This window comes from Amborella trichopoda, chromosome 5 (assembly GCF_054954075.1).
Source record: "Amborella trichopoda isolate Santa Cruz 75 chromosome 5, AtrichopodaSantaCruz75HAP2 v2.0, whole genome shotgun sequence".
In the NCBI taxonomy this organism is placed as follows: Eukaryota; Viridiplantae; Streptophyta; class Magnoliopsida; order Amborellales; family Amborellaceae; genus Amborella; species Amborella trichopoda.
Genome location: NC_142340.1, coordinates 43,269,987 through 43,342,075, shown reverse-complemented (window position 1 = coordinate 43,342,075; position 72,089 = coordinate 43,269,987). Strand labels below are relative to the sequence as shown.

The window sequence follows — 72,089 nt, the reverse complement described above, 5'->3', positions numbered from 1 at the left end:
AGCGGAAATTACAAAGAAGGTCAATCAATCCGTTTTTTTTTATTTTTTATTCAAAATTACCCTTCAATCAACTTAAATTTTGATTTTTCTTTTTAGTTTTTTCATTAGTAGGGCAGTGCCTTAAAGCTTAGGGCACTACCCTACTAATAAAAAAACGAAAAAATCAAAAATCAAAATTTGAGTTGACTAAGGGGCAAATTTTGAAAAAAAAAAAGAAAAAGGGTTAACAAACCTTCTTTGTTGTTTTCTCTTATAAACGGAGCATTTTATAGTTTACTTAAAATTTTAAGATCCGCACGTAAATCACTCTCTTAGTTATATCACTATCGTAAATGCAATATGGAAATATTGCATTTTGCTTTGTCGGACTTGAGAAAGTGTCTAAGAACCGAGCTGGAGAGAGAAAGAGAGAGAGAGTATACCATCTTGCTTTGTAGGACAAGAGAAAGTGTCTAAGAACCTAGCTAGAGAGAGAGAGAGAATACCATCTAAATGAATGCAATATGGAAATATTGCATGTTGCTTTGTAGGACAAAGAGAGAGGGTCTAGGAACCCAGTTAGAGCAAGAGAGAGAGAGAGCTTTGTAGGACTAGAACCCAGTTAGAGCTAGAGAGAATGAGAGCTTTGTAGGACTAGAACCCAGTTATAGCTAGAGAGAGAGAGACAGAGTGGGAGGGAGGGAGGGAGGGAGGGATTGAAAAGCAGATCAAACAACCTTCATGCAAAACAAAGTATGATGTGTGAGTATAACTGCATAACGCATGATGGTAGGATGATGAGTGTATATGACTGTAAATGTTTTTATTTTTGGGTGCATGTGAGGGAGAGAGATTGTAAAGAAGACAAAACCAACGTTGGGAGAAAAACAAAAAAAAGTGACCAAACCTGTAACATCCAAAATAAAGCATGATGGTAGAGTTATGTGTGTTTATCTGTGCATGTGAGAAAGACAGAGGCAGCTTTTAGAAAAACAAGAGATCAAGTCATCAAACTTTGTTTTACCTACAAAATAAAGCATGATGGTGGGGAGATGTGTGTGTATATAAGTGCCTATGTGTATGTGAGGGAGAGGAAAAAAAAAAATTCAAGAGCAAATTACAAAAACCCCTTTGACTCAAATTTCTTCACAACTTCTCTCGATTAATTTTTTTATCATAACTTTTATTTCAAAACTAATTTTTATAGTAGAGACCCCTCAATTAAAAAAAATTATAATTTGAAGGATTAAAATACCTTTGCCCGTACAATTAAGAAACTTATAGTTTGGAGGACTAAAATACCTTTGCTCCTACATGAAGGTGCCACATTCATGTAAACTCTTAATCTCCAAATATGCTTCGGCATATATTACTGTCGGGACTAGAACTCATAACACAGTAATTGCCGGACCCATGCAACTTATGCCGGACCATGGCATCAAAGTGCTACATAGACAAAACTATTGAACCCCAGCAATAAACTACCGGACCATCTTTACAAGTGTCGAACCGATGGCATTCAATGACTAGACGAAAGTATTTTGATTTAAAAAAACTATGATTTTTTTACTTGAGGGTATTTGTTATAAAAGTTCGTTTTGAGATAAAAATTTTGTTTTGAGGTAAAACGGGGGGTGGGGTTGGGGTATATGTAATTTTTCCATCTGCATGCGGAAATGAGAAGGACATTGAGACAAATAAAGGAGAGAGAAGAGATATCCAGGGTAAAGAGAGAGAGAGCACTCACATAATCCTATAATGGGAGGAATGTTGGCGAGCTTAGCATAGCTTATCCCTTGAGGGATAGCAAGGGTGGCAATGGTGATACCTGCTATGAAATCAGATCGAAAAGTCCGAAAACTGTAATGGGGAACCCATTCAAGAATTGGGAGGAAATATTTAAGAGTGGCCCATGTTCTTTTTCCTGCTGATCCCTTCCTTATTTCCCTAAATGGATCATCAGGAAACAGGGTCTCCTTAATATCACTTTTGAGGGAGGTTGCAAAGTTTCTTGGGGCTGAGAAATTCACTCTGTGTAGAATTTCACCAAACTCTGGGCTTCCCATGGCTCACAGAGAGAGAGAGAGAGAAGAGAGAGAAAGAGAAAGATGTTGGGGGAGGAGGGAATGAGCAAGGTGGGGTTTGAATGGGGTAAGGTATTTGAGGAGAAAATGCAGTGGGGATGTCTAAAACAATTTATGTACAAGGTTAGAGAGAGAGAGAGATGAAAAGAGGGAGGTTCATCCAAAACTAGAGAGAGAAAGAAGGGGGGGGGAGAGATGTCTTTTATGCAAGAGTGGGAGATTGATTTCTTTTAGAGGAAAAGACAGCGTTGCTTTTGTCCAAACACAGAGAGAGAGAGAGAGGTGGGTTGTAGAGAGAGAGAGGACAGGCAATAAGGCTCATTAGAGAGAGAGAGAGAGAGAGAGGTGGTGGGTTGTATAGAGAGAGAGCAATAAGGGTCAATATGCATGATGTAAAAAGATGGGGTCATTCGGGTTATAGGGGAAGACAAACCGGACATGTGGCCCGGATGTTGACCGGGGATAGCAATAGTAGAGAGAGAAACTAGAGAGAGAAAGACAGGAATGGTTATTGGTTTCTTTTCACTCTTGAGGATCCCTAAAAACAGAAAGGATGAGGTTTTTAAAGGCCCAGGTTTCATGAAAACAAAACAAAAGCTTCTATTGAATCTTTTTAGTTGGAAAGCACTTTCAGCAATGTCAATAATGAAATTTGAAACTCAATAAATAATAAAAATCATGCATGAAACTCAATAAATAATAAAAATCTTATAGATATGATATGTAAATATTTATTTTTAAAGAGAAATAGATGGTTTAGATAATTAATTACAATATATACCATTTTTAGAGTTTGAAATCCTAATTTTTTTTCACAGCCATAATGTTCAAAGTAAGATGTCAATGTAAAGATTTTTCAATGCTTGAGTTGTAAATTTCGATGAGATATGAAGTGAGGTTTTATTTATTTTGATAAAACTACAACCCCATCAAACCATTTTCCAAAAAGGCCTTCAACTTTAAACACGTGGATATGAACATATGAGGGTTAGAAGAGGATGGGGTAATAAGATTGAGCTCTAATCTTAAAAATTAAGACATAAGTTTATGTCCTAATCTAGGATTGTGCCCTAATCTTGGCAATTAAAACTTAAAATTATGTCCTAATCCAGGATTGTGCCCTAATTTGGGCAATTAAGACTAAGATAATGTCCTAATCTAGGGTTTATTTTAGGAAAAGCACTAAGATATGCATCTTAAAACCCAAGGAGTTTGGCTTTGGTTGTTAATTCCACTACGTTTCCACTCAATTTCAGCGTTTCAAAAACCCAAATAGGTGGGGTGGATCATCCAAATAGATATGATCCACCCCATAACATAAATTTGTGCAGGACAATGGTACATGACACAAACAAGGCACCCAGACTGGAAAAGAGAAAAATTGAAGAACAGAGATGTATATCCCGTAATTCATTAGCTTGGAGAGCAAGAAACTAGTGATCCGCTGTTTACAAAGGGAGAAACTAATTGAAGCGGGATAAACCCTTGAAAGTTTCATAATTGTTGAAAAAAAAGGTCTTATTTCATTTTTGAATTAAAAAATAGTGTCGTATCTTTCACATTTAACATTCAAATACCACTTTTTTAAAATATACAATAATATATTTTAATTTTAACTTTGTTTTTTTAATGCATTGAATTAAGATCAAATTTAATATGTTTGTACTTCTCGCCAACACATACCTATAAAGAATATTAAAAAGATAATTTAAAATAAATAAATTTCAGTTATTTGTTATTTTTTGAACTTAATTTGATATATAGAAAAAGATATAAAATTAAAATACTTTTTATTTGATCAAATAGTGGAACTTAAATATAAAATATGAAATATATGAGAAATTTTTTAAATACAAAAAACAAAACATGATTTCGTTGTATATTTTATTGCTTTTACATGTCTAAGAATGAATTTAGATCATCTAATTTTTGGATGATTAGATCTAAGTGCTATGGAACTCTATTTTTAAAGTAGATTCGTAAATTTTAGATTTGAAACAGTTTTTAAATATATGTTTTACCTGAGGGAGTAAGTGTACAGTGTGCTTCCTTAGAAATACTCATGTAATGAGTTTTGTATTTTTTTATTTTATTATTTTCTAGATTTTAGGTTTGAGGTTATATTAAATATCAAATTTTCTTTAAGGTTATTTATGTATTTTTATATTGCAGTAATTGAATCGAAAGTTTATTGTTTTAAGGATGAATGATTAGGATTTGATTGAGTTTATTAAGGAACAAGTTAGGTTTTAGGTTTATTTTCTTCTATAAATGTGTAACTACTAAAAAAAAGAGTGAAGATTAATTAGAATTTGTTTAAATCTTGTAAAAACATCTTTTGAGGTGGATTCTCCTATAGATCCTGTGAGAAGTACATTCTCTCAACCTTTATTTGTTTTCTTATATTTATTATTTTCTCCCTACATCAATAACACTATAACACTATATGAGTTCATTTCTTAATGTAAATACTAAATATAAGATTGTATAGCATACTAAATGTACTATGTTACTACAGGCAGCATCATCCATTTCTTTAGTGATGGACGATGGAGATAAACTGTTCCCTACTTGATAGGAGCAGTGCAGAGCAATGCTTTAAAAATTGGACTCACTAGTAAATCGGATCCAAACCGGTGAACTAGATCAGAACTAGCTGGTGCTTTAGGAATTTTTTTTATAAAAACTGAAAATAGGAACTTCCCATATGCTAGTTTGGGGTCATTAGACATGGACCGATCCCCCTGGTTCCAAGTCTGATCGGGCAATAGCAAGCTGGCTTTTCAGCATTGTTATATAGAGTGGTTCATCTCCACCCTTCGTCGATGAAAATGAACCAAGCTATATGCATGTGGCAATGTTTTGAAACCCGGTCCAGGTACCTAAATTAGGTGTCTGCCAGGTCCGAGCCAACTGATTTGAATTGCTGCGTTGGTAGGGTTGACTCAACCACTTAACAAAACACCAAAACAAAAAAAAGACAAAAAATATGAAAATACATAGATAAAGACTTCCCACAATCAAAATCAAAACCAAAAAACAAAAATCAAAAAAGCATTTTGGAAGGAAGATGAAGAAAAAATGGCAAAAAATTAACCAATTTTTGGCAATTTGTCATTTAGGTTTGAAAAACATTTTTGTGGGCTTTTATACCAATGTAATAGAAGCATTTAAATACAAAATTGAATGAATTTGATGAAAGAATGAGAAAGATTAAAGACTTTCAATTTCTGATTAAAAAAACCCTAAAAAATTGGAATTTCGATTTCTCTCCTCTTTTTATCTAATGGATTGATGTGGGGTTTTGATAGAGGCCTTAAACATGATTAACTTGGACCAAGTTTCAAAGTTTTGGTGTTAATAATCGAGAGACAAATTCAAATAATGGTGGATTTGGTTTTTAGGGTTCAAGAATTGCCCTTTTTTTTACGAGAAACCCTTGTCAAAATTTAAATCGATGCAATAAAGTAGTATTGGATAAAAAATAGGCTGTTGTTATAAAGATTGATTAAATCTGGATACAAAGCCTCGAAAACAAAAAGAAACTAACCACCCCACTTTTTTTTTTTTTTTGAGTTGTATACTATGCGACCATATGTCTTTATTACATTACTGGACATTAGATGTCATGGTTTGTGGTGTGTTATAAAGTTCGAATTTTTTTTTTTGAGTCTAGTCAATAACACACTTACAACCGCCCGATTTGAAATCTGACGTACATGAATGAGTATGACCCCTATATTTAAAGTAAATGGTCTTCGTCTTCTTTTCCTTCCTTTTTTTTGTTTGCTTTTTAGCTTAAATAAATGATCTCATACAAGTTGTCGAGTCTGGGCGATGATCATCCCAATATCCCAACCGAGTCGACATTTGGCGTTCCGAGTCAACTCGCACGTTTCTGAGCTGTAATGCACAGAACACATACAACGCACTCACACGAGCATTATAAACTTTTTCCTGTATGTTTATATCGATGACGCAGTTTCACATCCTGCACTCACTAAGCAAGTAGAGTAAGAATTGAATTTTATTTTATGGTGAGGAGCAACTTTATTGAATTTTTTGGATGAAGTTTGATGGATGCTTCTTTTTGACTTTGCCATGGCAATCATTTCACGATCCAACTAAATTTTTCCAAGGGCTTTTCAATGGCCATCCTCAATGCCTTAAAAGGATAATGGGACCTCCATTTAACTCTCAAACCTCATGGGTGATGTCTGCGAGCTTCCCACATAAAGATGAATGTTTATTGGGCTGGCAATAGGTCGGTGGTCCGGCATGACCCGAACCGACCTGATTGTCCTGCCGTCAAAAAGGTAGGGCCTGGGCCACAAAATGTGGGGCGAGGGCCAAAGCCATCCCTGTTCGACCCAGCCTGACCCTAATAGGCCTAGGGCTGGACCTTGGCTGACGCTAAGGGGACAAGGGCTGGGCTGGGCCGGGGCAGGGCTAGGGCTAGCTCGGCCCATTGTCATCCTTAAACGTTCTTCTCTCTTTCTTGAGCTCTCCCTCTCTCTCTCATTGAGGGGATCTGTTTTCAACCATGGTTGATTAAGTTATTCCCCCTGACATGGAAGCCACTTATGGAAATGCAACAGTCAATGATGAATCTAAGGGAGGTTTAACTAAGACCATAATTCAACTGGGATGGGCTTCACCCTCATTTTGGTTGATTACGTGATTCCCATTTTCTTGTTTTGTATTATTTGATTCCTCTAAAGTTAAAGGGAAGATTGACTCGTGCTTTAACCATTCTCTTTTTGGAGTCCCAAATCAAATCTCAATGGAAAGGTGGAGGTTCTTTCTCTTGGTAATAATAACTTCAATAATTTAAGTAGACAAAATTGATTAAAGAAATGTATCACTTGAAACAGGGGAGACTAAATTGAAAGTTGTTGTCAAAAAGGGATTTGTCTTTTGATGCAACAAAAAGAAAAAATAAGTAAATGAGCAACCTTTTTATGATAAATAAACTTACTATTTTGAAAAGGGCGCAGATTGCATACGGATGCATCTGTAGGTGTAGAGGTAAGGTGCACCTTCAAATTTTATCATGGTATATAATTTTGATGTAAAATATTTTTAAGATTATCTCAAAACTTAATTTTCTATCTAATTATAAAATTTTAAATTTAAAAAATGGTTAAAATCAAGTAGATCTATAAACATATGAAAATCTTGAAAGTAGACGGTATAGATAATACTTTGTAACATGCACTATTTCTGAGATTTAAAATCTTTTTATTTTTCATAGTCATACATCTCGATGTCGAGATGATCAATCAAAAGGTTTTCAACATTAAAACTATCTTTTTTGATGGATTTTTGAGGGGCATCCGTAGTTCTACATTATCAGGTAGCATCCTTATTTAAACTTTTTCTTTTTGAAAAAAGGGTGAGATTTGTATAAAGTGCCTACCTTACAAGTAAGGCACATCTCTAAATTTAGCCAGAAGATGTAGTTTCAGTATTCAACTAAAATTTAAAAAATGTGTATTATCAAGTCTTTTTTAGGATGTTGTACTGGAGGGAGCATCCTTATTTAAATCCCTATTCAACTAAAATTTTAAAAATGGTACAAATCAAGCAGATCTATTGTTGGAAATATGGATTATCAAGCCTTTTTTCCCTGAAAAATTTATTTTTCAATAATAGTACAAAAGTCATATTATGTAGTATATGTGAAATCTTATGACAATGTCATATACTAGGATCCATTTTGAAGCTTTTATAGGATGTTGCACTAAAGGGAAGACCCAATGATTTGTTTGGATTTCTTGTAAGAATTGTTTTTCTATATTATAGATAAACAAAATTATTTAATTGCTAAATATCTTTTTATCAAATTGTAGGAACGCTTGGTTGGCATCCTACTATGTGATTCATTACTGCACTAATAACATGTTTAGCTCATTATATAGGATTAACAGTTTTGTGACAACTTGCTAATCTTAATTAGCTGCACTTAAGAGAATTAAGACAGGAGTTATACTTGGATTTCAACTCCTATAGACCATGAATGTGAGAGTTATAAACCAAATGGTTCTCTATAAAAAGAGGTTAACCATCAAGTGAAGTAGACAAAGAGAAGGGTGAAAATGAGATATCCAAAGTGAGTGTGATTCACTAAAGAAGACTCTCAAGGTAGCTTGTCATCGGATGGCTTGGTCTAGGTTTTCATATAGATTCTTAAGTCCCTCGTGTGATTTAAAGACAAATCCGAGTAAGTTATTTATCGATTTTATTTATTTATTTGTTAATTCTTTTATTGGGAATGACATCTATAAGTACTTGAAAATTTTGAAAATAGACGATCCAAATAACTTGTTACAAGATGTGTTATTTTTAAGATTTAAAATTCATTTTTTCTTTGTAACGAAACATCTCAATGTTGAGATGATTAGTTTAAAATATTTGAGATGATGCAATATGGTTATCAGTCAATCCCCAAACTCACCTAAAACTTACCTATACCCTTTTTTAAGCATTAAGTGCCTAAAATGCCATCCGCTTGACTCAATGGATGATTAAATAAATGGATATGTCGCGAAAATAAGAAGGGGCCCTAATTCTATAGAGATTGTAAGATACATTCTCATCTTTGAGAGACAGATTGGACACCTATTTAGGAGGGAGAGAGAAGAGTATGTACTTATTTTAATATAAAAAAAAAATACTTAAGAAAGAGAGAAAGACACTTACCATATTAGGAGGAGAGAGAGAGAGGAGAGTCGTGGGATAGACAGCTTTCCATTTTTAAGGGGGTAGAGGAGAGAGAGAGAAAGCCAGGATGCCTAATCCTATCTTTGAGGTAGAGAGAAACATGGAGAGAATACTGAGAGAAAAAGTACACGAGGACAAAAAAAAAAGAGAGAAACCTAGGGTGCCTAATCTTATATTTAAGGGGGAGAGAGACTTGGGGAGGACATTGAGAGAGAAAATACATGGGGTAGAGAGATAAAGAGAGAAAAATATAAAGAAAATAAAAGAAATATATAGATTTAAGGGAGAGAGAAGTACGTATTAATTTTAGATAAAGATGATGCATTCTTTTATCTTATATATATAATTGAATATAATAAATTACAAAGAAGAATACCCATGCAAAAAGCAACTTTAAGGAATTTTTTTTAAAAACTTCCAATTGTATCATCCAAGGGAATAAAATAAATTTTTTATAATATATTAAACTTATGGGCGAAGTAGCTTTCCCTTTCATTATATGTGAATTGTGAAGCACGATTGGAGATAAGAATCTAAGAATTTTACATCTCCGATCACTCATATATGTAGAGTAGATTTATATAGGGTTTAACTATTGCCTTTAACATCCTCTATTGATATTTTTTACCTGTTTCATTAATATACTATTTTATTTGAATATAGTTTCTTATAATTTTTTTATTAATTTTTTATGATTATCTTTTTGTATTAATTTTTATTGTTTTCTATGTTCCTATTTCTATAATCATATTATTTTTGTGACTATTGCCAGTCTATGAAGCTCATTGAACATATTCATTAAATTTTTGGAAGTAAGTTGTTGTACTTTTCATTAAATTTTCAAATGATACCATTTCATGTGCACAGTAGAACAAGATTTTGAGTGACATTATAGTGGAAAAACCTTGCCACTTGAAGGTAGGTACTTATTTTATTTGAATTTCACAATCACTTACTCTACATATTTTTTGTTTACAATCTGATTGTGAGAACTTTTTTTGTTTAGAATACCTCATATGGCATCTCATGATTGATTATAAATTTCATGTTCCAAAAATTTTATTTGTTATCTTTGAAATTATGTACTGATGAAAATTTTGAACTTTTTATTTGATGCTTGATGTTGTTATCACATGTAAACATCTTCTAAACTAATGTAATTTTGAAGAAAATGTATAAATACTAATATTTCATCAACAACTAGGGCAGAGAATTTACCCTGACCAGACAAGAGACCCAATGATCTGACCTGGTCTAGGTATGGGTCCAAGATTTGGACTTGGTGGGTCGGGCTCGGGACCAAATATTGGACCCAAATAGTAAATCAGTTGGGTCCGAGCATTGGCGGAACTAACCCCATTAATCTAATATGATAATATATATATAGAGAAAGTTTATATAAGGTTGCAACCTTATTTGTAGAACTACATATGCACCTCAAAAATCCATCAGAAAAGGTAGTTTTAATGTTGAAAAACCTTTTAATTGATCATCTCGACATCGAGATGTATGACCATGAAAAATAAAAAGATTTTAAGTCTCAGAAAAAGTGCATTTTACCACATATTATCTACGCCGTTCATTTTCAAGATTTTCCTATGTTTATAGATCTACTTGATTTTAACTATTTTTTAAATTTGAAATTTATAATTAGATATAAAAATAGATTTCGAGATATTCCTAAAAACATTTTACATCAAAATTATATACCATGATAAAATTTGAAGGTGCAGCTTACCTCTACAGCTACAGATACATCTGTATGCTAACTGCACCCTCTCTCTCTCTGTTTTATTACCACTTAAATAAATAGTAAAAAAAAGTTATATTATAAGAAATACAAATATAGGAAATAGAAAAAAATATGATACCAATTTTATTCTTTCTTTCAATTTTTTTAAAATTTAAAATTTGAAGTGCATACTTTTTATAGTTTAAAAATAGCTTATAGTTATTTTTTTTATTTTTATATGAAATAGTTTTATGGCTAAGTTTCTTATTTTTCATATTTTCTATTTGCACTCTACTTTTACTTTTCCATATTTTTAAAATTTACTTTCAAATTATAAGTTTTACAAAAAAAAATTAGAATTAAATATTTCATATTTTAAATTTATTAATTTTAAATGAATTAATTTTTCCATGGCACATTAGCATATTTCTTAAGGATTTTCACAATATAAAATAGTACATTCATGGATTTTTTATTTTATTTTTCTCATAAGAGTAGTTTTCGAACTATTTTATTGTATAGCTCTAAACAAAATAAAAATTAATATCTGTTAATGTGTTTTTTTAACACAAAAATAAAGAACGTCTTTTGCTGGTTTTAAAAAAGTCTGTAATAAATAGTAATTAAAAAATTATTTTGTGTACTTTGTACTATTTAACTTCAAACTATTGACTAATATATCTCTTTGGTCATTGAGATTCAACAATCATGCAACGCACGTAATTTAACTATTTTTTCTTTATATCGCACTTTTCTTTTTTGTGATTTTTTCCCCCCCTTTCTCTCTCTAAAAACCCAATTGTTAAGCTCTTCCATCTCTCATTTTCTCTCTAAAAGCCTACCGCATTTACTCCTTCTCACATTCTCTAAACACCCAACACGTTCTTCTCCATTATTACATTCTTTCTCTAGAAACCCAACTCAATTCTTGTATTGTCTCATTTTCTCTCTCTAAAAATCCAATCTTGTTTTAGTTCGCATTCTCTCTCTAGAAGCCTAACCCCATTATTGCCTCCTCTAATATTCTCTTTAGATACCCAATCTAATTTTCGCCTCCACTCACATTCTCTCTCTAAAGATGCTAACTCTATTTTTTTTTCCTCTCACATTCTTTACGGGGAGAATGTTAAAGGAGGAAAGAATGTGTTGGATTTTCAAATAGAGAATGTGTTTGAATCATGTGCCACTCTGCATGAAGACATTCAGGGGCCTAAACTATTTGGATTGGAGTTTGTGTGGTTGCTAGAGGGGATGTTAGGGAGCTTATTAAGCAAACATGGTCAAACACAGTAGTTCATGGTTGATGTGGTTTTAGACTGCACAAAAAATTTTTAAATGTTAAATATAAATTGATCGATTGGAAAAGAATCATTAGATTTTATTTGAAAGCTAAGATGGATTCTATTATGCTTAGCATTGATCGGGTCGAAGAAGAGATCCATGATAGGGGTGTCGTGAAAGATCTCAGTCAAATAATGATTTACATGAGTTGCTTAGACAAGAGGAGATATATTGGCAACAGAGGTCTAGGGTGAAATAGCCTAAAGTTAGCGATCCAAATATTGTTTTTTTCCATATAATTATTAATGTGAGAAAGCATCATAATGATATTTAAGGACTTGTTTTGACGAGAATAGGGAAAAAGATGGTGCTTGCTGAGAGAATGAGTTTATTAAACATTTTAAGAAAACCTATGCTAGTGAATACATTTTGGAGGTGAAGTTCACTATAATAATGTGTGCATAATAAAATATATAGTTTTCAATTGTTATTTATTATCATTGTATATTTGTGTAGAGATAATGTAGTCAACACTAAATATGTATTTATATATAAATATTTTTAGGGTTTCATTCATCTATAATGAAAATTGATCGAGATTATTTATCTCTCTAGATTACTCTTGAGCTTTTCATCTTCTCTAAATCTGACATGGTTTCATAGCTATAAAGATCCGATCATCTCTTCCCTGTTGCTGCACACATATCGCCTTTTATGTGAAGGTAAGTAATCAGATGAATTTTATTTTCTCTGTGGAAGTTTCTCTCTCAAAACTGTAACTCTCCCTTTAAAACTTTCGTCGCAATTTTTCCTTTCAAATTTTCATTGCAAATTTGCAATTTGTCTCTCTCTCATGACAGCAAACTCCCAATCTCTCAAATTTCGTGGCAACTTTGCAACTCAACCTTCTTTGACTTGACAGTCAGCCTTCTTTGCATAACCTTAATGCCATTTTTCAATTTCACTGTTGCAAAAACTTAGGCATTTTGTCGTTGAAAATTGAAAATTTTGTTGCAAACTTCGTCCTTAAAATTTTGTCTAACAAATTCCATCTTGATCTTTATTATTTTCCGTGACCCATCTAAACATCAAATACACGACCCATCTTGATCTGTATTATTTTTTTGCTCCATTATCAAATTCGGTGAAATTGCAAGCTTCCTAAGCAAATTTTGTTGTTATCCGTCAAACTTTGCCTTGCAAAATTTGTGCTCATCTATGTCAAAACTTATCTTGCAAGATTTGCGTTGCAAAATATGTGCCGTGTAGTATCTCAAATTAATTCCTATTGCTTCTTTCAATTGATTGCTTTTTTTTTTTTGCAAATAATTATTTTTTCTCTAGAGAGAATCTTTCTTATAAAAGAAGAAGAAAAAAAATCTATTGAATGCAAAATTGTTACAGAGAATGTATCTATCTATGTTTGTCTTGATGGAAAGAATTACAATTTGTGGTCTTTCCAAATGTGACGTTTGCTTATGAGAAGAAAGCTACGGGGCTATATCGATGGTTATGTTCCCTAGCTTAAGGATGAAAGCATGCATAGTGATTGGCTTATCATAGATAGCTCTATTGTGACATGGATTGTGAACTTAGTTGAGCTCAAAATTGGGTGCAACCTCACATATCAACCTAGTGCCAAAGTCATGTGGGATTATTTACAAAAAAATTATTCTCAAGCAAACATTGTCCGTTTTTATACCTTTGAACAAGAGAGCATGGAGACACAATAAGGAGATTCATCAATTCACGATTATTTTATTACTCTCTCAAGCATATGGAATGAGATGGACTCAATAGAGACAAAGCCACCCATTGAAGTTGTTACTAAAGCATTACATTGTTCTCGTTTATTTCACTTCTTTATGGGGTTGCGATTAGAGTTTGAAAGCATGAGAGCATCAATCATTCATCGTACTCCCACTCCACCATAGGAAAATTGCCTTTCATATCTTTTTGCAGAAGAAACTCGCTTAGGCTCTCTTGGTGTTTGCAAATCCACCTCACAAGAAATCGCTAATGTAGCCTTTGCCATTTTCAATTTCCCTAACAAGGATACCAACTATGTCCAAATGTAATGTTATATATGCAAACAAAAAGGCCACACAACTGATCAGTGCAAGAAGTGATTTTTTTGCAATTATTGTAAGAAGCCAGGGCATGTAATTAATGATCGTCGAAAATGTCATCAGGCATGTGGGAAGCCTTCTGCACCTAATTAAACGTAATGGACTACAGTTGCCTCTATTCATAGTCCCATCAGCATGGAGGATGCCACTTCCATTCGCTCTCATTCTGCCTCCACACCTATTCCCCATGTATCTATGGCAGATCTTCACTCTATCGACTCAACTACATTCTTTGAACTTGCTCAAGTTTTAGCTGACATGGGTTTTTCAGGTAACTCACATTTTTTATCAAACACTTAGATTATAGACTCAGAAGTATTGAATCATTTGACATGACAACTTCCTCAATTATTCTCAGTAAAACCCCATTTTGGAAATATAGGTTATTTTACTGCTAATGGATATCCTCTTCATATTACCCACTCTAGTATATCAATGTCCTTGGTGCATTTGATAACTCCTTCGCACTGAAAAATATCCATCATGTTCCCAATCTTCCACTTAATTTAATATTTGTTGGCCATTTAATTGATAACAAATGCCTTATTTCCTTCTCTAATAATGGTTGTGTGGTGCAAGATCCAGCAACCAATAAAGTGATTGGGAGAGGGACTAAGCAAAATCGGTTTTTCATAGTTAGTTTCATTGAAGCTCCTTGCCACTTTTCACAAGATCTACCAGTTCGTTATCTTTCATCTTCTCCTCATAAAATAAATCAATCAATCTCTCTTAGGTATGCTTGGCATTGTAGGCTAGGACACCCACACACTTGAAAAATTCTCTCTCGTTTAAACTCTAGACTTTTACCTGTTGTCTTCACGCATAGAAAATGTGATAAGAATATTGTTTGTGAGAGTTGCAAGTTGGCAAAACACTTGGCTCAACCTTTTCCACATAGCAATAGTAAAGCGTCAAGCATTTCTCTTTAGTGCACTCTGATGTTTGGGGCCTTGCTCTTGTTCCTTCAATTAATGGTTTTTTTATTATGTGGTATTTATATATGATTTTTGAAAGTATACTTGAGTTTATTTTCTCAAACATAAGTCAAGTGTTTTTAAAGACTTCCATAATAATATAAAAAATCAATTTGAAAAAACTAAATTTTTTAGGTCATATTTTGGGGGAATATCTATCCAATGAATCCCAATAAGACCTTCATACAAATGGCATTGTTCATCAACGTTTATACCCTTAGACTCCTTAGCAGAATGGAGTTGCTGAAAAAAACTATCGTTATATTCTTGAAATTGCTTGTTCTCTTTTTATAAGCTCTTATTCCCAAAGAACATTTGGGCTGAAGTAATCTGTATTGATGTCTATCTTGTTAATCTTATTTCTACACCAGTTTTACACAATGTGTCGTCATTTCAAAAGCTTTTTAAAAACACCATGATTACTCACATTTACATGTGTTTGAGTGCACATGCTTTGTACTCTTTTACCATCTCCTACTCGTGATAAACTCTCACATAAGTCTGTCAAATTCATATTTGTAGGATATCCAACAAGTCAAAAGGGATATCGTTGTTTAGAATATCCCGACATGTTACATTTTTCGAGCACATACCCTTCCACCAACACTGCTCACACCTTAGTTTAGCTACACATAGACCATAATTTTCTTTTTTTCTTGATTTTGATACCTCATTCTCGAGATGATAGTTCTCATTATCATGAAAATCAAGGATCACCACTTTTAATAACTAAATATGTTGAGCCAATCTTTGTCAAGTGTTGATCTTATGTCACCTATAGTTGTTGATCCGCCTATAGCTCCTATTCAGCTTCGGCGGCCACTTCGAAAGCCAATCCACCAGATCGTATTAACTTTCTAATGGTAGCCCATACCATACTTATTCTCTTGTAATCAGTACTAATCTATTGTTTTATGGGCTATTATCTTATTCTCAGATATCTAAACTCCAATGTTGGAGTATAGCTATGAATAAAGAAATTGTAGCTTTATAGGCCAATTACACTTGGATTAGTCCCATTGCCCCTAAACAGAAATGTCATCGGTAGTAAATGGGCTTATAAAGTCAAGTTACGAGTTGATACCACCCTTGACCGACACAAGGCTAGATTAGTTGCTCAACGTTATGCCCATGAGCATGACCTTAATTATGAAAAAACTTTTACTCCAGTTGCTATGGTGACTACTATTTGTACTCTTGTTGCACTCGCATTTATTTGAGAGTGACCTATATGGCAGATAGAAGTAAAAAATGCATTCCTTAATGACGAACTTAAATAAGAAATTTACATACGTCAACCACCTAGATTTGTTTTTCAAGATAAGGCAATTTGTGATCTCAAACAAGCCCGATGTGCATAGTTTGAGCGCTTTCCGGTTGTCATTCTTGCAATTGACTTCATTCAAAGTAAACATAATCACTTCATGTTTATTAGTACCGCGAAACATGAGATTTACACTATTATATTATATGTTGATAATATTTTTATCTCCGACGATGATTTCACTGCTATCAAAGATGTGGAGCTACGATTACAAGAATAATCTCAAATGAAGGACCTCGGGGAAGTATCTTATTTTCTTGGCATTGGGATCTCTTGCTCTCAACATGATATCAACAAAAGTGAACTTGTTTTCACTGCCAGATTGAATGATGCGAATGTTGTTGATACACCCATATAACTTAATGTTAAATTTTCTTTTTCTTGAGCCTGCCAGATTGAATGATGCGAAAGTTGTTGATATACCCATATAACTCAATGTTAAATTTTCTTTTTCTTGAGCCTACAATGTATTGTAAACTTGTAGGCTCCCTCAGCTATCTCACTACCATTCGCCCAGATATTGCATAAGTTGTCCATGTTATGAGCCAATTTGTTTTAGATACTCGACGACTACATCCATCATTAGTTCACCGAATTTTATACTATATTTGAGTTACTTCCAATCGTATTAATTATTTGACTCCACATCCTTTTTAGATCTCAGAGCATATGCAGATGCAGATTGGGCAAGTGATCTAGACAGTTGCTGCTCTCCTACAGGATATTGTATATTTCTTGGATCATCATTAATATCATAGAAGAGTAAGAAATATGACATTGTCTCCAAATCTAGCACTGAAGCTAAGTATCATGCTATATCTTCTGCTGCTAGTGAGATTATTTAGGTTCATGCTCTTCTCAATGAATTTGGTATCTCTATTTCAAATCCCACACCTTTACATGCAAATAACCAAAGTGCCATTAAGATTGCGTCTAACCCAGTTTTTCATGAGCGAACAAAGCACATTAAGATTGCCATTATGTTCGTGATCGCTATCTTGATGATACATTATCTCTCCCTTATGTTTCTTCTACTGATCAAAAGGCTGATATTTTCATCACATCTGTTACTTTGAAACATCAATTTTCTAATGGACAAGTTAATACTTTAATCCTGTTCGCATCAACTTGAGAGGGGTAATAATATGTGTTATTTATTTTCATTATATATTTGTGCAGGGATAATGTGGTCTACACTAAATATGTATTTGTATAAAAACCCTTTTAGGGTTTCATTCATCTGTAATGAAAATTGATCAAGATTGTTTCTTTCTTTAAATTATTCATGAGACTAGTAGGCATTTCAAAAGTTTGTCTGAACAAAGGGCGCAAGATTTGGAGGGTCCGATTAATATGGAAGAGGTCAAGAATGTAGTTTTCTCCTTGCTAAGCGATAAGGCTTCGGGCCCGTGCTGTTTTCCTCTAGTTCTCTTTTAAAAATTTGAGGGTTAGTTAATGATGAGGTGTTTGATATGGTTCAAGAGTTTATGGAGAGAGGGGTTATTGATAAAAGCATTAACCTTACTTTCATAGCTTTAATTTCGAAGCATGATCGTAGGTCTATTAGTTTGCTCACCAGTTTGTTTAAGATTATTGCTAAGATTTTGACTTTATGGTTAAAAGTGGTGCTTTCGAAAGTGATGTCTAGGTCTCAGTCGGCTTTTATCAAAGGAAGAATTACAACATATAATACTTTGATTGCACATGAATATTTACAGTTGAGAGCCTTGAGTAGTGTGTGCCGTGGTTTTTATTGAAATTGAATATGGAAAAAGCATATAATTAGTTGAGTAGAAGATTTTGGATGAAATCATAACATGTATGGCTTTGGGGAGTTTCTATTCGGCTATTTTTTTTATTTTTCTTAATGGTTGTCCTAAAGGATTTTCAAAGCCTCAAAGGGTTTGAAGCAAGGGAGCCCATTGTCACCATTCCTTTTCACTTTGGTTACATAAGGCTTTTAGTTTAATGCCAAAAAAATATGCAGCGAAGAGGTAGATTTAATGATTTTAAGGTGGTCGAAGAGGGCATTAGCGTATCTCATCTATAGTATGCCGATGATATTCTAACTTTTTGTGGTGCTAATTTCCAACAAGTACACATCATTTCTATTTTTCTGAGATGTTGTGTGGGTGTGGGACGCAATTTTGTTTTGGTTGATCATAAGGCCTTAAAGTTTGGGTTGTAAGGTTGATCATTTTTCAACAAAATATCTTGATATAGCAATCTCTGATAGCAAGTTACTAATGTCATTTTGGGACCCAATGCTGAAGAGATTTAATGTGAAGTTAGACTTATGGAAGACTAAATTCATGTCTCTGAGGGGATATGTAACACTTATTAAGTCTTCTATGGCTAATATGCCCATTTATATGTTAGATTTTTTACATATGCATGCTCCTATAATTAAATAAATTGAGAGACTTGTAAAGGATTTTCTTTGGGGCACCTTGGATGTGAAAACATATTTTTAGAGAGAGAGAGAGAGATGCATAAGATAGAGAGAGAAAGAGATAGATGTAAGAGAGAGAAAGAGAGAGATAAAGGAGATGAAGTAGGAGACTTGAATTTCTCTCCCTCACGTTCTTGACGAGAGGAGATTGAGATCCATTGATATATATAAACTCATATACAAATAACAAATTGATATGGTCAACAATCTTGTGATTTTACAAAATATGTATACAACTAATAAATAGATATGGTCAACTCATTTGTGATAAGGATTAGACGAATAGTCTGTTGCTGATGAGGTAGGTTTGGTGGAAAGTGGTTTAAGTTCACTAATATTCCCCTCAAGCAGGCTATCTGTGTGGAGGGACGCACGGTCAGCTTATCTCAAAGCATGTGAAACTTGACAGAGAGTAGTCTTTAGTGAATAAGTCTGCCACTTGGTCATGGGTGGTGACATAACGAATATCAAGATATATACGAAGCACCTTTTCACGAATAAAGTAATAGTTAACCTCTATATGCTTAGTACGGGCATGAAAGACTGGATTAACAGCTAAATATAATGCCCTAATGTTGTCACACCAAATGATTGATGGAGAAGGTAAAACAATGTACAAGTCTTTGAGAAGTATGTGAATCCAGTACAACTCGGCAGCAGTATGAGCCGAAGATCTATATTATGATTCTGTACTGGACCTAGCAACAGTGGGTTGCTTCTTCACACTCCATTAGACTAGGTTGCTAACAAAGTATACGTAATAGCCACTTGTCAACCGGCGATCATCCGGACTGCTAGCCCAGTCCGCATCAAAATAAGCAAACAATGTTTAGTTAGTTTGGCTGAAGGTGAAGATCATAATCAATCGCACTTTTAAGTTATCACATAATGCGTTTGACAGCAACCCCATGTGTCATAGTGGAGCTATGCATAAACTGACATACTTGATTGACAGGAAAAGAAATGTCGGGTCGTGTTATCGTTAAATATTGAAGAGCACCAACAATAATTCGATACTCTGTACCATCAAGTAGTGGATCGCCTGTGTCCTTAGATAATTTGCTACCAGCGATAGCAAGAGTCATGTAAGGTTTGACCCTACTCATTTTGGATCGTGCAAATAAGTCTGCAATATACTTTAGATTGACACAAAGATAGTCATTTAGATGAATGATGTGCCTCGATGCCCAAAAATAATGTAAGGGCCCAAGGTCCTCCATAGCAAAGAGGCGCCCAAGATCATGGATCAAGATATTTAAGTAGATGTCACTATTGCCAATAATAAGAATGTCGTCGATATAAATTAGAACAATGGTGATATTTTCATCTATCACGTAGACAAATAAAGATACATTGACATTGGATCCCACAAAGCCAATACCAATAAGATACTGTGTGAACATCTCAAATCAAGCTCGAGGAGCCTGATTGAGACCATACAATGCCTTTCGAAGGCAACAAACATGAGTAGAAAATCTGGGATCAATGAACCCATGTGGTTGCTCCATATATACTTCCTCAGAGAGAACCCCATGCAAAAATGCATTTTGGACATCAAGTTATCGAATTGGCCAATTATGATTGACAACAAGTGAGAGAACCACTCTAATGGTGGTAGCTTTGACAACTTGGCTGAATGTCTCTGAATAATTTATACTAGGTTGCTGATGAAAATCTATGGCTATGAGGCGGGCCTTATACCTTTCAATAGTCACAATTGCTTTGTGTTTGATTTTGTATATCCATCGACATCCAACCACATTTTGGTTAGGATTAAGCGGTACAAGTACCCACGTTCCATTTAATGAGTGCATCAAATTCACTAGCCATAGCCGCCCTCCATTATGGTAGCTTTGATGCTTGAGTATAGCAGGTGGGCTGGTTAGGAGTGGTAGATGTAGCATGGGCAGCTGACATAGGGTACAGTGTAGATAGAAGCACGTGTTTACAACGTGTCCCATCTTTACTTCGGATTATCATTGGGTGAGTGGATGATGCATTAGTGGTGTTTGGAGGTACAAGTAGTTGAGTGAACGAGGGAAGGGATATGTTAGAGGTAGTGGTTTTAGAGGGGTCATGTGGGGTGGAAGCGATGGGTTGTAAAAAGGTAAAATGAAGTGTCATAAGAAGGTTATTAGAAGTAGAGTTAGTGGGGGGAGAATGTGAGGGTATTAGGGGGATTGCGTGGAGATGGAGGCATTGTAGGGACAGGAGAGGAAGCATGGACAAGTGATGGGGAATATCGATGATGCACAAGAAGTGGACCAATGACCACATACGAGGTGGGACTAGTGTGTGTATGAGGACTAGTTGAATTCAATAGTATACTTAGTGCAAAAGGGGACTGTGACTTATAAAATAATAAATTCGGAGAGAGAAAAATGTATCATGTGCCTAGATTAAGATACCAATAACCTTAAGAGTTTAAGCTATATCTGACAAAAACACATAGAATCAAGCGAAAGGCCAATTTGTGTGTTATATGGCAGGGTATAGGGAAAACACGTACAATCAAATGAGCGCAGAATTCTATAATCAGGTTGTTGCCAGAATAATCTTTCATATGGAGAAATATTACCAATTACTTTTGTAGGGAGACGATTAATTAGAAAAACGGCGGTGCAAAACGTCTCCACCCAATATTGTTGTGGCATATTAGTATGGGCTAACAAAGAGAACCATGTTTCTACCACATGATGGAGTTTGCGTTCTGCAGTGCCATTTCATTTCGGCGTGTACGGGCATGATACGCTATGAGAGATGCCATTAGTAAATAAAAATTATTTAAAGCGAGAGTTTGTAAATTCACCTCCTCAATCGGATTGTAGGCTCTTAATTTTAGTTGCAAACATATTTTCCACCAAATTTTAAAAGCAGCAAACACATCAAAGGCATGGGATTTGAGGACCAAAGGATAAATCCAACAATATCGACTATAATCATCAATAAAAAAAATATAGTAGCGATATCCACTTATTGACATAACTAAGGAGGGACCCCATATATCTGTGTGAATAAGTTGTAATTGTTGAGAGGGAATTGATGGAAATAAAGTAAATGGTAATCACTTACTTTTACCCATTTGACAAGAAGTGCAAATGAATGAAGGTGGATGAGAACCATTAGTGGGTAGTCCATGAGAGAGAAGGTGTTGTAAGGTCCCATATACAGGATGGCCTAAACGACTCGTTCACTTGTGAGAGCTAAAGGAGGCACATATTTATTTGTGTGGTTATGCTTTATTTCAAGAGGGTAGATGCCATCCTTACTCTGTCCTCGAAAAAGGATCTTCCCCATTCGCTTGTCCTTAATAAAGAAATCAAAAGCATGGAATTCAAAAAAACAGTCATTATCGTGACTAAATTTTTTAACAAAAAGAATGTTCTCTTGAAATATCAGGAACATGTAAAATATTATTTAAGTGAAGTTTAGATGTGGAAGAATATAAAATGGTTGACCCAATGTGATGGATTTTCAAACCTGTACCATTGCCAACTGCCACATGATTTATCATTAGATACTCCAAGCAAAGAAAAAGATTGGCCAGATTGAAGGTGATATGGTTGGTTGCTCGTGTATTAGTATACCATGCATTGCCTATTGAAGAGGCAGTAGCCATGGCAGCAAGTTTTTGAGGAGGGTGTCGACCTTGGAAAAGACATATCCAAACGATGAAACCAATCAAGAGCTGAGTGATTCAGTCAATTACAAATCTAACATTTTTTTTTTTGTGCTGAAGAATTATTATTGGAAGATGAATCCAAGAATGGGCTACGGCCACAACTTCTACCATGATTGTTTGACGAACTGGCATGATAGCCGCCACGTCCTTGAAATGTTTGGGATGAAGCACGGTTGGTGAAAGGGTCATTGCTCACTGGTCTAGAACACTTTGTTGTTGGGTTTCAAGGCAAATTTCTTGATTAAAAACACAACCATAAAGCACATCAGAGCTATTGTAGATTTTACAGCAATTGTGTCACAGACAACAAACTAATTGCAACAACTTCTTTGGTTTTGGTGTAGGAGCAACTTCTTTGGTAGCAAACTAATTGGACATGCAGCAAACTAAGTTAAAGATGGAAAAATCAAATTGCATTAGAATGAACGTACAAGAACCATAAAAAAGAGAAGCATGTGAACTGTAGAGAGAGAAAAAGATGTCGTAATGGCTACTAAGTTCTGATACTATGAAAACATATTTTTAGAGAGAGAGAGATGTAGAAGATAGAGAGAGAAAGAGAAAGAGACGTGAGAGAGAGAAAGAGATAGAGACATGAGAGAGAGAGAGAAAGAGATATTGATAAAGGGAGATGAAGTAGGTGACTTAAAATTCTCTCTTTCACGTTTCTTAATGAGAGGAGATTGAGATGCATTGATATATATAAACTCATATACAACTAACAAATTGATATGGTCAACAATCTTATGATTTTACAACTTATTTGTGATATAGACAATTCATTTGGGATAACCAATATTTTAAACACAAGAAGAATTTGATATAATCGGATTTTTAATATCTTTGTTTTTACTATTTTTTAGATTGTAGGCTTAGGGTTCTTTTAGGTTTCTAGTTTTCTTTATGGTTATTTTTATCTTTTTTTATTGTTGTAGAGATTTGAGGGATAGAATTGGAAGTTTATTTTTAAAAAAATTGAGGGTTAGGATTTCATTAGGGTTTCATAGGGAATAAATTAGATTTTAGGTTTCTTTTCTTTTATAAATATGAAACTATTAAACCAGAAAAAAAGAGAGTAGACAATAAGAGTATATTTTGGATCTTATGAAGAGATCTTTTTGGGGTAGATTCCCTTGCGGGTATAATCTCTCATCGCATCATTTTTATTTTTATTTTTATTTTTTTGATTTATTTATTTTCTTTCTCATTTTCTTTACATTAATTGGTATTAGAGCATTGAGATCCATTCCTTGAGATTCATATACCATGGAACCATCACAAATATCTATTGATCTAATTATGGAGTGTTTGGATCAAATATTTGAGAGACTCAAAGAATATATTGGCAAAGTAATACAACAAAGTCTATGAAATCTACTTAGTAGATTGCAACAAGAGGAACACGAACATGAAGATGTACATCTCAGTGCAAAACATGTTGACAACCCAAAAGTATGATAAATTTGGATAAACAATTATGAAAAAGAAGATACATTAGTTGCTACATATAAAATATAACCCTTTAAGATCAAAAGAGAAATCAAGATTAAGTTGAATATTTCAAAGGTTCATTTCAAACTAGATATCAAGTGTTTGATCAATTGTTTCATTGAAGGGAAAATATCTCCTTACCCTCTATTTTTTACTTCCATTTCTCATCAAACTCAAGGTTTAAAATGTTATTTGTAGCATAAAGTCTCAATTTTTTATATCTTGCAACCCACCCTGTACCCCTTTCACCGTTAATTTTTTACCCACACAAATACTAAAATGACACCTATCTCTCAAAGCACTGTCTATCTCTCAACACTCCATCTCTCTCTCTCTCTAGTACTCAAAGTTAACCCTCTCTACATCGTCACTATCTCCTCTCCCTCTAAAAATTAAACCACAAACTCTCTAAAAAAACCCAAAGCACATCTCTCTCTGGAATCACCGTCTCTCTCTCTCAAACCTCCATCTCTCTCTCTCTTCCTCTCTCTCTCTCTCTCTTTCCTTTTCTCTCTTATACCCAAAGTCTGGAATCACCGTCTCTCTCTCTCAAACGTCCATCTCTCTCTCTCTCTGATACCCCAAGTTTGGAATCATCGTCTCTCTCTCTCAAACTCCATTTCTCTCTCTCTGATACCCAAAGTCCTAGAATTCCTATTACTTTTGTTTAGTAGAAAATGGATTATCTTTGGAGTTCTTTATGCTATTTATTTTGTTACAGGATATACAAAAACAAATGAGAGAGATGATCAAGAGGATTCTCAAGTATACTTTACCTCTCATCAAGACTGTAATCTACCTCTCATCAGGGATGAGAAAGATGGCTAGGATGCATATTCGAGGACCCTAGAAAAATTTGATCCTTCAACAGCCAATCATAATATCTGTTCACTTACCCTTTTGGCCAGTGCTCATGGAGATGCATCAGATTATGAGGAAGACGAAGCTATTCAACACGATATTACTCTGCATACTGATGAAGTTAGTCCTATGGACACATTAATAGCATGCATTGGGACTCAACAAGCAATGCCTGTGCACGCTGATCTCCCTCCAATTCTCAGGTCTAAGGATGAACTTCAATGTGGTGACTTTCTTTGTATACCTTTATGCCCTCATACCCTCTCTACATCATCTCTCCCAATGTTTGGGTCTTTTTTATAATTGGCTCAAGACTTTCTTTGCCCTCACTAATTTATTAATCTGACAAAAGAGATGGATTACCAAAACTGAAGTTGCATAATCAAATAAATGAGTTTTTTTTAGCAACAAATCTAACAATCTTAAAACCTGTAAATTTTTGTTTTCTTTTTTGAGAACTGTGAATAGGGAGTTGAAGAGCTTTATGTATATTAAAGTTTCAGTAACTTGTTGGGTAAAAGAGAAGTTTCTTGATCAAATGAGTTCATGGGTAAGAAGACTTACTTCTTTTGGTAAGTTGCATCGACAATGGCCATGGATTCTGTGGGGTTTTTAGTTGCAGAAGAGAAGAGGGAAGAGAGAGAGAAGAGGTAGAGAAATATACAGAGCTCGGTGGGTTAGGGATGCAACAGGACAGTAGGGGCTTCAGATATGTGGGTTTATAGAGAGAGAGAAGAGAGAGGATGTAAAGAGGGAATTTCTGCAACGCTGTTTAGTAGGGAAAGAAATGAAATTTTGATAAAGAGAGATGGTAATGAGAGAGAGAGGGTGGTTCGAAATACTCACGTTAATGTGGAAGAATGATAGGTTGTCATTTCTTCAATTCTTTGGGTCAAAGATTTATAGTCAAAGGGATCCAGGGGTTGTAAGATTAAAAAGATGGACACCTTTTGCTTACAAGTAATATTTTTAATTCTTGAGTATCATGAGATATAGAAGTTAAAAATAGGGGGTAAGGGAATATTTTCCCTTCATTGAAATATATAATGTACCCAATTAGTGGGACTCCATCAATTGAAATGAATACTAAAGGATATGATGAAATCAATAAACTTGAAATTGAACTTCTCCTAAAAAGAGAATGATGTAATGAGCTTTTTTTTTAATATTTTTATTTGACTATTTTCTAGATTTTAGGTTTGGGGCTCTTATAGGTTTTTAGTTTTCTTAAGGTTATTTTTTTTTAAAGAAAAAAAAAAGATGAAGGGTTAGGATTCCATTAGGTTTTTTAGAGAACAAGTTAGGTTTTAAGTTTATTTTTTTTGATAATTATTAGTCTAGAAAACATGGTAGATAATACGAGTTTATTTTGGATTATGTAAAGAGATCTTTTTGAGGTGGACTCTATTGCAGACAGATGGTATAACTCTCATCCCTTTATTTTTATCTTTTATTTTTCTGATATATGTAATTTATTTCCCCTCTTCCCTCTACATAAGAAATACTTCAAAACAAAGTACTTGAATTGCTCTGTTATATAAATTTGTTGATTTGATATTTAGTGATTTGATTAATTTAATAACATTTTTTATCATTAAGATGTTATATATGTTGTGATTTATTAAGAATATTATGAGAAAATGATATAGTGTCAGTGAATGAGGAAACATGACTATATCTTTGTACTATTGAACATTTAGTAAATCGTTCAGGGTTATTAACAAAAAAATCTTTTTTTATTTTTAAACAAAAAATCCCTTTTTATGTTTCAAAATAAAAATAGTCCTATATATTTTATATTTACTGTTGAATACCACTTTTGTATAGTAAATATAATGTATTAATTTTGTTATTTTTTTATATGTATGTTCAAACTCAAATTTTGTGTAAAGTTTTTCCATAAAAAATTTTAAAATATAATTAAATAAAATAACCAAAATATCCCTACAAAATTCAAAATTTTTTGGGTATTTTGGTTCTTTTATTTATTTTAAAATATTTTTTGGATATTTTATATAAGATGCGTCAAATCCCCTAATTTTAGCTCAATCTAATTCATAGAAGAGAAAAAAATTAAATATAATACACGCTCTTCTATATTAAATTTTTAAATTGGTAGAAGTAATTTTTAATTATATATATATAATTGTTAGGAAGAATAATGACTATTATTATAATTTTGACGCTCTTCCATATATTAAAATTTTAAATTGGTAGAAGCAATTTTTAATTTTTAAAAATAAAAAACAAAAATAAATATATAATTGCTAGGAAGAATAATTTGAGTAAAGAAATACAAAGCTTACCTAAAACTAAATAAATAGAAAAAAAAAAAAAAAAATAGAAACTTACCAAGATCAATCAAAATGTATCAACTGGTTACGAGGTGGAGGACTCTAACTATAAAGAAAGAAATTGAGGTTTATTCCCGATGGCTTAGATATTTCATAGAAAAGCTGGATATACAAATTACCTATTCCTCCTTGCAAAAAAAGCAAAAATGCTAATAACATTAGAAAATTGCTGGCTAATAACATTAGAAAATTGCTTCTAACTATAAAGAAGGAAAATTGCTAATAATATTAATAAGTTGTAAAAAGATTTTATACAATGAGACCATTTACCTCTTATACAAAGGAAGACACAATTGCTTATAACCATCCAATATGAAATCTGATAGTTTGGTTGTGTCATAAAGTTCAAAAAAATTTCTTTAGAACTTTGAGCTTGGTCAATAGAATAAATGTAACTACCTAATTTCACATCCAATAGTCAAAATCAATTGTGACCACCTTATACAAAAGATACGTGATCATTGTTGATTTTTTCAATTATAAAATAACCTATACATTATTAATTTATTATTGTTTTATATAAATATATTTATATGTTATTGTTACATTAATATAATATCTTTTTATTTATTCATTAATACCAGAGCAGAATTACATGTAAAGAGTACAATTAAGAGAAGGATTTAACCACCAAAGAAGATTGGTATACACCGCCCTTGGCAAGAGAATCAACTTCAAAATTAGTATCTCTAAAGCAATGAAGGAGCTCAAAAGAGCTGCAAGATAAAAAATGAAAAATTTCGTCAAATATTGTTATTTTGGTATAATATGTCGATAACATTGACTAATAATGCACAATATAATCCACGCTTTTTTACTATTTATTACAATAATTTTATTATATTTATTTTAAATTTAAAAGTAATAATAATTATATTTATAACTATTATGTATTACTTATTATAATAATTTGATTATTTCATATTAATCACACGCGGAAAAATAAAGGGGGGTGACAAAATTATATTTTGAAAAAATCAAGAGGGCAAAATTGGCATAATTAGAGTGAAATATACTTTTTGATGCGTTCAGTATGCAATATTCATAAAGGGGATTACATACTATGTGATTGTTTCTCTTTTGGTATAAGGGGATTACAATGATTCCTAGTCATTAGATGTCAATTTTGATAGTTTGGGTTGTGTTACAAAATTCGAAAAAAAAATTTGAACATTGAGACTAGTCAAAAGCACTCTTACAACCATCCAATATAAAATTTGACAGATAAAGTGACTCTGATCTACTTGTACCAAGAGAGCCCGAGCTTGATTGGTTAGCACTTGATTTACAACGCTACATCCCAGGCTCAATTCCTATTTAAGGTAGGGGCTCTCTCCCCACTTACCTACCCAAAAAAAAGAAAAAGTAAATATATTTTTTGTATATTTTTTCTTAATAAAAATATTGTAATAATAAAGATTATCTAATTTTCTACTTTTGGTTGAAAACCGGTTCCTATTTGTAATGTTTGAAAACTTCGATTTCCATTATAATGTGTCATCCAGTGATAGAAATACTTATCAATTCCATGGAAACTTCGATTCCCATTCTAATGTGTCATCCAGTGATAGAAACACTTAGATAGAGAGTTCCCAATTCTAGAGAGAGAATGAGTTCCCAATTGTAGAGTTAGAAAGTCTTGAGAGAGAAAAACTGAATGAGGTTAGAGAAGTAAGATGCCAAGAAGTTGGAAGGGACCAAAGGGGTTGAGAAAGGGAGGAGCATTGAGGCACACAAAGGTTTTGAAATTATTATCATAAATTATTATCATTAAAGGTTTTTTTCAATTATTTGGGGGTTAACTCTATTTGTCATTGTGCTCTATCGATGACCATACCACCAGTGAAACCATAAATTCACATGAAGGATTTGAAATAAATATCATAAATTTTATGGACTTTTTTTATCATATAATTTAGAGAGCGTCCTTCTGCTCCATAAAAAAATTTGATTAATATGTTGAAAAAATATATTAATTGATGCTCTAATAATAATGATGATGATGACGATAATTGAAGCTGATGGCCTAAGTGCAAACGTGAAAGTGTGATGAGAGAGAGAAAGTAGCATTTGAGACATGTAATGAATACCTTTTACTCTACCCAAATTAAAGTCACAATGTCAAATTTCTTTGTTCAATTCTTCTTTCTCTCTCTACTTCTCCATCTACAACTTTCTCTAGGTTTATTGAATGCACAACTTATGTGGTTCACATATTCACCATTCAGCCAAGCTACAATCATATTAAGAAAAGTTGAACCACCATGAGTATAAAGAAATAGTGGGATTATTAATAGGGAAAATGTTTGGTCTACTCTAATACAAATTGGAACAATATCCTCTGCCATCCATTTTGGGAATCTTAAAGATAATATGGAAGATGTGCAGCGTAGACCTCATACAATATCGGTTAGAAAGTGTGGTTTGGTTCAAGTAGAACGCTCTAAAAAGAAAAGAGAATGCCAAAAAACGATATAGAATTAGTGAGAAAAGATATGTGAACTTTTAGTCTTACTGAAGGTATTGTCTTTGATAGAGAAGAATGAAAGAACATGATTTATGTAGGTGGCCCCAATTAATTGAGATAAAACTTGAATAATGATGATGAAAAATATTTTTTGAAAAATTAAGCTTTTCATTTCTTTTTATAAAACATAATAAATTGAGCTATTCCATACTCTCTCCAAAATAGGTTGAACTATTCCTTAATATTCATGGTGGTTCAACTTTTCTTACTAATGATTGTCGTTTGGCTAAGTGAATGGTGAATTTGTGGCAAAAGCCTAGAAATAGTTGTAGATAGAGGAGTAAAGTGCATTGTAGAGAGAAAAAAAAGAACTGAACAAATAAAATTGAAATTTTTGAGGAGCTCGTTGTGGCTTTAATTTGGGCCATTACATGTCTCAAATTGTTATTTTGTCCATCTCATCACACTCCTTCACGCGTGTCCACTGAAATTAGACCATAAGCCGCAATCATCATCATCAGAGTCTCAATAAGTGGCCACAATTATCATCATTATCTGAGCCTCAATCAGTTTGTTTTTTCAACGAGATGATCAAAATTTTTATCGAGTAAACTGACGCCGCAAACTGTTCCTTGATAACATTTAATGGTTAAGGAAGTGGACACAATCAATAGTATCTAATTATTTAGCTTAACTAAGTAAAAAGAAAAAAAAAGACACTTCCTATAAGGGCTCGACAAACATGAGTATACACCACGCTTTCAATTGGGCTTTATGCAGTTTTGTAACACCTTCCCAACCGTTCAATGTCCACGATAAGTGATTGGGGTGCCTTGTTCATTCGCTTATTAAAGTCTATATGATTTGAGGGGAGCAACGTTTTGGCCTTTCATTCCCTTAGAAACAATTCCATAGAGTCTACCTTAGACAAAGGTCGAATTTGAGTCTGAAATTTCAAATATCCGATTTAAAATACACAATATTTCGTTTATGCTTTATTTTAGAAAAGGATGAAGTTTTTATAAGGACTAGGCTTCATGAAAACCAAATAAGCCTCTCCTCAAATCCTTGTATGAAAAAGGACTTTCGGCAATGAAAATCTCCATGCTGACTGTGAAATCAATTTTCAACATCGACAAATGAAATTTGAAGCTAAAAAAATGATAAAAATCTTGCTGATTCAGGAGCACTTATTTTTAGGGCAAAATGAATAGTCTAGGTAATTTGTTACAATATACACTATATTTTAGATCTTGAAATCTTAAATCTTTTCCACAACCATAATGTTCAAGTCAAGATGAGCGATGTGCTGCAGCCCTACCAAAACCATTTTCTTTTAGAAAATCCCATTTTGTTTTTTTTCCACTGGCTCCCAATCCCTCTCTACCTAAAACCCCATATTGCTCTTTTTCCATGAGCCATAAATCTCTGCCTCTCCAAGATCCCATTTTACTCTTTCTCTATGCCCCCGATCATCGTCTCCCAGCAAGCCTCTAGCTTCCTTTCTAGAATTGCTAAAATCTTACTCTTTTGCTGGCTCTTCATCGGTCCATCTCCCCCTTTATAAACACCATTTTTCATTTCTCTCTACACAAATATATATATATATATATATATATATATAGAAGATTAGCAAATCCAAGAAAGAGAGAGAGGCAATGCATATTTCTCCCTCCACAAACTTCTGTTTTCCTTTCTCTCTCAAAGATACTCTCCCTTTTCTTTTGGGAAAGGTTTCTATGCTTTCCCTACAACATAGAAGTTATATCTTTCTTCTACCATTCAGCCGTCCAATTTTGATCAAGAGATTCACTCATCGTTTGATCTTAGATCCGACGTCTCAAAGTATTTTATTTTAGTTTATTTTATACAATTTGTATGAATATAAAATTAGGTATGTGCCATCTTTTCATTGGGGGTGCACCTATAAAAAATATTAAAAATAAATTTTCTATAAAATATAATGACCAAAATACCCATTGAAACTTTCAGGGATATTTTGGTCATTTTATTTTATTGAAAATATTTTTTTTATATATTTTTTCGTCATTGCGAGTTCAATAGAGGAATGGACGTCCAAAATTCGGTGTCAAAATAGTTTATAAAAAAATTTAAAATAAAATTGTATAGGGACGTGGCATTGTGCTTGGGGCAATCTTAGCCCTCCATTCAAAATGGACGGTTGCATAAGGAGGAGGATAGAACTTCTATACTGTAAGAAAAGTATAAAGCTTGCCCTTTTTTTTTATCCACAAGCACATTTGAAAACAAAATTAGGTCCCATCTCAATATAGATGTCTTGGTTTTTTTGTTTCTCTCTAGAAGTGAACTTACATAACCAGCAATGCTGAATGAAGAAAGAGAGAGAATCATGCTCTATCTTCTCTCACTAATTCGACCCATCTATTCCTCTCTCTTCTCTCTCTTAGAAAACAATTTATGCTATCTCTACTTATCTCTACTCTCTAGAGCCTCAAAACAATAAAAAAGAAAGATGATCATTGTTTTGAGAATCTGAAAAAAGGGAAAGGTTTTTATGTTTTTCTTATAGCATAGAAGTTCTATCATCCCTTTGCCATCCAGCCGTCCAATTTTGATCAAGAGAGCCACTCACCGTTTGATATTAGATCCGACATCTCAAAGTATTTTATTTTTAATTTTTTTGATATAAATTGTATGAATATGAAATTTGGCACGTGACATCTTCTCATTGGGGCGCACCTATAAAAAATATTAAAAATAATTTTTTGATAAAATGTTATGATAAAAATACCCCTTGAAAATTTTAGGGGTATTTTAGTCATTTTATTTTATTGAAAATATTTTTTTTATATTTTTCGCTAGTGCAAGTTTAATAAAAGAATGTATGTCCAAAATTTGGTGTCAAAATAGTTTATAAAAAAAATTAAAAATAAAATAGTGTAAAGACCTGATATTGCGATTAGAACAATCTTAGCCCTTTATTAAGATTGGACGGCTGGATAAGGGAGATGATAGAACTTCAATGAGAAGCATATAAAACTTGCCCCCTGAAAAAAATAAAAATAAAAATAAAAATAAAATAAATAATAATAATAATAAATTAAAAATATCCAAATTGAAATACTTTCGGAATGTCCTCAAAAGATAATAAAAAAATAAAAATCCATTTTCCTACCAACTTGCAAAACAAGCATTTTTCTAATTCTAGGTATCTTGTTATACCAAATTGGTACCACTAGTCCATTGTTATGAGAATATGATAAAAAAAACAAAATATCAAAATCCTAGTTGCATCTCTTCAAAGTAGCCATGAATAAATGTAAACTATGCCCAACAACATAATTGCATCTTGAACGCTTAAAGTTTACTATTAAAAAATAGTGTAGAATTCGAATTGATCTATGAACAACTAAAAATCTTGAAAATTGACTATTCAAAAATATATTATTTCAAGAAATCCATTTTTTCTATGGAGATTATCATTTTGAGAAAAACAAAATAAAAGAAAAATTAGCAAAAATATATTATTTCAAGAAATCCATTTTTTCTATGGAGATGACATTTTGAGTAAAACAAAATAAAATAAAAATTAGCAAAAACAAGCCAAAAATTAATAAATACCGACCTGCCCAAGGGGGAGGCAGGGGTTAAGATGACCATTTTGAGTAAAACAAAATAAAAAAGAAAAATTAGAAAAAAAAAGCCAAAAACAAAAAAAATACGGACCTGCTCACGGGGGAATTGGGGGTTGAGCCTGGTTTTTGTTCACGATTTGAAGAGGTGATTGTTGATGAGGGTAAAAATTCCATTAGGCCATCGTTGAGGCTCGAAGAATGGGGGGATGGCAAAAGAACGACGAAGAACGGGGAGAGAGATTGGCATCCGATAGAGTAGAAAAGCCTGAAGAATGGGGAAGAACAGGCAATGAGAGTATAATACCTTGAAAAATAGGGAAGAACAGAGACAGAGGTAGTAAAGGGCGGTGTGGTGGTTTTAGAGAGAGAAAGGCGGTGCCCTTTTCCCAGTGGTGTGATTCAGAGAAAGAGATGGAGGTGCCTCTCCAGCGGTGATGGTGTGTTCTAGAGAGAGAGACGGAGTGTCGTTTTCCCAGTGAGAAGGAAGCTGGGGTATCGAGAGAGAGAGAGAGAGAGAGAGAGAGAGAGAGAGAGAGAGAGAGGCAAGAGGGATTTTTGATAAACGAGGGGTTTGGTTAGAGGAGCGAAATCGGAAAAAGAGGGATCTTTATCCGGCGAATTCAAGCTCGCGAAGCGCTGCTCTCCAGGTGGGTAGATGGAAGGGTGCATTGCTCATTTTTGAGGAGTTTGCACTTACTACACCCTCGACGCAGAGCGTAACCAAACAAGGAAGTGACGGGCGGGCTGGAACCTGAAATGCCCGGTATCCCAAGTTCCAGCTGCTAAACACGCCCTTAGGGTTTCTTTCATTGATGAGTGAAGAAACTTCAGAATGAAGTTGCTATAGCTTTCTAATTCTGAAGATTTTTAGGATTTTCTTTCTCATAACACAAGGATGGAACCCACCTGTGCAGCCAAAGCCATGGAGTGGAGTGTGGAGCTCGAGAAAGGCCTTCGTTCTAAAAGGCGTGGTACGAAATGTTGGCCCACAATTCTTGTTTTGCATGAATATTTGTTTATCAGCATTTTTCGATTCTTAGGATTTCATAACGCTCCTTAAATCAGGGGGTCGTCATGAATTCTGAAATTTAGGTTTTGAGCCATTTCTTTGATTTTTAGGTTTCATGGAGGGGAAACTCTAGAATGTCTCTATATTTTATTATTTCAATTTAGTCATTGCTTGGTTTACTTGTGCGTTTATGTGCACCTAATCTGCGAGTAAAATCATTGATAATTTCATGAGCTCTTAAACTCTTATGTCATGTAATATTTTTTTCAGTTTATTTCCTCATTTTGTATGATTTTCGGTAGTTTTTAGTTATTGGGTCTCTCATTTAATCTTTATTTATTCTCACAACTGTTTTTCCTCTTTTGTTGAGTAGCTAATGATGTTTCTTTTCCTCCTTCGTATGGTATTTTTTATCATTCAATAAATTTCAAAAAACTGATGTTTTGGAACTCTGTTGAAGTAAATAATTGACTTCCCAATTGCTATCCCTGCAATTGGATTCATATCTGAGCTTACCAACCTAACAAACATGCTCATCATGTAGTGCAGGCCACCAATTAGGACTGTTTGTGTGCATTTTGACCATTTCATATGTGAGGTCTCTCTGTGTAGTATAAACTATTGGGTTGTAATCCGAGCCGATTCGTTGTAATCCAAGATGATTCTAACCCAAAAGAAAGTTTGTTAGTATGGTAATACAGGTGATCGTACCAATAATAATACAATTAATTAATTCTGAGATATTCTATAACCGAGTGTCTTTTATCGTGAACATCATCCCCTGCTAATTGTTAGTCCTCCAATTTAACTCCAGGCTAACCCATCCTTCAAAAAAAAAAAAAAGACAAAAAAAACAAAAGCTTGTTAATTATTTGATATGACTCATCACATCATGTCAAGACAACTGATAAGACCTTTATTTTAAGTGGTCCCTCATGGCATAAACACTGGCTTCCTAGGAAAAAGCTATTCCTGAAATCACTCTACCTCAGAAAATTTGTTCTTTCTCTAATGCAGGAGACCCCATTGTTGCTATCCAAGCAATGGGACCTAAGCTCCAAAAATGGAGCACAGAGGCATATTGCACTGCCGAAGTATCAAATATGTTTGGTTTAGTCCTGGGTGAGGATAGGGCATTTGCGAACTCCATTCTACTTCGACTTGCAGATGCATTCAAGACTGGAAACAATCACACCAGGGCCTGTATATTGAAAGTTTTTCTTGTAGAGCTGAAGAATCGGAGAAAGAAAGGGAAGTTATACGATGGTATTCTTTCAAGAAAAAGGGTACCCAATTACTTAGAGATGCTGAGAAGGGTAAAGATAGTGTTTGACAAGGGGGGTGTTGAAGCAAGAGCACTAGCTTTACGAGTCTTAGGTTGTTGGGCAGATTTGGGAAAGGACAGTGCTGAAATGCGCTACATGATACTATCGGCCTTGGAATCTCATCATGTATTGGAGGTAAGATTATATGCTTTTGGCAATCATTGCTTTTTGTTTATGTGTCTTTTTTAAACCCACAGGTGTGTGTATGTGTGTGCGTTTTGGGGTTGGGGAGGAGGATTGATTTCATGAATTATTTCATAATAATGTAACAAAGTTTCTTTTTGAAAACCATTTGGTGGCATTTGTTTGGCTTGAAATGTTTTGTCAACACACTATCTTCATCTAAGAAATCAAACTCAAGAAAAAAAGAGAGTTTATGCTGTAAAAGCGGTTTTTATTGTTATGTTTATTTTTGGCGGTTTTTATTGTTATGTTTATTTTAGAAAACTAGGAATGTAAGCCCGCCCATTCGATGGGATGGTTAGCACTAATTATTTAGAGGAATTTTTGGACCCCAAATTGTATAGATGACCTTTTGCATAGCTGGATGAACATTATAAGAAAAAGAAAAGAATGACTTGAGTTCATAAAGCAGAAATCTTAAGTCCTGTTGAATGGTTTGAGTTCATAAAGCAGAAATCTTAACTACTGCTGAAATGGATTGCTTGAGTTCATTATTGGAACATGATTCCATTGGACCTTTTCTAGGGCACAAATTCAAGTATTTTTTTCCCTTGAGATTGTTTGTCGGGATGAAGAGGCGTATGCATGTTCAATCCACATATATTTGATTGGGTTCTGATTTAGATCTACGAACATCAAACAATGTATTGTCTTCTAACCGAGCATGGCTTAAGTCATGTAGAAATTTGTCTTTTAATGTCCTAAATGAGTGTTCATGAATATGAATGGGTGTGTTAGTAATGTAGCGGTGAAAAATAACAAAAATAAAGAAATTGAAAATCTGATGCATCGGTTGAAAAACGGAAGCTTACAAGCCAAGATTCAGACTCGCTGGTGAAATTCTGACTCTTAATAAAATAATATTCAACTCTGATAGAAAGCTCCTAATGCAACCACTATACATAATCATCATCATCATCGTAAAGATCCTGTTTAGAACCCAATAAATACTGATTCTAATTGAATTAGCAGTTCTAATTAAGACAAAATTTGTAATGATGCTTTTGCCACTAATAAAATAAATAATTCCATAAGGACATAAATTACTTTTCCGTACTCCCCTTAAAATCCTAACAAACTGGAAAACCTTGAAATCCCTAAAAAGGCTTAAAAACCCTAAAATGAAGCTAAAATTCCCAAAAAATACAGCCCTAAAGTCTAGTAAAAATAAAAAATTAGAGACATCCTATCCTGCATCAAACTACCTTGATTGGAGAAAACTCATCATCAAGTTTGGAAGTGTCCTAAAATGAGGCTTGCATTGAATCAATTTTTAACCTTCTTCTCTTTACTCGAAGATTATATTATTATTTTTTACTCAAAGATTCTTTTTTGTAGGAAGAAATTCTCAAGCAACGGACCTTGATTGTATGTTTAGAAACTGACTCAAACATATAAAATTCGGCTATCGTTGAACGCGCATTGGAAACTAACTCAATTTTCTGTAGTTTAGAGGCTTTTCATAATGTGCGTGGTGGGTTTAGACATCGTAGAGCTCTGAGTCTTGATTCCAATGAGTACCAATAATAGTGAATTTGTGCTACTAGAAAAAAAAAATGCTCAGTTGAAGGTGCATCACTCAAAATCAGTACATTGCTTGATTCTTCCCAACTTTTGGAATGAGGTTCTCTCGCGGTATGTTGCATCTCTGTTAATTACTCTCTCAATTGAGGCTCATGATATGGGGCTTATGAATCGACCATTCTTTTGCTGCATTACTTTGATGCCAAAGAATGAAAACGGAAGAATTCTCCACCTCATAAACCTTCGTAGCTTTTGGAATCCTAACCAAGCTAGAAAACCCCTGAAGCTCGTTTTTACCATATACCCGATCAAACACTTTATAGTTTGTATGCTGAATCCATAACCCCTATATTTGCACAAAAGTTCTTGCCCAAGTCTTCCACAACAAACCCTAAACTTTCCTGGTTTTTGTCGCCACCATCATGGCTATCATCTTCTTCACCTAAGGTTTCCTTGTTCACTTCTCTATCTGGGTTTTCTTCATCATTTTCAAGGTCTAATCTCTCCTCACTATCTCCAAGAGAAAGGGTCCCAATTTCCTCAGGTTCTTCCAAAGGTTCTTCATCTAAAATTGGATTACCCACTTGATCTCGTTTTGCATCGTAGATCGACCCAATTGCGAGATCAAAGAAAGGCCATCGAAATTGAAAGTTGGAAGACATACCTGTAATTAAAGTTTCCTAATGCGACTCTGAGTCAATTATATGATTTTTTCCTTTTTCCTCACTATGGGTACGGGTCAGATCCCGCAAGTCTGATCAAACCTATCTCAAAGAGTAGAATGAATTGGGATTCTGTCCCTTTAACTGTGGAAGCCGCCAGGGGCATAGTCGTGCCATCGCTTTCCTCTACTGAAGTCGTTGGAATGATTCGTAATAAGATATTGGCTACAATTGAGGAGGTCTTATTGATAAAATTGCCATTTATCCGAGATCTAGGCATCTTTAGCAATCCACTTTACTTTATAATTCTTCTCATTTCCCCTCAGGGAAGCTGATCCCACAAACAAAGGAATTGTACAATACAAAATTACAAAAAAACAATAAAATTTTCAAATAAAACAAAAAAAGGTGGACCTTTAAGTCAAATTGGTTCTTTTGAGCCTAATTCCCTAGATTAAAGAAGATGAACATTTGTCGCTACTGCAACCTTAGTTAGCCTTCGTGATTTGAAAGATAAGTTATATTATACAAGATACATCGATTGGCCATCGAGACAACGTACATCAGCTTCCTTGTTGTGGGCTTGTCCTCTGCCCTAATGGTATTGAGTTGTTGCAAGGCTCCCATCTGTGGCTCTGCTTTCTCCTCCACTGTCTTCAAGGCATAAGGGTCTGCCTTTGTGAGCAGTTGAACTATTTGCTTGATGGCCTCTTGTTCTAGATGACTGGCATATTGGTATCTACAGAACCTCAGCGAGATGACCGCTTATCTAGGAAGGAGAGGTTGATTGAACGACTCATCTCCTTAGTCCTGTTTAACAGAACTAAGTGACTTTGTCTCCTTCCCAGTTCAACATCTATGCCCTATGGCTTTTCCTAATTACACGCTACCAGCCTTCCCTGTAGAATAGAAGAACATAATCAATAGTCGGCTAGCCTAGCGCTCCACTTTGTTTGCGAGCCACCCACAAGGTTCGTTCCCTTTCATCCACTGAGCCACTCTCCCTTCGGGCCCGCCCATTCTATGAGCAAAGAGAACCGCTTACACTCTCACCACCTTCTGCAACTCTCCTTAACTCAATGAGATAAGCCACTACAGTTTCTATGAATCATTTTAGTATTGATTTTGATTCTTTATTTTATTTTTGATTTCATTATATATCTTCTTTACTTTATGAAACTTTTGCATAAATACGACTCTCTTTGCCAAACTCAGCTGGAGCTTGTTAAAGTTAAAGGAGAACAAGTTTTTTAGCAGACTCGGCAAAAGACTATCCAAACAGAAGCATATAGAATGCCATCCAGGGTTCTTGACCCTCTAACCTTTGGCGAAGCTACATCATAGGTAGGGAAGTCCTAGAGCTAGGTATGGATGGCAACTGGGCAAGGGAAATCCAATGTTGTTCTCAGTGTTTTAAAAATCGGCGACCCAATCCAGAATCAGGCGATCCGGATCGGGTATCGTCCAACCCATGCTGGATCCAACGAAAAAACGGGATCGACCGATTCTCTACATTAAACCAAGTGGCACAAGATGCATCCACAAGCTTACGTTACGTTATGGACTGCCAACTGGCACAAGACGTATCACGGGGTCTCCTGCTTACGTTATGGACTGCCAAGTTCGTACGTGGCACAAGACGCATCCACAAGCCACATTCATACTTCTGCTTACGTCATGGACTGCCAACTTTATGTCATGGCTTCTCAGCACGCGTTGCATGTGACAGCCAACCGTACAAGCCCAAGGCTTTTATTAAGCCTTGCTTGTCCTAAATTCCTCGATGTGGGAGTTGCTCCATTCCTTAGTGCTCCAACCGTCTTCAAAATAGCGTGTAGTTTTCACCAAGGTGCTGTTGTATAATTATAAATATTTCTAGTACTATAAATAAAGAAATTCTATTTAATTATTTAATAATATTTATTCATTTTTTATAATGTACAAAAAATAAAAGTACATATAGTTAAGTTTTAATTGCATATAATTACATAAAGAAATTCTATTTAATTCATTTACAAAAATTAGTATAATTTTATTGAAAGTCATATTGTTTATTATCTTAATAACTATTAAACTTATGTCAGTATAATCATATAAATATGAGCACATTAAAATTTATAGGGGATTTTATTTTGTTTTTAATTATATGATATGGAAGCATTTTCTAATAAATTTTAATCATGTTTATTATATTATTATAATTAACAATTATACATTGATAACTAAATCTTGTATTTTATTTATTAATTTATTTATATTATAAATTTTGTAATATATTATTTTTTCTTATAATTGTAAATAAGATTTTTTAAATTAGAGGATATTATAAGACATTTTAGATTTTTTTTATTTGTAAAATAAAATAATTATAAAATATAAAGTTATAAACCAACAACTTCAATTTCAGTAAATACTATTATATTTAGTTAGGTTGTAATAATTTTGGATGAGTAAAACGAAATAATGAATGTTTGATACTTTGCTGTGAGACTAATTTCACTTTATGCGTATAGTAAAATGATGAAAAAATAATAAAATAAAAACCTATAATTCTAATTTCAATGTATAATATTTTATTTAGTTATGTTTTAATAAATGTTTGATGAGAATCTTTATACAGGGAAAGAACATCTCAATATTTGCTTATTGACACAAAAAAATAAAAGTTATTAATATAGTACCCTCATTTCTTATTGGATTCCTAAAAAACAACATTTATAATAATTTTAATAATTTTTTTGACGTTTTTTTTAAGGCCGAATCCAATCACTTCGGTCGGTTCTAGATCCGAAACGCCGATTCACTGATCCTGATGGGTTTTTGGGGTGCCCGATCCATGGCACCGATCTGTTTTTTAAACCACTGGTTGTTCTGGGAAGATGCATGGTTCGGAGACAACTCCCTAGTTCCGGTTTCCTAAAGCACTTATTCTTTTTCTGAAACCAGGGAATTCCATACTCTAACTGGAGATTCAAGGGCCCTACCTTTTCTATTAGACTAGTGCCTACATCATTCTGTTTGCAGCCTTTGACTGAGATAGATGTGTGGCCCGCTTGGCACAGATCGGTTTAAATAGGCACTTGTCATAGGAAAAATCGTTGTTCTGCCCTTGTTTGTGAAGAAGAGCTTCATCCTTTCCATGGTTATAGAGAGAACCCATGGACTCAAATCCATAGGGTCAGATCAGACTTTGTCTGGAATGTCCAAACATCAATTGGAGCAGTTTGGACCAACCCAGTGCATCGCCTCCTTGGACCTCCTTCAATTTGACTGTTTTTGACGTATCTCATATGAAGTTCATTAATCCTCTCTTTAAGTCATATAATTACTTCCATGTAACTTTGACATGATCACCATGAGCTCGGCTTCCTTAACCTCCTCTAGTAGCCATCTTGTAAACTTGTAGCATATCCTCAAGTGCTTTGGAAACAGAACTTCTCTAATACCAACTTATGTACTGGGAAAAAAAATCATAGGAATAAAGAAATTACTGTTATAATGAATTGGTTGAAATAAGGGGAAGCTTTGGTGAAACTTGGACTCTAAATAAAAGAATATCCAACTTTGAGAAAACCATAATGCAAATCTAATGAATCCTAATTCTAATTGAAATGGAATTCGTCATTAAAATGAAATTCAAAATAACACTTTACCCCTATGAAATAATAATTCCATAAGGACATAAACTACTTTTCCAAACAGTCTTTGAAATCCTAAAAAAAAACTAAGAAAACCCTAAAACCCCTAAAAAAAATCTTTCAAAAAACATAAAAATAAATCCAAAAAATGCATCCTTAAAATTTAGTTAGAAAATTGAAAAATAGGGAGCATCTACTTCTTCTCAATCTTTCAGACATCCTTTCGACCTTTGAATCTATAAGAAGCAAGGAATCATGAACTACCATGCGGTATTTGATAGCAGGGCTGACTATGGTTGTTGGAAATGTTTGTGATTTCGAATCGTTTTTGGAATCGGAGTCGCGGAATCACATGTATCAGAAGTTTCAGAATCTAGGAATCGCTGCCCGTACGATTCGGATTTGAGAAAAATGATTCTCACTATTTGAGAATTGCGATTCAAAAAATTAGGAATCGTGTTTCCTATTTGCAAGAATCGATGTCCCTTCATGTTCGAATCGCGTTTCATACCTATATGGAATCACACATGATCCCACTTGTTTTGGTGGTTGCTGAAATCGTGATTCCAATAAATATGGAATCGTGATTCTTAAAACTAAGGAATCGTGATTCCTAAAATTCTAGAATCGTTGTCTCCATCAACTTGGAATTAACATTCTCACCATTCTGGAATCATGATTCTCCCCATATTTGAATCGAGATTCTTCTCTTACTAGAATTGCGAACCAATTCCCTCCGGTATATGAGAAAAGTATTTAGAAAATATATAAATTTACCCATTACTACGAGATCGAATTTTGGTTTGTATATACTCAGTTCAAGACTCCAAGTACTAATGTCAACCTTTATGATATCTTTGTGGACAATCCCATGCAATGGACTCGGTCTACCGATAACCCTATTATGCCTACAAGTTCTGGAGCTAGTCTACAACATACAAGGAGTGAGAACAAGGGCAAGCGCCCTTTATCTCCTTTCCTTAATTATAAAATAAGCATATGACCGTAATTCTTCTTTGTTAAATGTAGTTTGAGTCTTTTGACTTTTGAAAATTGAGTTATTCATTTTTTAGTCAATTTCTCTGATATTTAATGATTAATTTAACCTAAAACACTACACATGGCACTTCGCTCATATCCTTATTATCTTCTTTTTTTACTTAAAGAAAAGCATTTTTATCCTCTGAAACGACGGTGCCGATCATATATTAAACATTATTACATTAGTAGTTTAGTACCCACACCATTTACCAAATATTATTAAATTTGAAGTAATATTTTTTTAGTATTATTTATTCTTGGTAAGAGTTCTTAAAAAGTAACATGGAATGAAGGATGGAAATTAGTACATAAAAAAATAAAAAATTTGACATATTACTTATATTTAAAATTTTGATTTTATTGTCGTGTGCAACAACTTCAAATTCTCTCACGTTCTCATACATGTCGCGCTCACTCATGATTGAGCACACATTGAAGGGTTTCTGCTCTCTCTATGCTCACATATTACACATATTTTAAATTTTGATTTTTTTGTTGTGTGCAACAACTTCAAATTCTCTCACACTCTCATACATGTCGCGCTCACTCATGATTGAGCACACATCGAAGGCTCTTCCTATGCTCACATTGCTTCCTGACAACATGGATTCACAATTCCTTAATACTTTGAATCAACATTTAAGGGCCGTTTGGGTACACTTAATAGTAAGGAAATGGAAAGAGATTATGCGATATTTCCCCAAAAATCAGGAAATCCGTTACCTGCGGTGATAGGTGAAAAATCTATTACGAGAGTGGCGGGTAATGTTGGGAAATCTTTCGCGCGTGTTTTTGCCTGACGTATCTCTCATTACAAAAATCTTCTAAGCACTCTCTTCATAATAACTAGGTGATTCCTCCCTTTTTAAGCTCGCCCCTTTATCTGAAAGGGGGATCCCTCCTTTTTTAAGCTCGTCCCCTTATCTGAAGGCATCGGTTGTCATATTAAAACAAAAATAATAAAAATAAAAATCAGTAATCAATGATAAATTACACAACACAATCATAATAAAAAATTTCACACAACATAATGGATTCCTCCCTTTTTAAGCTGGTCCCCTCAACTGAAGGGATCAGTGTCATATAAAAACAAAAATAATAAAAATAAAAATCAGTAATCAATGATAAGTTACACAACACAATCATAATAAAAATTTCACACAACATAATCCTCATAAGAGATTACTGAAATCTCAATTGAAATAACATACCTCTTTAGTCTCCTCCAATACCTCAAAATTTTATACAACAATTACCGAACCTTTTAGTTTACTCATCAAACTTCTTCCCATTTTTTAACTCGTGTCCTACAGATTTTGAATTTAGTATCATAAATTTATTGTTTATTTTAAATTATATAGAGAGATATTTGAAATACTTCTATACAAAATAAATAAAAATAAGGCTTATCATAATAAAATCATGTTATTCCAATCATATTGTTCCTATGACTTATCATGTTGAAACCAATGTCATGACAGAAAACATGTGATTGCATATAAGTGCCAAAGGCACTTAAAATAAGTAGGAAATAGTGTCATGACTGTAAAATGGTACAAGTTATTATTAGAAAATCTTTTTGGAATGGTGATAATGTTATTATTAGAAATCTTTTTGGAATGGTGTGATGATGATTTTAATTTAGTATTTTAGTGGAATTTTGTGACAAAAAAGAAGGAAATGATAATTCTGCATTTTAGTCGAATTTTGTGACAAAAAAGAAAGAAATGATAGTTTATAGGCACATGCTGGTGAAATGTTGGTAATGCATTTCCTATGTTTCTTCCAGACTTAACCAAACAATAACAATGTACCAGGCTGCATCTAAATACTACCCAAACAATAACAATCCATTTACAGGTAATGTATTACGCCAATAATATATATTTCCAGCTATCCAAACGGCCCCTTAGCATAAGTAGAATCACATTGTTGTGTAGCAAGGAACCACGATGTCTGCGATATAGAAACTTGACTCCAAACAACATGGATTCGGAATTCCAAAAATTTTGGAATCAACGTTTCTCACAAGCGGAATCGCATTCTTGTGTAGCTAAGAATCACAAAGTCCTCGATATGGAATCTTGATTCTGGCAATTTGGAAACGTGATTCATTTCTTTTAGAATTGACTTTCGCACGGGGAAATGCCAATCGAGATTCTAAAACGGAATCGCTACCCTCATAGGCGATTCGGGTAACTATAGGGCTGACCTTAGAACCACTAAGAAGGGATTGGACTGGCCCTAGATCAAGTCTTGGAAAGAAGTCATTTTCAGCTTTACCTTACATCAATTATGTTGGAGTTGTCATTTATTAGATGAATATACCAGAGTATATTTCCTAATAGTACGCTGTAATAATATAATGGATCCAAATTTGACTTTTTATTATGAGAAATTTCCGCCTTCAAATTTGGTTGCTTTGCACTTCATGATGAGCATTACAGTAGGTACTATAGACAAACATAGATGGGGAGAGGAGAAGGATATCCTTTTATGTTTGTTATCTCCTACAGTATACTAACTGGAAACTAGCTCATGTGGTTGCCTATAGCAGTACAACCTGAACTGCCCTATGTTCTAGTGCATATGTAGGAGCAGTTTGGAAGTGTTTCTCAGGTTTAACTAGCCATAAAACTCCAGATAGCCAAATGCTGTATGTCTCTTCAATGGGCTTTCTACAGCATTGAATGTGCTGAACATTGCAGTTTGTTCTTTCATATTCTTGTTTTTTAAAATTGTTTTCTCCATTGACTCATAATTAGTCATACGTTGATTGTTGTGTCATCTCTTTGGTAGCTCTTGTATTTCTTTGGAAATTCAAGTTTGTTTCTAGTGTTGGGTATTGAACCACTGTGTCGTCTTCCAGTGGTGAAGGAATCTTAGAGGATTGAAATGCCATAAAATTGTTCTTCCATGAGTTCAATAGGGGCTGAATGGTAAGAAACTACTCATATTCAGCTTCTCCGTTTGTGTCCCGGGTAAATATAGAAACATTGGGGGTCAAAATCAACATTTCATAAAACTAACAATGAATGCATGATGTTTGATTCCTTATTCATGAGTTTTTTATTTTCTTTTTTTGAACATGTGCAGGTTAAGGCATCATTATTTGCTGCTGGTTGCTTTTGTGAATTATCAGGTGACTTTGCACATGTTATTTTGAAGTTACTTGTGGATATAGTGGCCTCAACAAGAAGACCTCATGATGTGAAAATAGCGTCTGTGCGTATTTTTGCAAGCATGGGATGCTCATCTTCAATTGCAAGAGGTGCTTATGAGGTATTATGCCTTTGAAACTCTGGATGCTATTCTAAACACATCTAAGAGGGATGGAATCCCATGTGAATGCTTGCTTTATTGCTTGCATCATCATCATCATCATCATTGTCATCATTAGAGTCTTATCCCAACTAATTGGGGCCGGCTACACGAATTATGTTTCACTATTCTGTTCTTTCGAGGACCATACCCTCAGTAAGGTCATAAGTCCTTATATGTCTTCTTACTACTTCCATCCATGTCTTTTTGGGCCTTCCTCTTGTTCTTTTAGATCCTGCCACTTAAAACAAAATCACACTTCCTAACATGTGCTGTATCGAAGGTTCTTTGTACATGGCCAGCCCACCTAAGTATAGTTTCCCTCAAGTGTATTGAGCCTTCTGTTTGCTACATTGCTTGCAAATGGTATTTAATTACCAGCAAATACTAGCAATTTTTAACTGCATTACAAGAGAAGTGTAATTTATTTGAAGTGTAATCTATTAATTTATGTTTCTACTTATTTATACACGGTTTTGTTGGGGTTCCAAACCCAAACTTCTAGACCTATTTCTCTATACAAATACATGCACACTTGCACCATGATGCTATCAACATCGTGTTTTAGAATTAGAGAATCTTGAATGAAAGTCTTATTAACTAGAAATAGGGATTAATCCCATTATAGATGGCTGGGCATACAAAGTATATGAATATTCATGTAGAAAAGTATGACAAAAGTACCTTCAAACTAATTAACAAACTGCATAGACTAAAATGCAAGAGTATTATATATCTTAACAACCCTCTCAAATGTGCGCATCAGTAGAAATGAGTTACAGTTTGCTCACTTGATTATCATGTTAACATTTGGCTGGGCATACAAAGTATATGAATATTCATGTAGAAAAGTATGACAAAAGTACCTTCAAACTAATTAACAAACTGCATAGACTAAAATGCAAGAGTATTATATATCTTAACAACCCTCTCAAATGTGCGCATCAGTAGAAATGAGTTACAGTTTGCTCACTTGATTATCATGTTAACATTTAGTGTGAGATTTGGTAAACAGGTCACCTAGTTGAACATCGCAGGAAATATAATGGAGAATAAGAAGGCCTCAGTCAAATTATTCTTGAATGGGATGATAATCAGCCTCAATATGGTTGGTTCGATCATGAGATATACTGGATTGATGACAATTCTAATCGCATTGATATTATTCCCATGGAGAGGTGTGGGCAAGGAGCTCCTAAATTAAAGAGAAGCACTTGAATCTGGAGAATCTCATCTGTGACAAAAGACATACTGCATTATGCAGCTTTCGCAGTTAATTTGGAAACAACTTGTTTCTTAAGAAGTGAGTCACAAAGATAATACAATACCCTATGGTTGATCTTTTGAGTGTCTAAAATTGCCTAAGCCCAATCTGAGTCAACATATGATATAAGCGAAAGGCCATAAGATGCTGAGAAAAAGACACCGCAATTAAGTGAAGATGCTGAGAAAAAAAATATTACAACTAAGTGATGATCTGACATATGGAATGATACTCTGGACAACATCCATATGGGTTAAGCGAGGAACCTGGACGAACTGGCCAACAAAATGAACTGGATAACTGATATCTTACTTGGTAATGGTGAGACATTGCGGTCCCCCAACTAACTACAGTAGGGCACCCTATAGGGTAGCGACTTCCTATCAGATGCGGATAACCAAACATTACGTTCTGTTGGGTTATCTACAATTAAAGTCAGTGAAAGTTGGCCTGGGAGATAAGATCACGAGCGTACTTTCATAGAGTAACAATGATCCAATGATCCCTTGAGCAGACCAAGTAATCTCTAAACCAAGAAATATGTCATGCCTATCATTTGCAACTAAGAAGGGGAAGGGGAAGGGGAAGGGTTGGGCTCAGCATAATTTTTGTGGGTAGGCGATGACAGGCACCATCAATTACCTGAAACATCACCTAACAAAAATTCAGGGTGATGTACAACCATGTGGCAAGGTGCCTGTGGCCGTTAAGGAGCAGATATGGAAGGCAATGGAGGTAGCAAAAGGGAAACAAGTACGCAAAGAGAGGATTTTTGAGGAGATAGGGAGGGGATATTATTCATTTTATGTAGGTGATAACTCGACAAAGTTTGAGGCTCATATGGAGTAGGCTAGGCAGGCTAGTCTAGCAGACTTTCATAAGAGGCGCAAATCGACAAGATATTTGCTAGACAGGCAGGAGTTTCTAGAAGTTGTGATACTGAACTTATAGTGCCTCTCGAGCCTGTGGTGCCTGGCATGAGAGTGTGGCCTTGGGCTACTTGGATCAACTTCTAGTAGACTGAGATGGTCAATCTCATCCTACCATTTTGCTGCAGGTCGACCATCTACTACTTCCCAACCTTGTCCCGACCCCGACCGTGACCCCGAAGCCGACCCTGAACCTGACCTTGACTCTCTAGACTTGGCCCCTGTATGCCCCAATATCAACAGACGAAACTCAAAAGTCTTGGGGGAATAAACCCTAGGATATGGTGAAGAAGTCAATTGCAATGTAGTTTTATCATATTGCCAACCCATTTCACGCAGCTAAGTCCCCATATTATCAACTCATGATAACTGCAAAGCCTGAAGCCTGGCTGGTGTGAAGTCTCCAATGGCAGATGAGCTTGCAAGGAAGCTCCTAGACGATGAGGTTGGTGAAGTAGAATTATACATTCAAGATTTTAAGTAGTCAAAGGGTGATTCAGGAATATGTCAGATGGTTGGGAGGCTGGGAAAGGGAAGCGCATAATGAATTTTCTAGTCTGTTGCCCCAAGGGAACAATTTCCCAATCTAGTGTAGATCTTTCCACAAGAGGAGGACGGGAAGGCTCTTCTTCAAGAAGCTTGATACGGTAGAGAAAGATGTTGTGGAGGACAAAGTGGTGCAGTAAAGGTCCTCCCTAAACTACCTTGTTACCGTTCTCTAACATTTGAAATAAATCAAGATTAATTCTGTAAGTAAACATTAATAGTGGTACTGATCAAGCTTTTAGTTAACTCAACATTCAACATCCAATTACTAAATTTTGTAAGATACAAAACAACAATATATTTAACTCCTTTCAGATGGGGTCCACTAATTGTAGGCTCTGAAGGAGGTTATACTATAAAATCTATAGCTTTGTTATGCCCCTCATATAAAACTGAGGTTGAATGGAACCTAAATCTAAAAATTTACAGGTGAGATTTTGAGGAACCCAACATGAAATTGCTTAAACAGAAAGGCATCATTATTGGTGTTTAAAATAGGGAAAACAAGGATTCTGTCGGATGGTTCAATTGAATTCTAACACACCCCCATTTAGGGAATTTTGGGGTTTGCTTACAAAGTAACAAATAAATTTTTTCAGTGAAAGTTGCCGTAAATTTATTGTCTTGTATGAGTTTTTCATATGTGCATAATACTTGGTTTTGTTAATGGAAAACTTGGCCAAGTTGATTTGAGTAGTCAATTAGATTGGCAGATTTTTAGCTGGGTCAAGTTGGTCCAAGTTTATGATCGATTTACTAGGACGGGAACTTCCTTGGAAAAGACCATGCAAGTTGTTTTTGTTCTGTTGTTTAGTAACATTTTCCCCCTTTTATTCTATAATTTGCTGCCTTTTTTTTTTGACTTTGAGCACTGAAATTTGATTGCACCATGTTTGTTGGAAACATTTGGATTCTAGTGATTACTTTTGCTATGAACATACTTCAAAATTAAAAAGGGCTAATATATGTATAAAATAAGCCCTTTTAACTGGTGGCATATGTCCCTTATGCCTAGTAATGTTCGTAACTGGCGGTAGCGCTATTGATTGTGCTCTGAAGAGTACTCTAACTATGTTCGTAACTTTACTTTGCGATCCTTTCCTTGTTGTTTGACAGGCTGGTAAGAAGTTGATTTTGGATAGTCCAAATGAGGAAATTGTCACTGAGATGTTATTCTCTCTCTCAAAACTTGCTTCTAGGTCAATTCTTGTCCTGGATGAACAGGTAACTGTTGTTATATATACTGATTTGGTGAAATGTAGGATGTTTTGAAAATCATGTTCCTGGTTCTTTTCTTCTTAAGAGTTACATCAAGAAGAATTCGGCTTCCAATTGATTACTAAGAAAATGATTTTTGTTCTCATGATGAGATGTACTGCACGATCATCCTCAAATTCATACCATCCCTACCACACCTATATGCATAAACATTTGCAAGATAAGTATGCTTTTCAGAGTGTTACTATGGAGAAGGATTAGGTGTGCTGTTTGCAACGGATTATAGTCTGAAAATTGGTTTTACAAGTTAGTTGTCTCTATAATTTGTTCTTGTGTTGGATGCAGGTGGATTTGTTGGTATCCCTCCTTGGTCGGAATCCTTTCTCTTCTATTCATGCAGTGGCTTTGAGATGTCTTAGCTTCCTCTCCCCAAAAGCATTTTGGTGTACCCCATTTAATTGTAACATAGTCAAAATACTGATAAATATTGTCAAAAATACAAATAATTTACTCGATGAAGCACTTACAATATTAAAGAAGGTAACCAATCTGACATCTCTTTTTATCGCATTTTGAATGCCTTTTTTAAGCATTGACTGGATTCTTTGGTTACATTGAAACTTGCAGTCGTGCTGTTACATTTTGTGTCACATGGATCAATCCGAGATACTGGAATTAATATTGGTAGTCGAAAATGCTTCTCGCTGTCATATTGTATCGAAGAGATATGCAGCCCTCAGCCTTTTGGTTGATATAACATGTAATCTCAAAAGAATGAGGATACCATTCTTTTGTGATTCTCCAGAACTTTTATCTCCTCATTCTATCGCAGAGAATGTGGCTCTTGTCCCCTATGGGAAAGCTTCAGCACCCTTACCGTGGCGTGTTGCTCTGTTAGTTATTGATCAGATATCCTTCCTGGTAAAAGGGCTTGATCCCAATAAAGCAACTAGAGATCTCTCCCATTATTCTTCCACTATTATGAACGGTGTATTTTATGGATTGAAACAGGAATGTCAGAACTTGCTTAAGCTCCTTTTACTCCTTGTTGAAGAGTATCCTCGGGTAGGTCTGTTGGCCATTGATAGATTCAGATGGTTAATGGAAATTCTATTAGGCATGCAAGTTAATCCTGAGCTTGCAGGTTCTGAAGATGAGATTATTCAAACCTGCAAGGAGATTCCAATAAGAAGTTTATGCGTTCATGAGTTCAGTGAATTCAATGATGGAAAGGAAAAATTTCCTATTGATTCTGGGCTTATGGCATGCATTAGTCGGTTCTTGGCCACATGTCTTGATATACTTGATACAGTGGATTTTTTTGATTGTCAAGTAGTTGGTACACTGCAACTCCTTGTCGGACGCTTAACGAAAGCGTGCATTAGTTTGCCTGGAATATCCCCCTTTCTGTTGCGATCATGTCTTATTTGGCATGGTCAAGTCCGAGCACAGGGCATATCTCATTTAAATTGCAAGATTAGCTCGGAATGCTTGACTTTGGAATTTGCAAAGAAAATGATAATGAGCAAAGAATTATGGGTAGCATACAAAATTGGTGTTTTTGCTGCTTGTCAGGGTGCTTGGTTTGTGGCCGTGTTCACTTTTCAGCAATTGCTTGATCGGGTGCAGTTAGGTCCTTGTCATTTTTGGCTGAAATCATTGGCACAGTTTGCAGAGGCAGAAAGTGGAATCCAATTGCTGCTCTTTCCAAGGAATGACACTGAGTGGCTGAAGACAATTGAAGACAATAGAACATTCTGCACTACTTTCGCTGAAGTCATTGCTCAAGAGTCTACCTGCAATTCTGATATGTTTTCTTGCTCTGATATTATTGCCATGGCACATAGGGCAATCTCTTCTTCAGGGGAAATATTGACAGGTGCTGTTACATTGAAGTCAGCCTTTTATTTTCAAAGGTGGTTCTTGAGTCTTCACGCAAAATATCTTGGAATTTTAGTGAACATAATGGGGATGTTGAGTTCCAATATTTTCATTGATGAAACTGTTGAAAATGTGGTGACCCAGTTGGAAGGTGTATGGGAAAAGAAAGCTCAAGATATGCTCACTTTGGAGCGTCGATTTCTTCAGGCTTCAGATAGTTTGAGGAGGTTAGCAGAAGAGCTTGATCTTCTTAAGATGTCTTTCATGGATATGAACTACAAAGGCTTTAGAAGCATAACATATGTTGCCTTGGGCTGTTCACTGCTAGCATTTTGTGCTACCTTTGTTGTTTACTTTCCAAAGTTGCCTAATTATGAAACTTCAAAATTTTCAAGAAACTCGAGAGGGGCTCTGGACCTGGTTCAAGATCTAGCTCAACGTTTGTGGCATGAAGACAGCAAGATTAGCAAAGACCTCGAATACTTCTCCACAATTTTTGGGGAGGTGGAAAGTTTCACAGAGGCAGGGGTACGAATGTCAAGTAAAGGATGTAAAGAAAGGGCTGGTCTAGACATTTGTAGGTTTTCTGTATCTGGTGTCATTAATTTGCAAGCGAAAGCTCAAGGAGTAAAAGATGAATTCGATTTATTTAAAGTACACAGTGAAGGGCTAAAGCTTATGTTAGACATTATTATGAAGTGGATTTTCTTGCCTTCTCAGATTCCATTTTACTTCTTTCAAACAAGGTATAGTAAGTTAATCTGTGCTCTATCATTTTATATCAAATACCATAGTCTTTGATCATTGAACTTTAAAATCCGGTAAGAAGCTCTCTCTGTATATTTTAAGAGCATAAAAAAATGTATACAATTTAACTCATGTAATTTATTTTAGTTTTCTTGTAGGTTTGTGCATCATTGTGTCCTTCGTCTTTACTTATTTGCATTGGTTGATTGATCCGCTTTGCTGTATTCCCATCGGGTTATTTGTGTGTTGTACAATATGTTCTGTGCATCTATATTCTGAATCTCAGAAAGGCAGTGGATTGGACTATAATGTCCCTCCAATCTTAACTTCTTGTCAAGATAAACATGTAAATACTCAATGTACATCATCATATATGAGTGTCTGATATCTACATGTACAACTATGTGTTTACATAATACATATACAACTATGTGTATGTATGTATACACAGGATAGCATAGATTAGGAATTTCATATCTCAAAGTTTGACTTATTTTGTGTGTAATCTTTCTTTTCTTTTAAGAAATGTTTGTTATGAAACATATTGCAGGCCCTGTATTGGAGCTGAGATCTTTGCATCAAATTCTGATGGTGGAAGCCCCAATGCAATAATAACCATTCCCCCAGGCTTCCAACTATCTTTGAACCTCTGCCTCCAAACAAAGAACATGCCATCCAAGGGTGTTTCTCGGATAGCTAAGATTTACTGCATAATTGCAGCCCGCCAGTCTGATCAAATAATAGAAGGAAATGAAGAAGCCATGGCGCAACAGGGGTTGGGGTTTTGCCCTTCTAAAACAGAGGAAATGTTGGTTCTTAACAAGGAGTTACTACTGTACATGAAGAGAGATGTTAAGGGTAGTGTTGGGATATCTGAAGGGCTAGATAATAGTGGGCTTGTGAAATCTTTTGTGTGTTTTGAACCAAATGGAAGGGGGCAAGGTTTCTCTACATCTTTGCTTGATGTTTCTAACTTTCCAGAAGGCACATATAGGAGTATTTGGCACAGTTGTTGTATTGATAGTAAGGGTCGTTGCTGGAGTTTGCTGCCTCTTAACATGGGTCCATTCTTCAGTATCAGGAAGCCTCCTCCCCCAGCGTGACCTCTTGTCATTCGGGTCCGGGTAGAGGTATACAAGGCATATGAAGCCGCCTCCATTTTTCCTGCACGGTGTTTACATATGTAAATATTTTTCTTGTGTAAATATTTAAGCACGAACCAATTGTGAAAGTCTTAGGAAAATATCGATGAAACTTAGATAATAAACAAGGACGCGACCCAAAGGAGGACAATATATACAGTATTGAAACAAAGGAAAATTTATGTAAATGTCTCATATCTTTTGAAATTTATAAAATGTCCCTAATATTTTATAAAATGTCCCGAATGTTATATAAAATGTAACCATTTTTTAAGGTTACATCTAATATTTCAATTTTTGTAGCTTAAATTGAGCTCAAATGTTGTTTGTCCATAATTCTCGGCATCACTGTAGCAAATGTAAAAAATAGTTGAATAAAAATTACCCAAACATCCATTCAAATTTTAGGGCTGTTTTGGTTGGCCATTTTATTTATTCAAAATTTTTATTTTTTATTTTTTATCAGCGCATTATAATGAGATGTGGACATGCAAAATTTGAGTGTAATCCAATTCTTAAATAATTAAAATTAATATATGATACATGCTCTTCTCACATTAGGAGTGTCGTTGAGAGGATGTTGAGATGGATGAGTGGCAAGACAAGAAATGATAGAATTTCAAATATATATATTAACGAGAATTTAGATATGGTTCCATTGGGTGATAAGATGAGAAAAAGTACATTCAAGTGGGTTTACCATGTACAATACAGATTCAGTAAAACACCTATTAGAGGAGTGAGTGGTGAGTGAATTCAAGTGGAAGATTAAAAAAAGCAAAGGGTAGATTCAAAAGGACAGTGTTAGAAGTAGTGAGAAAAAATATGGGGACTTATGACTTCAATTAAAGTTTGACCATTGATAGAGTAGAATATCGGATTAAGATTCGTGTAGCCAATCTCAATTGGTTGAAAAAAGGTTTTGATGATGATATGATACAAATATTGATAATAGTTTTTAAATTTCAACAAGAAAAAAAAGGAATATAGAGGTGAATTTTCCTAAAACAGATCCATAAAATGCCTCATCTAAAAAACTAAAATTGTGGATCCTAATTGATAACTAGATTGGAGGACACATTTATAAATTAGGTGAACGGGGTAACGGTTGAATGTTTTCAAGACTTGAATTTGGTTAGTCCTAGCTTTTGCATTTATTTTTGGAGAATTTTATTGAGTGATGCAAAAAACAAGAAATTATAATGGCATTCAAGAAGCTAGCAAATAAAGGGGCCTCAAATACTACGGGTCTTACGACAATTTGCTACAAATAATTGTTTCGGTATCAGCATACATTTAGCAGTACAACGTCTCAAGTTTGATTTCCAATGCCAAATTTTGGGGATCTCATGTCTTTCACCCATAAACTAACCTCGACGGAAAATAAAAAAAATATAAGTTGCGCTCTCTACATCATCATCTAAGCATCGACAACATAAATCTTGTTATGCTATTCCACTCCATATACCAAGATTTATGGTACGGGTGCAGAAAAAATTTTCTATACTGCCACACAACCCTCCTTCCTTACTCATACAGGCTTGGGACTACATGTTTGAAAATAAATAATATCTCAAAATTGAATAAAGGCCATCCAATTTTTTTTAAAAAAAATCTAAGTATTAGACAACTCAAAAGTCTTCGTTTTTTTTTATTTTATTTTTCTGAAAATAATCACCTAGTCATTCTTGAGCATGGCCCCCAAAATTTCAGGTTGAAAATAAACCTCCCAAACATGTTTATTGCCCAATGGAGTAATTGTGGGAGCACAGTAAACACGCTACTAAAACACAGTGGCTGAAAACTTACATGAAAATTGCAAAGTGGGACCAATTTCCACCTGGCCGCACCGTTTAGAATATGGGTGGATCATTTTGGAAATATTATATTTGGTATGCACTGATAATGGAAAACCAAAATTTGAAAACCTCCCGCCTTTTCACTCGATGCTGCAAAGATGTAAGCAATGCTCGTTCAGTTCTCTGCGTCTATAAAAGGGTGGTCTCCACCGCCATTCAGACCATTTGATTTCCCAGAGGCTCAGAACCTAAGACCAGCTCCTTCCTCGAAAACACTCTGAAACCCTAGATCTTCGTCAAACCCTAGCTTTTATTGAAGAAAAATGGCATTGATAGGAATGACATGCCCTAATTTTCCTCTGTTGCTTTGGTGCCGTAGCTGATCGGTGGACTTGTTCCGGTTCTATTGAAAAAACCGAGTTATTTCTTTCATCAGATGTTTCTTAAAACTTAAACCGCAAAAATCTTGCTTTTTCACTGCGGAATTTTTATAATTAGGCTCTTTTTGCTTTGATATGTTCCCGAGTCATCCATCTTAGCGAAATTTTCAGAAACAATCTTCCTCCTGTATTACTTTTCATGCTTTGCTTTTGATTTTCTTTGATAAAATTTGCAGGATCTTGAATCGGGACAAGAGATGGAGCTTCTCCAACTTCCATCAACATCTGATACGGTCTTCTTCAAGAATCAGAGAAACGAAGGTTTAATTGACAAATTCGATGTTTTGGAGGAGAATACTCAAGATGACAACAATAATGATCTTGAGAATAGCATCATTCAATTGATATGGAAAGATGATAATACCAGGCTCGTTTCTTTAATGAAAGAAATCGGGAAAATCTCAGATACAGGAAATGAAGGAGCAGAGAAGATCGATGCATGGAGTCTCGTAGTTGTTACTTGCAGCCTTGACTCTGTATTGTGTTTGAGCGCCATAATCGAAGGCGAAACTGGAAGTCCCGTCAAGATCAATAAACTTGACAAGACAGGGAAAACGCCTCTCCATTATGCGGCTCAAATGCATTCCTCAAGGTGCGTCAACTTCTTACTTCACAAGCACGCTTCTACTGATCAGCGATCAAAAGAGGGCCTCAAAGCTCTGGAGCTCGCACTGCATAGCAGAAGGTTCGTTCTTTGGAAATTCGTTTTGTGGAAGCTTACGGAGCTTCCCTCAGATTCTCGAAAATGGCAAAGGTTTCGGTGCCCTATGGCTTGTAAAGTTAGATCAAAGTTTTCGATATGCTCTCTCTCTCTCTCTCTCTCACGCACACAGACTCGCTCACTCTCCCTCTATACTGAGTTTAAATCGTCCATTCTTGTGTTTGTTCTCTCTCTACACGTGATGTCAAATCGTCCATCCTTGTGTTCTATCTCTCTCTGTTTCCACATCCTTGTGTTCTCTCTCTCTCTACAAAGGTCAAGTCGTCATATCCTTATGATTTTGATCTATTTCTCTGTGTTAATTTTAAAGTTTGCGATCCGTATGTTTTTTCCTCCCTCTTTCTATAGTGCTTGCTCCGTTGCTGTGCAAGGTTCATTTTCTGGAAGTTACGGAACTTCTTTCATAGTCTCAAAAATTACAAAGCAGCAAAGGTTTCAGTCTTTCAGTGGTCTATCGCTCGAAAAATGAGGTCCATGTTTTCAATATGCTCTCTCTCTCTCTCTCTTATAGTTCAAATCGTCCATCCTTATGTTTGTGACTTACTCTCTCTCTACGTGACAGTTGATTCTCGTGTTTTCTCTCTCTACACCTTGTGTTCCCTCCTTCTCTCTCCTCTCTCTAGAAAGCTCAAGTCCTCAAATCCTTGTGTTTTTTATCTCTCTTAAGCTTAAATGGAAGTCTGGGATCCGTACGTTTCCCCCTCTCTCTCTCTCTCTCTCTCTGGTGCTTGCTCTGTTTCTGTGCAAGCTTTGTTACATGGAAGTTACGGAATCCACTCGGATCTCAAAAAGTACAAAGGTTTCAGTGGTCTATCGCTTCTAAAGTTTGGTCAAAAGATTTCCATACGCTCTTCTCTCTATTGAGGTCAAATCGTCCATCTTATATCGACTTCCTCTCTCTGTGTACGTGATGTCAAATCATCCATCCTCGTTTTCTCTCTCTGTTTCTTTTTTTTTAAGATTGTTCTCTCGCCCCTATGGTTGTCAAATCCTTAATTTTCGATACCCTTTCTCTCTTCACTGATGTCAAATCGTCGATCCCCTCTCTGTCTCTCTACTAAGGTCAAGTCCTCAAATCCTCATGTTTTCTCTCTCTCTCTCTCTGCCCCCGCTGAACCAGGATGCATGTCAACTGGACTGTAGACGAGGACGTGCAGCAGCTCTTATTCCTCCTAAGCAACAAGGTATCCCAAGATTTCAGCTTTGTTTCTCAGGAAAACCGCTCATTTACCTGATCTTATCTGGCCGCTCGCCAAAAGTCCTGATTTCTTGAATGGCTCATTCTTAGGACCTGAGTTCTCTACAACCGCTGGTTTCGAGAACTAAAAACGTCGAAGAGATCGCATACAGGAACGCCATGGATGGGAATATTGTGGCCCTCGCCGCGTTGCTTTTCGTAGGAAGCGAGTCTCTGGTATCAGCAAAGATCGCAACGGGAGACGAAAGGGAAGCGAGTCTATATGAGTCTATTGTAAAGCGGACGGTTTCGTTTGCTGCTAGTGGAGATGAGAAGAGGGAAGTGTTGGTCAAAGAGATAGAGCTACTTCACTTGTTTGACGCTCATTTTCACAGATTCACACGCGTTGCTCCGCTTATCCGTGCTTCAGAGGTTTGCTCTAGACTTTCCTATGTTTTTTTTTTTTTTATATTTTGCTTGCTTAATCAATAAAACAATGAGAATGAGAGCGATCAATATAAGATTACAGCGGAGCATTGGGTCGTATAAAAATAAAAAATTAAAAAAAAATAAAAGTAATTTAAAATAACATAAACTAAAATAACTAATAGAAATAAAGCCAAAGATGAAAAACTACATAAAAGTAAATCATTTTTATTATTCCTTGTATATTTCTGTAAAATAAAAAAAGAAGAAAAAAAATGAAGACCATGTAATAAAGGAAAATTTCAAAACTGTGACAAAAAACATATAAAAACACACTTTTAAATCATATATTAGTTATTTTTTTGAGATCGACTCGGCAGAAAAAACTTCACACTCATTTCTCATTTTGAACCTAAAACAGAGGAAATCTAAGAAGCATTTCCTCTATTACATAGTACCTGTACATCGGTTGCCTATATTGCACAACAGCTATATGGTTCAATCTGTGTGTAAAACACAACCCGTGGGTGATAGTACTTTCTTGAGAGAGAAACAGTAACAATACCCTCACGAAAAAATTGCCGGATTCTTGTATTGTGTTTTTAGGCTGGTGATGCGACGGTAGTGAAACTTATCCTTCAAACAAAATGTGACGTCAACGAGACGGACGTTGACGGAAACTCGGCTCTCCATTGGTGCCTTCGTGCGAGCTGGAATTCACATGACACTAGGTACGAATCAACGGCCTTGATATTTTCGTATCTGTTGGATTCTACAATCTCAACCGTTGGATGATCTCAGTGTCCTAGGCTTGTTACTGAAGGACGGTGCACGAGTAAGCGTGAGGAACCGTTTGGGGTTGACTCCCCTCCACGTGGCAGCCGCCCATGGCCATTTTCATGCCTTGCAGGTATGCTCACAAAGCCACCAAGAAATTCTTTCGTTTGCATTTTTTTAAAGAAATTTAGACCTAACTAAATATACTTTATTTTTTGAAGAAAGTCTATCAAATAGTACTTTCCAACTTGAAATCGTGTGTTCTTTTAAGGGAAATTTGAAATAAACCAGAGGATAAGTTGATAAATTATTCATCTCTCATAGATATTGTGTTCTTTTATGGGAAATTTGAAATAAACCCAAGGATAAGTTGTTAAATTATTCATCTCTCACAGATATTGTGCTAATTTTTTTATTCAATTTAGAGTAATTTACATACGGACTCTAAAATGTTTTCTAAAATATGAAATGTTCAATTTATAGTTAGAAGTTACAAAGCAGCTCAGTCAACCTAGGCTCTTTTATTTTTTTAAAAAGTTACCCCTCGGTCAAAAGGCATCCTCAAACCAAATTTTAATTTACTATTTTTAGTTTTTCCATTAGTAGGCACTACCCTAAAGCTTGGGTCACTACCCAACTAATGAAAAAAAAAAAAATCAGACTAAGGATTCCATCCTCAAAGCAAGGCCAATTTTGAAAAAAAAAAAAAAAAAAACAAGTTGACCGACTTTCTTTGTAATTTTTGCCTATAGAGTGTTTAAAAAAAAATTAAGGTTTGTATGTAAATCACTCTTTAATTTAGTAATTTAAACCTTTTCAACTATTCCAACTATATAGGCATGTATATTTTGATTATTACGTCAAAATTAAACATTAAATAGTTAATCTCTTGAATGTACATGCGAGCCAATACCCGAAATGTCCACCTATGTATCTTGAAGCTTTTTTTCTCTCTAAGTTGATTGCCAATGTACTAAGTTGCATTGCTGGAAAGTGGAAACAGTTTTCATTCATAACCAAGGCGCATATAGTTTTCAGTTTGGAATAGTAGGAGAGTGTTAAATATTAAGTAGTTAATAAATGAGATGTATTTTGATAAAGGTCCCTATATTTAAAAGCTGATTATCTTTAAAGCTAGTTGAAATTTCTAATGACTTATTTTTTTACGGGCTTTTCCAGCTTCTCTTGAGTAGGGATCCTGATGGTGTCGATCTCGCCTCAGAAACGAGAGAGACACCGCTTTTTTACGCCGTTAAGAACGACTACATGGACTGTGCTCAGCTCCTTCTGCGCTATGGTGCCAATCGCCAAGCCTTCAACCTACGGTACACGTCCTCTAACTCACCAAACCGCCATTTTCTTCGGGGCAATTATCTCAGCCAAAGCAAACCCAATTACTTCTTTGCAGGAAACAGAGGCCAATAGATTTGGCCACTTCTGAGGACATGCGCTACATGCTCAGCCAGATGAGCTTTTATAGCTGTACTCTAACCCGTCCTTAAAATATATACGTTTCAAGGAAAACTAGAAGTACACTATGCACCACCGGTGTATAGTGTATACTTCCACTGAAATGAAATAACAACGTGATTGTATTGTAATAGCCTCACCCTTGTGTGCAGGGAACCCAAACGCAACGCACATTGTCGATGCCATGCCTGGGCTTGGGAACGAGAGTTGCAGCCCTGAAGCGGATGAAATGCTCACCAGCTTGGAAGATGAGTGCGAAAATAGCAAAAGGTATGACTAGTTAAGACTTAAGGATGCATGTTCGAATTAGAGTGAATTTATGTATGGACCTAAAAATTTTATGTAAAATACAAAGTGATCGTCTTATACGTGGAAATTGTAAAAAAAATCGGTCAACCCAATTTTTTTTTTAATGTTTTTTTCAAATTTACCTTTCGATCAACCTAAATTTTATTTTCTTTTAAAGTTTTTCTTTTTAGTTTTTTTCGTTAGGATAGTGCCCTATGCTTTAAGGCATTCTCTAAATAACAAAAATAAAAAATAAAAATAAAATTGAAAAAAAATAAATCCAAATTCAAGTTGACTGAAAGGTAATTTTTTTTTTAAAAAAAATAAGTTGACTTACTTTTTTTTTTTTTTTTTTTAAATTTCCACGGTATTTTTATATTTTACCTAAAATTTTAAAATCGGTTCAGAACCTGAAAAGTGGGGGATTTGCTATCCGTAATTTTTCACATTGTCGTAGTGTTATTCTAACGATTTGGGTTCGGGTAACTAGCGGTTTTCTGACATGATGTGGGCTTCTCTATCTTGGGGAGTAAATACAGGTCTTCCCCTATTATGAAAACCGAGATTTGTAGGTACTTCGAAGCGCCGGGTGGGTGCGTGAGAGGGGATAGGTGCTTCTACGCGCACGGTGCCGATGGGCTTAGACGAGCCAAGGGTGTTCCTTGGACTGGCGAATACTGCTTTAGCAAGGTAAATGGACGCTTAGATAATAAAGAAAAGGTGAGGCTTGTAAAAGGCCCCAACTTGATACTAATGATGCAAGGCCGCACCTCAAAATCATGCAAAAAAAATAAATTTCAGTGTTGGAAAGTACTCATGATAGCATAAAAATATATTCTCACCGTTAATTATGAAATTTCAAAGCCCCAAAAATGATATAGATCAAGTAGATAAATAAACAGTTAAAAATTATGAAAAACCTTTTTTGACATGTTTTTGAGGTGGGCTTAATTAAATTTTATAAAGTTGACACCGCTTGTATAAATATTAATAAATGTTTTCATAGAGAAAAGGGGCTGTTTTCAAAATTGTTAGGGCGTATTTGGAAAATGAAATCAATTTCTAAGAGGGAAAGATTATAGAGATCAGTTTAATACATAAAAAAAAAGTATAAAAATCTTATTTACGTTTTCTGAATGAAAACAAGAGCCTAAAAACTTAAAGAATAATACAGATTAGCATTATTACAAAGTTACAAATTTTCCTTATGTTTGTTGCTTATATTTCCATAATATTGGACTAAAGTTTTCTAGTTTGCTTGCCCATTTAATCTTATATCCATGACGTTATCCATGCAAAACCTTGCCAACGGACGTAAAACGATCAGCACTTTCTGCGAAACTCATCAATGGATGGAAAAAGATGTCTCAATGGTTTTTATAGAAATTGGTCGTAGTTAATATCATTAATACATGCCCAAAAATGGGAATTCCCCACCTGCCCAAGCATTTTTATGATCCCTTTTACTTCCGATCGTGCAGCGCGCTGTGGACAATCTCAGCCGCAAGATCTTCATAGGGGGCCTCCATCCATCCATTGATTCAGGTAAACAAACAAACACGAAACTCCAAAAACTCAATAATGAGAAACTTCACCTTAATTTCTCTCACCAACATTTCCCAAAATAAAAAAAACCCTCAGAAATCTTTTTTTTTTTTTTTTTTGAGAAAAGTTGACTTAAAAAACCGCAGAAATTTCACCGCATTTTGGTCTGTGTTCTCTCCAGACCACCTGAGAGACTTCTTCGAGGCCAACTTCGGCCCAGTGGAGGACGCCACTGTCATCAATAGGCGGGCCGGAGCCCTCGTCCAGTCTCGGGGCTTTGGGTTCGTAACGTTCGAGCGTGAGGACTCGGTCGCGGCTGCAGTCGAAGCCCAATTTGTGACCATCTGGGGCAAGAAGGTCGAGATAAAGAGCGCAATTTCCAAGCCCAATCCAGTGGCGATCGCCTCCTCTGAGCCCTGGCCGCTGCCATCCCTCGATGAGGCCACCCCTATTGCCAACCATGACCACTTTGAGGTTCCATGGCTGCGCAAGTTCAAAAAATGGTTTCCTGAGTTCTTAGAGCAGATGGCAAAGCGGAATGGGGGTGAGTGGTACCCACTTTCTTCTCTTAAGGGGGACTTCAGAGCTGCCTGTAGGCTCGAGCTCAACCACGAGTCGCTTGGGTATCTGAAGCTTAGCGACTTCATGAGGTCCATGCCTGGTATTTGTGGAATGAAGATTGTGCCGATAGGCAGGGGCCTGGCCACACACATGGTGCTCTACCCCTTGGGTAAGGGGCAGAGGCAGGATAGGCAGGACCAGCAGCTAATGCATACTGATGAATCCTCATGGCCCTCCCTCGATGCAGGGCCTGCACACCTTATGGGGAGAGCCCTCTCTGCTGCAGCACTTGACCGCTCATACGCCGATGTTGCTGGTCGGCGAGACGTGATCAAGCGGCCGGTTGGGTACGAGCGAATGAAGGTCCTGTCATATGCCGATGTTGCAGGGAGGGCAGTGAGCAAGACGCCTATGGGTTATGAGCTCTCGAATGTCCAGTCATATGCCGATGTAGCAGTCCATAGAGGGGAGGGGAAGAGGGCAGCATGGGACTCGGCACATCGGTTGCAGCTCGATGTGGAGGAGGCCGGTTCGATTCCAGGGGGTACGCCTAGGATTGCAACACAGGGGATGATGGGGCAGGAGGGGTTCGAGAAGAGGTTTGTGTCATTCTTGGAGTACGAGGGGTGGTCGCTTTTCACGCCATGGTACAGAGAGCCCAAGGAGTTAATCTCGGCTTGCCAGGCTACCAAGGAGTTCTCTTACTTCACGGTGAGATAGAAGAACAGAAAAAAATATTTACGCTTTTCCAGCTTTTACCATGATTCGGATCGGAGTAGGACTTGGGTTCTCTCTCTCGCAGTGTGCATGTGAATTTAGCCTCTGTATCCTTCATATTTGCTCCGTGCTTCTCTCTTCCCCCACCTCATCTTTCGATTTAGCTTATAGCCTCTATCTCTCTCTCTCGTCCACACTGATTTTGCCAATGTAACCTCTCTCTATCTCTCTCCCTTTCTTTCTCGTGAGGTTCAGATGAAAAATGTTCATAGTATTGGCCCTTGACTCTCTCTCTTCTTAGACCCTGTTTAGAAATTGTTCGTAGTGTTGGCCGCTCTTGACTCTCTCTCTCTCGTTAGACACTCTTTAGAAATTGTTCATACTTCATAGTGCTGGCCCTTGACTCTCTCCTCCCCACCCACTTCTTCTCCGTTGCCCTGTTTTTTTCTACTCCTTACGCCTCTCTCTCTCTCTCTCTTATAGACCTTTTTTTCTTCTCTCATGCCCCATCTCGGCCAATACCCTACTGCAACTAGAGTCAGATACATGATTTTTGCTTTCATTAGGGGCAGAAAGCAGAAATCATAATTTTGAAAGTGATTTAGGTAGGGACCTTAAGTAAAATACAATGATATGATTATCAGTGGAAGAGTATTGATATTATGGGACAAGTGGAAATTATAAATAAGGCCGGTTAATCTATTTTTTTTTTTCAAAATTGTCTTTTTTTATTTTTTCTTTAGTAAGACAGTGCCCAAAGGTTTTTTTTAAAAAAAACTAAAAAAATAAAAAATAGGGTTCATTGGGGAGCAATGTTGAAAAAAAAAAAAATGAATTGACTGACCTTTTTTTTTTTTTTAATTCTGCTTATAAGTGATTTATTTCTTATTTTACCAAAAATTTTAGGATACGTATGTAAATCACTCTATTTTTGACAAGTGGTATCCCATTCGGTCAACTTGTGCAGGATAACACTGTGTATTGAGAATAATAGACCCCCAATAGAGGCTTTCCGCAATAACACATGGATATTTTCTATAGACAGATTAAATTTTGAGTTTCTAAACTGACTTTCCTACAATTCGAACTGCTCTATTATTTTTCCATATTGTCCCAAAAAACTTAATATTCTTTTGGACTTATGAGAAATTTTATTACTATAAAGCAAAACAGATTGTCCACTAATTAAGACGTTACACTTATGGATTCTTAATTTCATTTATGTGGTTTGTGCCTCTGCAGAAGCAACTGGTCCCTGATGAGAATGGGCGTCTCAGGTGGGAAGATGTGCAGGACAAAGGAGCCGGGCCTGGGCTCTAAAAGTTTCAGCGGATAATTTTACCCAAGAAGAAGAAAGAAAAAGAAAAAAGCTTAGCGGATAATAAGAGCACAAAGAGGGGTTTGTGACACCCATATATCTCATTCCCTCCTAATTTTGGTGTCCAAACATGTGCCCTGGTAGTAGAGGGGGGAATTTTGGTATCATATTAATAATAAGTATATGATTCCTTTAATCGTGGGGGGTGTGGTTTGATACCATAGTAAGTAATAATAATAACAAGTGTATAATTCCTTCCAATTTTGGTTTGCAATTGTTTTTTCAATTGTTAATTTCACACTCTCCTCTTCGGTCTCGTTTGGCTAATATGTGGGGAGAAACATTAGAAGAGTTACTTTTGGGAGTAGGCCATTTTACGTGGATTTAATACTACATGATATGTGAATAACACTCAAAGAAAAAGAAAAAAGATCATGATATTATGTGAAAGATGATTTCTAGTATGCTTTCTCTCCCTGTTCTAGAATTCGATCTTGTATGTTGGTTTTGTAGAATCTTTAGAAAGAGATTCATCACTCATGTTTTAGAAAATGGAAGAGATTTATAATTAGGAAGGGCAATGAGGAGATTATCCTAAGGCATTTCATTCAAGGAAAAAGGTTTATATAAGGATGCAACCTTATAATCTGGAACTAAGGTGCACATAAAAAATCCATTGTAAATTACATGAAGTTGGAAAACCCTCCGATGATTATCTCAATATCAAGATGCATGAATAATAAAAAAATATATTTAGCGTCTAAAAAATAGTGTATCTTGCAACATGCTATCTGTACCATCCATTTTCAAGATTTTCACTTTTCTATAGATCTACTTGATTTGAGCCATTTTTGAAGTCTAAAATGTTGTAATTAGAGATGAAAGCGGATTCTCAACCCATCCAAAGAATTTGGTGAGATAACTCCCACTAAAGTAAGATTTATCTGTCCAAATGAGACTAAACCAAAAAAAAAGTGAAGATGAAGAGCTGAATTATATATATATATAGTTGTATAATCATATGATCCAACAACCTTCAAAGCATGTTATGACCATTTTGTTAGTACATTGGCATGCATGTACATATCGACAATGATATGCCATTTGGTTCCCATTTTGAGTGCCTTATTATTTTCCGTCTTTCATTTTGGCTAATTTAGGCAAAAAAATTTAAAAATAATAAAGAAAATTTACTTTATGTAAAAGATATGGTTACTGTGTATGGTTACTGTGCGGGCACGGGCCAGCTGCTGTTGAACTTATTTGGACGGTAAAGGTTAAAAGATAAGCTTTCAATCACCACCGTTCAACTAAGTGGCTGAACTTCATATGCCCGCTTATGAAATTTTTCCTTTTATAAATAAGATCCGAACCAAGTGGCGGGCTACACAAATGATTACAATCCAATACCTAAATCAAAACTAAGCACTCATTAACTATAGTTAATAAATGATTCTCTTTCAAAAAGAATTTTCACTTTACCCATGCTTAATTACCTAATGTAGTTTTAGATGAAAAAGTTACTACACGGTAAAAAAAAAGTATCAAGTGTCCAAAATATTGAGTACCATATGAAAATAACCATATGTATGAGTACCCTAATTTTTTCTAATTAAAAAGTTTGAGTACATCCAATAATTGTTACATCTAGAATTTATTAGTCACTTCATTGAGAGATAATCTGAGAGGAAATATAAAGTAAAATAGGACATCAATCCCGCTTATACTTTTCTGTTTTTTTTAAGATAATTTAATGGGAAAGAGAGGCCCAATCTTATTTTTTCGAGAGTTAGCTTTTAAAAAGTATTAATGAAATGGAGTTAGTGGTGAAAACGATGAAGCAGTGATTACGGTGTGAGGTGGTTCTTTTCCTATCCCGCTTACCCTGTTGGCGTAAATCATTGTGAGTACGATTACTTTCATTTATTTATTTATTTGAACGGTAAAACCACTTGTTCTCAAGTTCAATCAAATCACCTTTCATGTAATAATGAAGCAGAACGAGCACCGGAATGCGAGGCTACAGCGAAAGAAGAATTTGCAAACGTCATAAAGAATTTACGTACTTCGTTAGATATTCCATACGGAAAATTATAGAGGTCTCTAATTTGTATTTTCAAGATATTCTCTCTAAATATTTTTTATACCACACTTTTATCCTCAATAATATTTTTCTATGTAACCACCCCCAAATAAAAAGAATTAATATTTTTAATCAAAATACTCGCCATTTTAACTTATGTTTTCAAAACATGATGTCCAATATGTGTCGGTTTGGTACAAAAATGTGTCGGACCGGCACAAGTTGAATATCAAGCCGGTGTGACACAAAAAATGCCGGACCATCTTCGTAAATGTTGTGCCAGACTGGCTTAGTGAGAGAAAGCTGGAAATGTGGCCAAAAAAAATAAAAAAGATTATTTTGATCCCAAAAAGGTTACCTTTTTTTATTTCGGGAGGTCTGAAAAAATAAAAAAAAATATTGAAGTTAATAGTATGGTATCAAAGTGTTGGGGCCGAATCAAAAGGCGTACGTCTAGAAAGTACAAATCAGCGGATATCTATAATTTTTCCTATTCTATAAACCAATTATTTCAAAACTAGCAAGTCGACTGGGAACCCACCGAGTCAACTAGGGACCGGCAAGGTTCTGGGACGAGTCTCACCCGGACTTCAAAGAAAACCAGAAAACTATGTAATTTAACAGCCAAAATTTGATTTTTAGGTCTACATTTGTATTTTCATTTAAAATCAATGACTGCCACTGCTATTTAACCCCCAATATCAATCGTTTTTGTCCAAAACTAGATTATTTGGATCAAAATAATATTTGATCGTTTTTATCCAATTCTAGATTATTTGAATCGAAATGATATTTTAATGAGGTTTTCTCATCCAAATCTCTTAATTCTTCATCCCAAAATTCCAATGCTCCTTTCTTCCAATTTCTCACTTAATTCTTGACAAAAAACTTGAAATTTGTTTCCAAGTATTTGCGGATAAGCTCTCTATCAAACCCCTATACCAACTTGCAGTATCAAAAATCAAAATAAGAGAATTGGCTTTTCAAATTTTGGGGGGTTTTTTGAACCCCAAATAAAAAATCTTTGATTTCTCTGCCTTTTTTTTTTGCCAAATTCATTTAAATATGTCCCAAAATGTTCCCATTACATTGCTCTACGAAATCCCTAACAAATTTTCTTGGATCAAAAAACAAAATATAGAATCTATAATTTTTTTTAAACCATTTTTTCCACCTTTTTCTTTCAATTTTTTTTTTTTAGTTTATATTTTTATTTTTATTTATGCTTCCAATCGTATGAAATCAAATTATTTATTTCGACTTAATACATTTTTGTCTTTTTCCTTGTGTTGTTTTTTATGTTCTTTTGTTTTTTAATATAAACTCTTGTTATTATCTCCAAAATATATGTTGAAATTTAATAGGGAAACTGTTATTGAAACATAACTACCCAACATCAATTTCCGTAGTATAATGGTCATTTCCTTATGGTTTGCATAAGGTTGCAACCTTAAACAATCCAAATAAGGTGCACCACCAAATTTTATTTAAAGTTGCAATGTTGGTGTCTAAAATTCTTAGGATGGCCGGAGAATCTATTTTTATCTCTGATTATAAAATTTTAAAACTCCAAAAATGGTTCAAATCAAACAGATCTATAAACACATCAAAATATTGAAATAGATTCCAAATAATTTATTGTAAAATGACTCTTTTAAGACTTGAAATCTCTTTTTTCTCTCTATATCTATACATCTCAAAATCGAGATGATCAATTCAATATTTTTTCAATATCAAAACAATCTTTACCAAAGGATTTTAGAGGTGCCTTAATTCTACATATTAAGGTGTGAACCTTATATAAACTTTTTCCTTTCTTCATATCTCTAAATAAGGAAGGAAAAGTGCTACATGGATTCGGGAACAATTTCTTACATTTGCATCCCCCGAGATATAAACCATCATCCAAAGATGGGATGTAAACGATGGTCCCTCCAAAGAAAAACTAAAATAAATAGTTTAAATATTTTATTAAAATGTCATTTTTAATTTTTAAAATTTATTTTTATTTTTACACATTAATGATGTCCATGCGAGGAATTATATATTCCTTAAAATTAAGGCTAAAATCTATTTCAAAAATAGATTATCACGGGGCTTGAATTTCTACACATGAGCCCAAAGACTCGTAGAAACCTTGTCCAATAAAGAAATATTTACAATGAGACCATTCATTTTTTATAAGGTGCGGTTTTTATAAGGTTGCAACTTTAAACAATCCAATTAAGGGGCGCTTTCAAATTTTATCATAACATGTAATTTTGTTGTAAAAAGTTTTTAGGATTGTCTTAAAAACTATTTTCATATCTAATTAAAAAATTTTAAACTCCAAAAATGGTTAAAGTCAAGTAGATCTATAGACATATGAAAATCTTGAAAATGGACGGTCTAGATAATGTGTTGCAAGATGCACTATTTTTGGGACTCAAAACCTTTTTAATTTAATATTCATTCATCTTAATGGCGAGATGATCAATTAGAGGGTTTTTCAACATTAAAACAGCCTTTCCGATAGAGTTTTGAAGTGCATATGTGATTTTACATTTTAAGGTTATAAACTTTTCCCTTTTTTATATATGAAGGTCATATTCATTTATTAACCATTGAATTTGAAATTGGCTTGTCAGGGATGTGACATTGATTGAACACAAAGTCCACAATCAAATTTCTCGAATGTTGTGACATACTTCAATATATTAAATTTTGCAGCCAATTACTAAAAAAATTGTGATTTTCTTATATCAAAAGTAAATGGTCTCCTAGTATACAATTCATGTGAAAAATGGTCAATCAAAAGTGGTACACCTCGTACTTATTTCTCATAAGTCCCGACCTGCTGATAGAACAATGTAAAACTATGTAAATGGACGTGATAACAGGCTGAAAAGATATAATGATAGTGATCTTATTCACAATAACGAAATTTTGTGTACAATTGAATATTTCATGCATGTATAAGGTGATATACTTGATTTCCAATGTTCAATCATCTTTATAATAATTTTTGACGTAGGAATAAACTCAAGGCATTGATGGTTAGAATAGTGGATACCACAACTTAAATGTCTTAAGTTTCATTCACCATGGGTAGGGGAACCCTTCGCCATGGATTTACCCCGAAAAAAATCCATAACACCTTGAATTGCTTGTGATTATGCAAAAATAAGGGAGACGAGGTCTTGATTCTCCGGGTGAGTAGTCAAAATGCACGAAAGCAACCTTCAAGAAAATGTACTGTTTTAAAACTAGCAAGGAAGAAAAAAAAAAAAAAACAAGTATATCATAGATAATTACATTAATATGGATTAAAAATAGAATAATCGCTCAATTTTTTACTACATGGACTACTACTTCTGAGTTGGTTCAAGTGGAGGGTTCAAAAAGGAGCAAGGGTATAAAATGACATTGTTGGCAATAACAAGAAAATATATGGAGACTTATAACATCATTGAGGGTATTGTTGGGTTTATGTCGCCTTTAAAGGCCTTGTGAGTGCGTAATGAAAAACATTTGTTATAGTGGAACATAAATTCAGTGGGAGTGTGGTCCATCGAGGACCATACTAAGTAAACGTTGTTTGTTGATACTAGACTGTGCTTGTCGATCTAGGCCAGTCAGTTCGAAAACCCAAGGTACCTGGGCATAAAGAACAAACCGAGAAGAGTTTTGGGTTAGTCCTTGATGACGTCAGACCTTATGCTTGGATGCGTGAGTCGAGGGACTGTGTGACCCTTGTGCATGATGGTAGGCCTACAGAGATGGGGGCCAAATCCTCATCCATGTTCCATCACACGGCATGCATATCAATAGATCGTTCGGGAAAGTCAGTTATACACCTTTAGGTGACGCGTGTGCATGTGTGAAAGATATCTCTATGCACCATAAAGCTGTGGGCGCATCAGGTCGTGGTGACATTGACTCGTCTTTAGGGGAAGACTTGTGATCCACAAACTGGGAATGCGACCCCTTGGCTCATCGGCCAAACTTTGATGACCCGTTAATGTGCGCTTGGATTGTTGATCATGAAAAACACTGAGTCGGTTTGATAAAGCAAGTGTGGTCTGTAGTCCACAGTTGAAGGTGAAGTACCCCACGATTGTTGATAGAATTCATGGATCATATAGATCCACTTTCCATTATATTAATTTAATTATGTTCATTTTATTATAGAAATTATTTTAGATTTATTATTTGAATTTTTATAAATATTTTAATATTTTATTTATGATTTTTTTACTCATAAAAATAAAGTTATTGATTTTAAAAAGTTATAAAAATTCAAATAAAAGTTTTAAAATTTGTTTTTGTTATTTTAAAATTACATGAAGGCCTATAGTGCACACGAGCCCACCATGTGCCATGTAGGTGGGGACCACATGTGTCACTTGAGGGTTGCATGCCCAACCCATTAGATTCTCTTTTGGTTTCTTTATATTCAAGAAATTTGTATTATGGAAAATATGTTTTACGGGATAAGGTCAATTTGGGTATATAGTAAACATTAAACCTATCTTATTTAAATATGGTAGCATATATTAACTTGATAATATTTGACATATTCTTATAGAATATATGAGATGGAACGTGCTACTTTATGGAATGAACAATATTTTATTATATTTAATTTATTTAAATATATTGATGAGAAATGGTTTAAGAAAAGGGGGATAATGGTTCATACACTTATCATAATGTTGATGGCCCATCTATGGAATAGATGACTCAGATCTCTCACCCCACAAGTCATCTTGATCAACGATCCATATTCAATCTCAAGAAAGATGCAAATTACAAGAAACCCTAAAGAAACCCTAAACCTAAAATTCACTATAAATAGGGGTGTTCTTCCCCCCATTTAGACACACCTCTTTCTCTCCCATAAACTCTCTCTCTCCTACCTAGGGGCCACGCCCCTCTCTCTCCTCTCAGGCTTTCTCTCTCTAACCCTCTCTCTCTCTCTCCTAAGACTCATAAGGGGTACACCCCAAGCCTAGGGTTACTTCTCTCTCTCTTGACCTAAAGATACTAATAGTTGGGAAAATTAGTGCTTGAGCCTAATTATTTTGAAGTTAGCGTTTTGTAGAGATTTAAGGGTGGTTACATAGTTTGGCCGAAATTAGCTTTCTCGATTTGAGATTGAAGCTAGACCGTTGATCCCATGCCATTGGATGTGGTGACTCGGTCTGA

The 72,089-nt window shown here is 35.0% G+C and overlaps 3 protein-coding genes and 1 long non-coding RNA gene across 14 annotated transcripts in view; 2 read left to right on the top strand and 2 right to left on the bottom strand.

The window, feature by feature from the left end:
• The window catches only part of LOC18434209 (sulfate transporter 3.1), an 18,313-nt gene extending 15,861 nt beyond the window's left edge, over positions 1-2,452 (bottom strand). For 3 of the 8 annotated variants that reach the window (XR_016056386.1, XR_016056387.1, XM_088868089.1), the window contains exon 1: positions 1,727-2,451. Coding sequence is in view for 4 of the 8 variants with exons in the window: in XM_088868089.1 (XP_088724215.1) it covers positions 1,727-2,045 (319 nt within the window). In the remaining 4 variants the exon portion in view is untranslated. Of the gene's footprint in view, positions 1-485; positions 667-1,726 lie in introns of those variants that run through there. The other 5 variants (XM_088868091.1, XM_088868094.1, XM_006844276.4 and 2 more) reach the window with 4 other exon arrangements.
• Positions 2,453-30,726: 28,274 nt separating this feature from the next.
• Positions 30,727-34,066, bottom strand: LOC148782128 (uncharacterized). Its single transcript, XR_016056385.1, has 2 exons — positions 33,242-34,066; positions 30,727-31,120 (listed from the first exon to the last, which is right to left on the bottom strand). It is a non-coding gene; the product is annotated as an uncharacterized LOC148782128 (long non-coding RNA).
• Positions 33,148-53,817, top strand: EMB1895 (ARM repeat superfamily protein). Of its 2 annotated transcripts, XM_006844277.4 has the most exons (7): positions 33,148-34,121; positions 35,177-35,619; positions 45,629-45,814; positions 49,709-49,816; positions 50,156-50,350; positions 50,438-52,437; positions 52,989-53,817. In XM_006844277.4, exons 1-7 carry the CDS (start codon positions 34,046-34,048, stop codon positions 53,539-53,541), a joined length of 3,561 nt encoding a protein of 1,186 aa, XP_006844340.1. In that variant the 5' UTR covers positions 33,148-34,045; the 3' UTR covers positions 53,542-53,817. The 2 variants fall into 2 exon arrangements, with proteins under 2 accessions (XP_006844340.1, XP_020522864.1); XM_020667205.2 differs by lacking the exons at positions 33,148-34,121; positions 35,177-35,619; positions 45,629-45,814 and adding an exon at positions 48,483-48,734.
• Positions 53,818-55,602: 1,785 nt separating this feature from the next.
• LOC18434202 (uncharacterized) lies at positions 55,603-65,283 on the top strand. Of its 3 annotated transcripts, none has more exons than XM_088868086.1 (13): positions 55,603-55,798; positions 55,996-56,504; positions 57,661-57,724; positions 57,829-58,149; positions 58,750-58,874; positions 58,945-59,053; positions 60,100-60,245; positions 60,329-60,402; positions 60,543-60,660; positions 61,218-61,368; positions 62,160-62,223; positions 62,405-63,495; positions 64,744-65,283. In XM_088868086.1, exons 2-13 carry the CDS (start codon positions 56,017-56,019, stop codon positions 64,819-64,821), a joined length of 2,829 nt encoding a protein of 942 aa, XP_088724212.1. In that variant the 5' UTR covers positions 55,603-55,798; positions 55,996-56,016; the 3' UTR covers positions 64,822-65,283. The 3 variants fall into 3 exon arrangements, with proteins under 3 accessions (XP_088724212.1, XP_088724214.1, XP_088724213.1); XM_088868087.1 differs by having other exon boundaries at positions 55,691-55,779; XM_088868088.1 differs by lacking the exon at positions 60,329-60,402 and having other exon boundaries at positions 55,606-55,798.
• Positions 65,284-72,089: the final 6,806 nt, after the last annotated feature.

Excerpts from the sequence above, each read along its gene's own strand:
- EMB1895 (XM_006844277.4), top strand. The coding sequence starts at position 34,046 with ATGGAACCCACCTGTGCAGCCAAAGCCATGGAGTGGAGTGTGGAGCTC. Across the intron at positions 34,122-35,176 it reads CCTTCGTTCTAAAAGGCGTG|GAGACCCCATTGTTGCTATC; the intron begins GTACGAAATGTT and ends TCTCTAATGCAG. Across the intron at positions 52,438-52,988 it reads TTTTACTTCTTTCAAACAAG|GCCCTGTATTGGAGCTGAGA; the intron begins GTATAGTAAGTT and ends AACATATTGCAG.
- LOC18434202 (XM_088868086.1), top strand. The coding sequence starts at position 56,017 with ATGGAGCTTCTCCAACTTCCATCAACATCTGATACGGTCTTCTTCAAG. Across the intron at positions 58,150-58,749 it reads CGCTTATCCGTGCTTCAGAG|GCTGGTGATGCGACGGTAGT; the intron begins GTTTGCTCTAGA and ends TTGTGTTTTTAG. Across the intron at positions 62,224-62,404 it reads CCATCCATCCATTGATTCAG|ACCACCTGAGAGACTTCTTC; the intron begins GTAAACAAACAA and ends TGTTCTCTCCAG.